Source organism: Protopterus annectens, chromosome 2.part1 (assembly GCF_019279795.1).
Source record: "Protopterus annectens isolate FY-2018-M chromosome 2.part1, PAN1.0, whole genome shotgun sequence".
Classification (NCBI taxonomy): Eukaryota; Metazoa; Chordata; order Ceratodontiformes; family Protopteridae; genus Protopterus; species Protopterus annectens.
Window position 1 is genome coordinate 1,572,650,673 of NC_056729.1, and position 72,089 is coordinate 1,572,722,761.

Below are 72,089 nucleotides of genomic sequence, written 5' to 3' on the forward strand. Positions count from 1 at the left end.
TGGGTACTAGTTTCTCATCCCAACAACATCACTGACAGTGGCTTCCTACCCAATTCACTCAGCAATCCCTTACCAGCATTTGCACTATGCTCTCCCTCTCCCCTACACCTACAACATAACTATATCTCTACCCATACCCTTACTAAATTCAACCCACACTCCTTCACCAACACCTTAAGTCAAATGAACTGGAACCCTCTAAAAACCCTTCCTCTGGATGATGCTGTTACCTACTTCAATTCTTCCTTCACTAATATACTCAATAACTTTGCTCCCCCAGAACCAAGAGTCAAATCTAAATCAGCCTCATGGCTTTCTAAAGATACTATAAAGCCCATGCACTCCCATGACAAACAATGGAAACGCCACCAAAAGCTTAAAACAGTAAACTCCTTCACAGAATATAAACAACTCCAAAATTTGTTAAAAAAAATATTGCCTCCGACCAAAAATCTTATTACAAGAAACACCAAAGTAATCATAAAACTAACCCCAAAAATTTTTGCAGCTGTATCTCTACCCTCCTAAACCCTGGAAAAAAGTCAACCCTTGCCCTGACCCTAATGCTCCTGACCACATCATAGCCACCAACTTTAACTCCTTCTTCATCAACTCAATAACTAAACTAACCACAGCCTTCCCTACAAACTCATCTCCTCCTTCTACTACCCCCACACTCCTCTTCTCCTTCCATCAATACTTCCCTCCCCCCTCCTTTCTCTCTCAAACCTATCCCCATCTATACTATAAAAAAAATGTCTTTATAAACTAAAACCCTGTTCTAATGCCCCTGACAACCTTCCTTCCCACTTTCTCAAACTGGCCGTAGAGGGCCTTGCTCTCCCCATCTGCATACTAATTAACCACTCCATCCAAGAATACTATGTACCCCTTCGCTGGAAAAAGGCCTTCATCATTCCATTACACAAAGGAGGTAACAGTACTGACATCTCCAACTTTCGCCCTATAGCCATACTCTTTTCTATCTCAAAAATACTTGAAAAATGTATGCACCTTCAACTCTTACCTTACCTTCTTGGAAATAATCTCCTCACACCAACACAACATGGTTTTACACCAGGCCACAGTACCACCACTGCCCTCCTTTCATTCCTTGAAATAAATCAACCAGGCACAAGACTCCGGAAACATAGTTTCTTCCCTTTTCTTTTTCCCACTCCTTACTACTGTCTAACCTCTCACTCCTTAATCTCTCCCCCACTACTATCAATTCATTCTCCAGCTACCTCTCAAGCACAGAACATACCATTAAATGGAATCACTCTTCCTCATCCTATCTAGACTCCCTTACAGGCATCCCTCAAGGTTCAATACTGGGTCCTTTATTATTTAACATCTTCGTAAACAACTTCCATCTTTGCATCCCCAATTCTAAACTCGTCCAATATGCTGATGATGCAACAATCATCTGCTCTGCTGAATCTCTCCCATCTCTCCTTCAAGCTACTCAAGCAGCCTTATCTAGCACAGAGACCTGGATGCATAATAATCATCTAGCTCTCAATCCATCCAAATCCAAAATTATGATATTCACCCCAATCAAGAGCACCACAATATTCAAAAACTCCTTCAAAATAACAAGCCATAATACAACAACAACTGAAGTAGTCTCCATTGTCAAGCTTCTCGGTGTCATTATTGATGAACATCTTAAGTCTGATATTCACCTCCAGTCTTAAATTAAGAAAACTCATCAGAAGCTGGGTATGTTCTACGACCACAATTACTTTCTAACCTCTTACTCTAAGCTGACTCTTTCTTCTACCTACCTTCTCCCCTCTCTCATGTATGGCACTCCCATCCTTACCAATCTCCAACCTCCCTCAAAACTAAACTGGCATCCTGCTATAGTAAAATCACTAAGTTTGCTACAGGCACCAAGTCCTCTTCTCATCACTGTGACTCTCTACACTCCTTAAATTGGCTACAGCTCTCCCACTATCTCACTTACATTCAACTCTCCACCTCACACAAACTCATTTTCAAGCCATCTCATTGTCCATATCTAGCTTCTACCTTTACCATGCATCTTCCTGACCAATCCCTATGATCTAATAATCAAAACCTACTGAAAGTATACAAACCATTATGCACTCCAGGCTAACTCTTTTTATCCTTCTCCCTAGCACAGAAATGGAACTCACTTCCTCCCCACATTCGTATCACCTCAAACCCTTCTACCTTCAAATCTGATCTTTCCACCAAATGGAAATACTTCTGCTCCCACCCATCCTAATCTCTGTACCAAACTCTCAACTTCATTTTGTACCCCATCTCTGTCCTCCTCCTAATACTAACACATCCCTTCCTTTCTCACCTCTCCCTCCACCCCATCCCCAGCTATCCCCATTTTTTTTAAGTACAATGCATAACAATTTACCTACACCTTAACTAACCATTTTCTTTTCTACCTTAAATTTGTATTGACTCTAATGGTTTTACATTTTTAACAGTCTGTTTAATCCAGAATCAATTGTATATAATATTGTTGTTATAACTGATTGATTGTTCTTTGTTATTACTTCACTGTATATACGTATACTTGGATTCTGTTGGAGCTTTTTTCCCCGGGCCTCCATTGAAAAAGGGCTCATTCTGGCCAAATGGACTATTCCGGTTAACAAACTGCAAATAAAATAAAAATAATAAATAAAATAGTTTTGTTTCAGTCTTTGATTTTAGCCAATAGTGATCTTCTCAGCAACTGCAAAGTGCCCAGAATTGACTTCTTCTGCAATTTATATGGAGTTATATGTATTGGTAGGAGATCTAAATATGACTGTAAATTATTTTATGTGAGACACATTGCTCCTACTATTAGAACTGTCTGGGTATCTTTCTTCCACTTTGCCCTTATTTCTGCCTGCAAATTCTGGTATCCTAAGACTTTATGTCTTTCTGTACATAAGACACTGTAATCACTGGGTGTAGCAATTTCAGTGATCAATACTACTTTTGTCTTCTTTTCATGGACTACTATATCTGGTTCTCTTGCATCTACTTTTTGAACTGTTGGTAATGGGTGATCCCATCTGATATAAACTTCATCATTCTCTGTAGTGTTTTGTGGCTCATCTTTCCAATGATTCTTATCTACGTCAATATTGTAATCGTTATGCAATCCAGAATGCAATGGTCCTGCCACATGCTACATTATTATGCCTTTCAGTATAAAGGCCCTCTACCATTAGTGTATCAACAAAATGTGTGACTGTTTCCAGTTCTGTTTTACAGAACCTGCATTTGTCTGTGGACTTTGTAATTATGCATGTATTCCTCTATCCTGAGCTGTGAAGATTAACCTTTCATCTTTTGGTTTTAAATTCACCTATCCTTAACCATTCCTGCGTCAGATCTTCATCAACATGAAATCGTTCCAGGAGTTTTCTGTACTTGCTGTTTATGCCTTTTCCACATTTCTTGCCTTCTCATCTGATCCTTCTCCTTTATCTCATTTTGTTTTGTGATGGCCAAAAATAAGACAAATATCATTGGACAGAAGGAGCCTTTGTAGTTTTGCCTGCAGGAGAGTTGTTTGAGGAAGTGCAGAGCTAAGTGATGGCTGAATAACAGAAGACTGGACTTATTGGCAATGTAGCCCAGATGGTGTGGCGTGAGACTGTAGAAGGAGAGTGAAAAAGAACACAGGGCTTAAAGGAATATTTAAAATTATATAATGACAAAAATGTCCTCCATTGAAGGGCACTGCAGACAACTCAGGAGGTAATGCACTGTATGCCAGACCGACATGTTTAGTAGCCACACTAAACAAGAGGTCAGTAAAGCTACCACTTTCACATACAGGGCTGCTCTTTATTTCTTATTGCTAAGAACAAAAGTATACATTATTTTTATTTTTATGCTGAAAGTGAATATCAGTCCTGACTGGATTCTTTACCAGTTGGATATCTATCTGAATAAGTCACATGTTCTGTTTTGTTGCCCAGTAAAACAGGCAAGGAATGTACCAGCAAATGCCCTTATGGAAACCTAAAAACAGGCAAATAAAAATAAAAAGCAGATGTGAATGGAATATTACACAGTGGTGTAGATAACAGGGTGTTTAGGAGTGCCTAGTCTACCCCTGGACTGGGTATTCAGTTTACAATGGTTTGAGAATGGGTCTACTTTAGAAGAGCAAAATGCCACATACCCAACTTTCATAAGGTTGAGATGACTTAACTGATATCCACATTTCAGTGACCTCTCAGAACACTGACTGGAAACTCCAGGTAAGTAACCACTTTTGCCACACTACAAAATAAATTAAAACCAAAGCAAATTAAACCCACCCATGTGGAAACCCCCCAACTAAATATACCAACTCCAAGATCGCACTACAGCTAGGGTAAGGGGCAAAGTTCAACATGGTGGCCAAGTGGTTACTTAACTGGAGTGGTCAGTCAGTGTTCCAAGAGGTCAATGAAATACGGTTGTGAAATAAGTTGTGTCGGCATTATGAAAGTTGGGTATGTGGCATTTTGCTCTTCTAAAGTAGACCCTTGAGGATATGTGTATAGATGAACATGTGACACCCTTACAGATATACTATGCAGAGACATTCCTGAATAAAGTTTCAGTGGTATCTACCATCTTGGTACAACCATTCCTGATGTTTCCAGACAAAGTTGCATTGTACTTTCTATAATAGAAACTATTCTTTATTTAAGCACTTGAGAATGATCTGTTTCGTGATTTGCTGACATAGTTGTCCTTTCATGAATGACTATATTCTCTCTTTGGTAAATAATACCAATACTAAGGTACTTTCTGCATCTTACTTTCTGCCCACTAGGTGGCAGTATAACACAGCTTTGTCTCCCCCTCATCTTTAATTTTCTTAGCCCAATACTCTTATCTTTTCTTCTATTTTTCTCGCCTATTACCTTACTGATTCTCCCACTAGCCCCTACTTTTCCCCTCCTATCTCCTCACCCAGACTGTATTTCCTACCTTGACAAGCTTCTTAGTGCTCCGGCTCTCCTTCTGGACTGATTGGCTACGCTTTCTCCAGTAGTTGTTTCTGCCCCGCTTCGCTCCCCTCCCTACCCCCTTATCCCACCCACCCCACGTATCCCTACTTTTATACTTAACTAGCCACACCCCCTACTGCTCTAGCCTATCCCACCTACCAATCTTCATCAACATAACCTCACCATACCATTGCCCTCCCACCCTCACTACTCTCTTGTAGATTAACCCTGTCAAACTCCTATAGCCTTCTACCTCACAGCAATTTACTTTCCCTATATTAACTACCTCTACTCTCAGATCCTTGCTCCTCACCTCAACATGCCATCTAAAATCATCAAACCCCATTACATGAACAGTATAACTAGAAACATCCTAGGTAAACTGTCACTCCTACTTATTTTTTCACTAGCTGTCTCACTACCTTACATCCTTACATCTTTTGAAGACAAATCCATAAACCACATTCACCACCCTCATAAGCAAACAGCCTCTAATCATTCTACAGTAACACTATCTCACTCAAATATTACATCCATCCCTTCCTATCTCCCTGCCAAATATCATCGACTCTCACATATTAAACTATATACCCTCTCGTCAAAAAGAATAAAATACCTTACAAATTTCTCTTTCTTACCACAATTCCAATTTAACCCATCTACCCTAATAGATGGCGACATACATCCAAACCCTGGGCCCAGAGCTACCTCTCTTGATGCCAGACCTACTATTTGTAGCCCCTCCCTCCCATCCCTTACCTCTCAATCTAATGCATTAGTTATAGGACACCTGAACATACAAAGTGTTAACAACAAAGTCACACATCTCCATTCTCTTCTTGATCTTCACTCCTTCGATATTCTCTGTCTTACAGAAACCTGGCTAAAACCCTGCACTAAAGATAATGAAATCATTCCCCCAGGCTATAACATTGTGAGACAAGATCGAAATACCCACAGAGGCGGGGGTGTAGCCCTGCTATTTAAGACAAAACTTCACATATCCTTAGTTCCCTATGAACCTCAAGTGGATACCAAGGCTGAACTTCTTTTGGCAAAATTGCAAATTAACCCAAATAAATCAGTCTTTATACTCTGTATCTACCTACCCCCCAGAAACAACACTACTATAATCGAAAACATCCTTAGTTGGACATCTTCAAATTACCCCCAAGAAACTATCATATTAGGAGACCTAAACCTAGATTGGTCCTCAATAAACTCTGATAACCCCACCACCCATATTAATCTACATGGCTATTCTCAAATAATTAACACCACTACCAGGATCAACAAACCTAGCAACAAAGAAAGCATACTAGATTGGATTCTAATTAACAAACAACAACAATCCTACCTTGCAGGTACCTTACCTGATAACATTAGTGACCACTACCTAACCTATATCATAAGACTAAAGACTACTATCACTAACAACCCAGCCCTTAAAACCTCACGATATAATAAACACTTTAACCTTATCCTCTTCTTATCTGAACTAAATGCCTGCAACTGGAACCCCCTAAAAACTCTCACACTCGCTGATGCGGTTGAATATTTCAATTCTAGATTCTTATCAATCCTTGACAATCATGCACTAGAACGTACCATCAGAGTTAAAACTAAACCAGCCCCCTGGCTGACTAAAGAAACAAGACAAAAAATGTTACTCAGAAATAAATCCTGGTCTAAATGGAGATCTAGTAAATCTCCTTCAGATCAACTGATCTTTAGGCAATTCAGAAATTCTACCAAAAAAGCAATAATCTGTGACAAAAATAACTATTATAGTAATCTCCAACAAATTAATACTAATAAACCACAACAATTTTGGGCAACCTTAAATAAAATTATTCACCCTGGTAAGACTACTACTCCCGCCCCCTCTGAGTCAGAAAAACACACAACCCTAGAAACTGCCAACACCTTTAACTCCTTCTTTACTGAAACCATTAACTCTCTAGCCTCTCACCTCTCCATAGATAAATCATCCATCCCTGACCCCACTTCTACTAATCTCCCTACCTTTAAACTACAACCTATCTCCACCTCCTTTATCCAAAAATGTCTCCAAAAACTCAAACCTTGTACCCCCTCTGCCGACAAACTTCCTGCGAATACCTTCAAAAGCAGCATCCATAATAGCCTACCCTGTATCCATCCTTATAAACAGAACTATCAGCGAAGAGTCCATTCCTGATATCTGGAAAATCTCATACATCATCCCCCTACATAAAGGTGGCAACTCCAATGAGTACTCCAATTATAGACCCATAGCCCTCTTATAACCAATAGCAAAGATTATGGAAAAATGTATACACCATCAACTAATGAATCACCTCACTAAACATAATATTCTGTCCAATTGCCAACATGGTTTTAGGCCTTTTCACAGTACTACCACTGCCCTCCTTTCCTTCACTGATCTTATCTTTAAAAATCGCAACAATAACAACCTATCTTCAGCCCTCTTTATAGACCTTTCCAAAGCTTTTGACATGGTCAACCATCCCCTATTCCTACAAATCCTGGAATCTATCTCTCTTGAACCCAAGGCTATCCACTGGTTTGCCTCTTACCTCAGCAATAGAAAGCAGGCCGTCCTCTGGGGTAACAATCTCTCATCTCTGCTACCTATCACTCTTGGTGTTCCACAGGGCTCTATTCTAGGCCCTCTCCTTTTCACTCTATTCATAAATGACCTTCAATTAGCCTTACCCCAAGCAACTTGCATTCAATATGCAGATGACTCCACACTTATCTGCTCAAAAAACTTCCTCTGAGTTACTTAACCCTTACTCAAAACGTCTTCAACACAGTCGAGACATGGTTCTTAAAACGCTGTTTACTTTTGAATGCTAAAAAAACCAAACTCCTCCTATTTAAGCCTACTTCTAGGTCCCCCCCACTAGAATTCTCCATCTCTTCTAACAATGGTACTGTTATATCCCCTGATTCTACCACTAAGCTGCTAGGTGTGACTATAGACAACTGCCTTACTTTTGATACTCATATTAACAATACCATTAAAATAGTCAATCGAAAACTGGGCTCCCTCTACAGAATTAAAACATTCTTAACTCCCAATGCTAAAGCTACACTTGCCCACTCTCATCTTATTTCTACTCTCCTCTATGCTTCACCCATTTACACTAACCTCAAGAAGAACAATCTCTAAATTAGCTAACACTCTCAATAACATAGCTAGATTTGTCACCGGAAACAAATATAGAACCCATCACTGTCTGAATCTACAACAACTTCACTGGCTAGAATTTCACAACATGCTATTACTCTCTCAACTTACCTTTGTCCATAGAATATTCTACCAACCTAACAATACACCTATCCTCTCTAATCTCTTTACCCCTTATACAAACCTAAATTCCCTTCGGTCCTCTAACAAACCTCTAGTTACTATATGTAAATCTAATAACTCAGCTGGTGACTCCCTTTTCTCCAACACCATTGGTAAGTCTTGGAATCAGCTTCCCACTGAACTCACTTCCATCACATCTCCTATTCTCTTTAAACAAAAACTAAAAACACACTTAATAAAACACTGGCTGTGCCCCTGTCTTAATCCTGACTAACCATGGCTCATTAGTCTCTCACCTTTCTATCCTCCCTACTCTAAACCTGCTCTCTACTATTGCAGTCTCATACTTATACACTTTCCTCTCTCTTTTCTTATCTATCTTGTTCTTTTTTTTTTCTCTTACCTCCTACCATATTTTAGTCCAAACTGATAATTTTAAGTATTACTAAACCAGGACTTAATTTTTATGTTGAGCACAATACTTACTTATCCTATGAAACTTTGTTCCCTTCATTTTGTTTTGTATTGACTGTCTGTATAATTTGTGGAGCTTTTCTCCCCGGGCCTCTGCTGAAAATGGAGTTGTCTCCAGTTAGACTAGCCCGGTTAACAAATGTTAAATAAAATAAAAATAAATAAAATACACCAGGATCCAGTGAGCAACCACTGAGTGCAAAATTATTTTCCTTTCTTTGGTTTTCTTGGAATAGAAAACTAGAAGCAGAATAGACATTTTAAGGGTAAATTCACAGACCACCTTATAGGTTCATAGGTAAGTACCAGGAAATCAGTCTGCAGCCCATTACAGTTCTAGCCAAAACACCCTATTCAGATGTTCCTTCTAGCCTCAAGGACGATAAGTCAAGATAGACTGGGGAGAATTTGAACATGTACTTATTTATTTTATTTAGCATTTGTTTACTGGGAAAGTCCGACTTGGAACAAAGCCAATTTACAGCAGAGGCCCAGGGAGAAATGCTCCAGAAGCATGTCTGTGTAACATGGGAGGAAAGTGGAGCACCTGGAGGTAACCCACATGAACACAGGGAGGACATGCAGACTCTGCACAGAAGGAACCCCAGCCAAGAACTGAAGTGGAGAACCTCTTGCTGTGAGGCAACAATGCAATCGCTGCATCATTGCACTGTCCAATACCTTGAGGAAGACTGTGTAAAGCTCCCTACTTTAATTTATAATAAGTCATTCCAGTATTAAACAAAGACACCAAATACTGTAATATTTCAGATGCAGCTGCACTTCGTCCACTAATGGACAAGCTTTGAACCAGATGGAATATGTAGTCCACAGAGAGTGAAAGAAAGGATTTGCATTTGCTTGGTCTTTAACTTCTTTCATAATAGATAAGACCTCATTAGAAACAACTGGCCACTGGATATTAAATGGATGTCATCCATGCTGTTAGGTAGATAGAACTAAGTGTAGGGCGGAAGGCATTCCCACCTTGTTCTTGGAGACTTTTGTTGTACAAGGCTGGTATTGATGGCTATATCACTGTGGCTGAGTCAGCAGAATGAACTACAGTTGGCTCAGCCAGAATGAAGTAAATAGAATGACGTCATTTTTGTCCTTTTACCTTTAAAAAAACTTTTGATATTAGAGAAGGTAAAGTAAGGGCATACAGATGATCCTGTTTACATGGAATATAAAAGCTTTTTGTTACCATTGCTATCCAATGAGATAATCTAGAAAAAACACTTGAAGCCAATTCTTCAGATGCAAATTAATATGTCTGTTTCCTAAACAACAGTAATATTTATACATTGCCTTGTATTGTGAGTTAACTTTTAAAAGACTCTTTATATTGGTAATTTGTGTTTGACATACTATTTGCTGTGATTGTATTTCTGGTGCTCCTCTGATATGAACTTGAACAACGTCCACGTGAATCAGAGTTGTACCCCCAGTTAACAAATGGCAAATAAAATAAAACGTTACCATCTTTAAGAACACATCTTCATCCAGTGCTCCCTTATAATTGGCTGACATATTTCTACGTGGATGTGTGCCATTTTGTTTTGCTAACTTAGGAAATAAGTAGGTAAGTCAGTATGGAGTTTAAAGAAAAAAGAAGATGTGGAAGGAAGTAATACAGAAAGGGAGAGAGAGAGAGAGAGAGAGAGAGAGAGAGAGAGAATTGTGGACACCTGTGGACTAAAAGAGACCTAGAAAGAATGAAATGGAATCCTAAAATAGTCCATAATGGCTTTTGGTAGGAATATTAAAACTCTATAACTCTTTCTTTTTTCTGTAAAGAATGGTTATATTGAAAAAAAAGATAAATGGATAAAGTGAGAAGTAAGCCATATTCTACTTAATACAATAAGACAGGGGGTCTTCAGGAGGTCTTCATGCGTCTTGTCTAAACGTAAGAATTATGGATGGAGTTAGGGCTACATTAAGTAGGTGTATTTTTTGGGTCGGGGAGCAACATGGCAGCAGCTGGTTGCAAGACTATGACTCCATATTTTAATTGTATTATTATTTTTAACAGTTTTGTTCTCCTTTCTTTTTCTGTTTTTAAAGTTCATTTTTGTTTGCTGTTTAGTGGGATTGCACTTAACTTTTGTAAAGGAAGAAAAGAGAATCTCTAGGTCTCATTTGTTTCAGTTGACCTTATCTTCTTTCATCATCAGCATCCTGTCACTCACATGCACGGCCATACAGACAACATACGGTTGATCCTAGTTAATGTAATTACAGTCAGGACTTTTTTACAATGAAATTTCAAGTTGATTTACTTTATGTTTTTACTAATAATACTTCAGAAATAGACTGTTCTAAAGATTGACTATTCCTTTAATGTTAATATCAATAATTTGTAACAAACTTGTGAAGATATGTTGGAGGATTGTCTTTTTATCATTTTTCTTCTGGCCACCTTTCCACTTATCACAGTGAGCTAATTTATGTAAGATGGTCATCTCTTGACTAAAGTGTGGTAATTTCACTTATGCTGTGGAAGACAGTTTGGCTTTTCAGGAAGAGCTACTATGAACTTTCAATTTCTGGATGACAGCATTGTGTTGCTCAAATTCTATTAAATGTAATTCATGTAGTGGACCATAAGTTATATAAGGGTGACACAGAGATGTAGCATTTTTCATTGCTGCACCACCGGGTTTGGGAACTGATGAAGGATTGACAATAAAACGTGAAGAAATGTGAACAAAACTCATTAAGTAATATTTTAGAAGACTACAATTAATACTGTAAACAGCCCTGACATCTAGGAACAAAGTCCAGGTTATAAACCAATTTGCTCTTCACGTTCTAGCATACAGTTTTGGGGTGACTGGCCCCAAAAGGTATTCAATGCACAGGAAAACAAGAAAAATGCTTCATGCTTATCAAATGATATATAACAAACTTTGCACACCAAGATTATATATTCTTCATTCTGAAGGAGGTATGGGCCTCCTCAAAACTGCATACATATTTGCTGACCTCATTAGATCTTAACATAGTGAAAGTTGTAAAACATGGAGAGAGCAAGTCTAAGATAACTTTCCTGTTTTGTTTAGCAGAAGCATATCCATGTTAAGTGGAAATGGAAATCAAAGTGGACAAAAATCAAGCAGCGACTGAATGTGCCTTAAAACAAAAGAAAGACTACAAGGAGAATGATCAGATGAAAAGGCAAGAAATGTGGAAAATACATAAATATAATTCCAAGTACAGAAAACTCCTGGAACACCCTTATGTTGATCAGGATCCAATGCAGAAATTGTTAAGTAGAGGGGAATTTAAACCAAAAGATGAACGGTTAATATTGGCAGCCAGGATATTGGACTACATACACATTGGTTTACAAAGTTCATTGAATAAGTGAGACAAATAGACAAATGCAGGTTCTGGAAACAATCACGCATCTTGTTGCTGACAGAGGGCCTACATACTTTAAGGCATAATCCAAATGCAATTCCAAAGCTATGCATCTAGATCATTTCTCCCTAGGCCTCGGCTGGAAATGGGCTTTATCCCAGTCAGACTTTCCTGATAAACAAATGTTAAATAAATAAATAATGTGGCAGGATGGTTGCACTGGGGATTGTGCAAGCATTAGAATACTGAAGTAGCTGAGAAGCATTGTAAACATGAGCCACAAAGCATTATAGAGAATGATGAAGTTTATATCGCATGGCTTTACCTATTAGCAACAGTTAAAAAACTAGAAGAAAGAAGATATAGTAGTCTAAGGAAAGAAGACAAAAGTAGCATTTCTAAACAAGAAACATCCTTATTAAACCTCACTTACGACATAAGCCATCATGCATTTATATAAATGAAAACTAAACACACCGACAAAATCCTAGTTGCAAGCATTTTACAATGCAAACCATACTGACACACTCCTAGTCGCAAACGTTATACATCACTTATATTCTACCCAATCATTTTCAGTCAAACATTACATAGCTCATTTAAGTCCTGCTTTCTTTCAGACCTCATTCATCCCCTCTATGTATTGTTCCCACAATTCCCATTTTTTCTTATGTAATTTGCTCCTACCCTTTTCTAAAGATCTCAATTCCAGTTGTTTTATCTCTGTTACTATATTTACTACTTCTAATATATTTGGTTTAGATTTTGATTTCCATTTTCTAGTAATTGTTTTTTTTGTCAGCCACCATAATTAGACACAGCAAGGCCTTTCCATGTCTGGGCAATTCCGATTCTGTGTCATAGATCAGAAAAATCATCTCCCACGTCACACCAATCTTCCCACCCAGCATCTCCAACAGTGCATCCTGCAGAGAATCCTTAAAGTCTGCCAACCCACCACACTCCCACAAAATATGTTTTTCTCCCCGGGCCTCCGCTGAAAATGGACATGTATCCAGTCGGACTCTCCCGGTTAACAAATGTAAAATAAATAAATAAATAAAATATGTTCCCAAATACCTCTTTCTTCCCTGTCATACCTCCAACATTTGCTGTCTACCTGAGGAAAATATTCTCTGGAGTCTACTTGGGGTATAAAATTATCTATGTAAACACTTCCAAGCAAAAATCCCAAATCTTCTAGATTTTGTTGCATATATCCTCCCATTGTTTATTTGTGAATTGCTTATCCAGTCTCTCTTCCCAATCCTTTATAACCTCCTCTGATTGATTCTTATAGTTATCATGCAATATTTTATATGCTGTACTAATTATTCCTTTTTTAATTGCAGCTTCTGTTCTAGATTCTACTACAAACTCTACCAGTTCTGGTATTTGGTTTAGGGCCTCCCTATTTATTTTTCTTTGCCTATATTCTGATATCAATCCCTAATAGGGAAAGCAATCTCTAACCTATAGTGCAAATAACTTCTTGATCTCTCCCCAGTCTATTACCTTTACCTCTGTAGTTATTTGTTCCCAATGCATTGGTTCCTTTGCCAGTTTTATCCAATAAATTCCACCCCCTCTTGCCTATTGTCTATATCCCTAATTGTAGTCATCCCTATTGGTAAAATTTCCTTTCTCCATTCCCGTGTTGGTTTAGCTCTTAGAATACTTTCTGCTGCTTTATGGATACAATATTCGATATGATTATTGTTATTCTCCTTAAAGGCCGGCATCTAAAATCCTTGCTTCTTGAGCTTCCCCCCTATTTCAACATCATCCCTTTCCACTTTAAATTATAGTTTTCTGTGTGTGCTGTGTATAAGAGCCTTAACTGTGTAGCTTCAAAATACCACATTCAAGTTGGGTAATCCCAATCCACCCTGCTCTACTGGAAAAAACAGCTTATCCCATTTGTCTCTTGCCATCTTCCCCTGCCTGACAAAGTCTTTCATCTCTTTATTACTTGCTATCCACAACTTCTCCTCTGGTTGATAAAAATATGCCTGACCTGTGCATAAGACTAAAGGAATTAAAAGCATTTTGACTGCTATATCTTACTATCCATATAACAAAGCTTCCATTTTCTCAGTTTTTGTATTATCTTTTCCTTAGTCTCTTCCCACATATCCTTAGCTGCCACACCAGAATAATTTTTCATCCATACTCCTACATATTTTTGTACATGGGGTCGGGGTATCACTTCTGCAGTGATAATCATCTCAAGCCTAGGTTTACACTGCCAGTTGGCTAGCCCTACCGCAGTAGTTAATTTGTACCACTCACTCGCACACTCACCTACAGCCAGTTTAGAGTGCCTAATGCACCTACTGCATGTCTTTGGAATGTGGGAGGAAACTCGAGCACCCGGAATAGACCCACATGACAACAGGGAGGACATGCAGACTCTTCACAGAAGGCACCCCAGCCAAGAATTGAACCAGAAAACCTCTTGCTGTGAGGCAACAATGCTAACCACTCCACCACCATGGGTTGTGAATGGATGGACACTCCTAAATATTTAATATTATCATGTCCCCATAAACACAAATATTGCTGAAGCAATCTGTGTGTAGGTAGTTAATTTACCGCTATTGCCTTTATTTTAGCTTCATTAATTTTGTGTCCCGAAAAGATTTAAAACTCTTTCAAAACGTTCCACAACATTGTAATGTCTCTTTCTGGTTTTATCAGGTATAAAATAATATCATCTTCAAACAGAGCCAGCTTTTCTTGACTACCAAGACAAAAGTAGCATTGATCATTGAAATTGTTACACCCAATGATGACAGACAGTACAGAGACAGAGACACACACACACACACAGTCATAAAATACCACAGTTTGCAGGTAGAAATGTGGGCAATGTGAAAAAAGGATACCTACACATTTTCAATAGTAGTAGGAGCAATAGGTCTCATAAAAAAATTACAATTGTATTTACATGTGATACTGATACATTTAGCTCCACTGAATTGCAGAAGGAGTCAGTTGTAGGCACATTGTGGGTGCTGCAAAGAGCACTTTAGCTAGCATCAAAGATTGAAACAATATTAATTTCACAAAATTTAATCAAACACTGACTTAGGAATGGGGTCCATTCCCATCATGGTATTAGAAGCTCAAAAGACTTGGAGAAGTTAAACCATACATACTAGGATAGTTGCTCTTCTGGGACATTTTAAGTCTAGCCAAGTGAGAATCAAATCTTGCACTGTGTGTCTGTGAGGTAAATGCTTTAACTACTATGCCAGCCCACAATGATAAATGCTAGGTTATAAATCGGCAGACAACTATAATCCAAGCTAATAATCAGAGGTGATAATTGAACCCTGCATATTGTATCTGTGATGTAAGTCCTTAACCATTATGCCAACCCACCTGTCCTTATACCAACCCCCCAACCCTATGCTAGCCCCCATAACATAGCCTACATTCATAGGGATATAACATTTGATTTTATTTCCTCTCACAACAGATGACAGATCGTTGACTGATTTTTAGAGTGTGGTATAACTGAAGGGTTAGCAGTCCAGGTACTGCCATTAATTGCAGATCTGTTTGTTGTGTGTTTGTGACTTCTATCCCCACAGCAGTCCTTTTACTTCTGTAATTGCTAGATTTGCTTGTGTTAGACATTTAAGGTTTGGGGCTTTGATAATGATTAAGGTGTTTACCTCAGAGACACATGGTAGAAACTTTGATTCTCACCTTTGAGAGGAAATTGGCTTAAGCCTACAAAAGTAGCCAACTGAATGCTAACCTATAAACTTGTTAAATAAGAATAGTTTGTTACATAAGTTAAGATTTGGAATTTGAAATATGTACATTGATACCTTGGTCCTTGTTCCAGCCATCCAAAACAACCGTGCTTTTATTGTACAGGCCTTGATCTGACTGCAAAATATATTTTTGGAGGGATAATGCAGTCATGGTTTCAAAATATGCAAAAACGCTCATTTGGATTCTCCCATGACGTACTGTCTAAATTACTTTAAACAATCCTTAAAGGAACTTTTGATAGAGACAATTAAAGTAGCAAAACTGAAGTAAAGTAGCTTTTAGGCTTAGGTGCCTCAAAGTATCATGAATCTGAACCATGCAAGCAAGAGCCAAACTTTCCCCTATTATTGCAGTCAGGATCTAAAAATACATCCTTTAACAGTTTATTTTGATGTTGACAAATGTGTTTACCCCTTTTATAATATAACTTGATTTTATAATTTTAGAATAAATTTTCATTCTTATTTAAGGACTGTTGGGATTTCTTTGGGTAGCATTAAAGTTGCTATGTGGGGCCGCCTGTTCTCCCATTTACATTAATCTGATCATGTGGAACTGGGAACAAAATTCTGTATTATAATCATCTTTTTCCTCGTGTTTTAAAGCATATTTTAGATATGTGGATGACATGTTTATTATATGGCATGAGACCCTTCCAAAATTAGAAGAATGTATTAAATACATTCAGAATATGACATCTTTATTTTAATGTTGACAAATGTGTTTAAGATTTTTATAATATAATTGCATTTTATAACTTCAGAATAAATTTTTATACTTACTTAAGGACTAATGGGGCAATTTGGATTGCATTAAAGACAGCATATACAGTTCTGAGTGTTTCTTAGTCACTATTAGCATGGGTGATCTATTATCTTATATCCCTCATGAATATTTGTTCATTTAAAGATCAGCTGATCAAATGTTATTTTCTCACCAATTCATACATCAATATTCTTATCACCTTCATGGAACTAATTCTGTTTAATAATGTTATCTCTTCTGAGTGCAAAGTTTTTAAACAGGTTAGGAGAATTGCTAAGGGGGTGTGGTAATTGTTTTCCCATTTACGTTAATTTGATCATGTGGAACTGGGAACAACATTTGTATTAAATTTATATCTTTCTTCATGGTTTAAGGTATGTTTTAAATATGTGGATAAAATGTTTATTTTATGGCATGGCACTCTTCTAGAACTAGTAGAATGTATTGAATATGTTCATTATATGACATCTTTTTTCTAATTCTACAGTAGGTATTTACATTGTCCTAGTAAACAAAATACATGAGCATGTTTTTTACCAGAATTTACTGGAAGCCCATATTTTCTAATGGTTATTTATACTTCCAAAGCTGCCCCCCATATACAGATGCTGCAGCTCGCTAGGACTGTGTCAAATAACAGCATTTTTTTAGCTGAATTAAACTTCCTGGTGTACATGTTTCAGGAAAAGGCAATTTAGATCATTTGATGTATGAGCTTAAAGCTGAAATTTTACTTGGTAGAAATACTAAATTTACCCTTGTTTTGAGTAAATGGTTGGACCAGGCTACTGTTTGTTGAACACACAGAAGTGATTTTAAAAGTAACATGGTGAAGAAGAGAGTACAGGCAGGATGGAGTGGGTGGAGAAGAGTGACAGGAGTGATTTGTGATAGACGAGTACCAGTAAGAGTGAAAGGAGAGGTCTACAAGAGGGGAGTGAGACCAGCAATGTTATATGGTTTGGAGACAGTGGCATTGATAAAAAGGCAGGAGTCAGAGCTGGACGTGGCAGAGTTAAAGATGTTAAGATTTGCACTGGGTGTGATGAGGGTGGACAGGATTAGGAATAAGTATATTAGAGGGTCAGTCCAGGTTGGACGGTTTGGAAACAAAGCCAGAGAGGCGATATTGCACTGGTTTGGACATGTGCTGAGGAGGGATGCTCAGTATATTGGGAAAAGGATGCTAAGGATGAAGCTGCCAGGTAAGAGGAAAAGAGGAAGGCCTAAGATAGGGTTTACAGATATGGTGAGAGAGGACATGCAGGTGGTTGGTGTGACAGAGAAAGATGCAGAGGAGAGGGAGAAATGGAAACAGTTGATCCGCTGTGGTGACACCTAATGGGATCAGCTGAAAGAAAAAGAAGAAGAAGATCGAAAATTTGGCAATGGTGTCAACAGGGTTGAATAATTCAATGAGCAGAAAGTTTTTTACTGTTTCACACAGGCTAAGATCATTTTAGGTGATGGCCCTTGTTTCACCTATAAAATACATGTAAACATAAAAAAGAGAAACTCAAGGTTGATACTTCTCAGGTATTGGATATCCTGAGATACAAGATGGACACTTATAAGTATGGCATCTGTACACAATGTAAAAATATTGATGAAGGGGACCACTTACCCTTAATAATGTAAATAGTTTTCACATTTAAACATTACTTTAACTGTAAATGTAAATAAATGATTGTGTATCTAGCATTTTATGACTCATACTATGTAAAAAGTTTGAAAGGTTTGTAATGAGAATATGTGAGCATAACTATGATGTATCTAAGCACAATAAGACTAATGCTATTTGCAAGTGCACACTCGCATTTTTATTTTTAGTGCTTGAACAAGTCCTCATAGGCCCTTAGGAGAACAATATGTAATACTATGAACTGCTTTGACAGATTACATTAAATATTTGGTAACCACCTGGTTTAAATTAAACATTTCACTTATTAGTTTGTTAAAACTACATGTGGTCACATTAAAGAATATCTTTATAGTATGCACATAGCATTATTTATTTATGTATTACTCCATTTATTAATGTATTTATTTATTTAATGTCATTTTTATGTTATTTTGTTTTACATATTTATATTTTATATTCCCTCAGTTTCCATATATTTTAAAATATTCTTTCTGCCCAGTAGTGTCTTACATATTATGTTTTAAACAGCACTTGTCACTTTAAAATATTTGCTTTCTGTTTCGTGAACCTGTCCATATGACTAACTTAAAACGGTGTTTATTCAGTCCATTGGTAAAGTTTTTTTTTAGTCCTGTTTAAAGGAAAACTCCACCTTTTCTTACAGTTTAACTCAACTCTTAGGTTGCTTTTCTCCCTACAATATGATTCCAGTACTGTGTAGATATCTGAAACCTGCTTGTATTATATAAAAACTTTCATTTCCTCACTTTAGTATCAAAGTAAGAAAAAGACCACCCACTTGTTTTTTAGGCGTAACTTCTCACATAAGTTGCAGAGGAATTTGTCTACACCTCTATGACATACCACAGCCACAGAGAAATTTGCAGTTGGGTGCTCAGGCTGCTTTAAACAAGACAGAGAGGTGTGAAACTGTTTTCCATTGTCTATTGCAGAGAGAAATAGAACTTACACTGATTCACATCTGATTCCAATGTAGCTATGCCTTTCATAGCAAAACAGAGCAATTAGATCAGTCAGTGGTTCAAAGGCAGTTGTCACCTCTTTTGACAAATTTACATAAGCAGAATCACAGTACTGAAATGCTAAGTTTTAAACTTTACATTTGTTGTTTATACTACTTTGAATTTTAAAATTACTTAAATGCAGTATTAAAAATGTCTGTGACATTTAAAGAAAAGTCAGAAAATATGTTTTCTTCTACAGCAGAGTCGATTATCCAAACTAATTGGGACCTAGGGTAGTTTGGATAATCAACATATAACTGAACCAGATAAAAAAAATATCTAAAATGTTTTTGATGAACATTAAACAAGAAAAAATAAAACAAATGTACTGCAAGTACAAAACAGTACAGCATATTATTGTAGTTAAATATTTATTTGCCTAATTATAGTCAAATTCACCACTGTAGCAGGAATAGGCAAGCTAAAACTGAGGTAATGCGACTCAATGCTAGAAGTCTAAATCTCAAAATGCACTCGAGGCACTCCTTAAAATGGAGAACATCGATATCTGTGCAGTGACTGAGACCTGGTTCAAGGCTCCGGAAGGCAGTCCTGCACTACCAGGCTATAACTCATACCACATTTTTCGACCATGTAACCTGGACCAAACACCAAAGGTGGAGGTGTGTCCATATCCATTAAGGATATCCACACCTCCAGGCTGGTTGCTCAGCATAATGCATCCGAGGTTATCCAAGTGCAACTAACTCTGGGCAAAACTGCAATCCAAATTGTAGCTTGCTACATATCCCCCACCATGCCCCAGGATTGCCACTCCTCTTATCTTGATGTACTGGAAAATATTAGGGTTCAACCAAACACCCTAATAATGGGCAACTTCAACTACCCCACCATTCACTGGGAAAACTGTTCGTGTACCAACTCCTTAGCTCAATGCTTTCTGGAATTCATAACTCCAGTGCCCTGGATCAACTTATCCACACTCCCACAAGGGGCAACAATATCCTAGACCTAGTCATTACCAACATGAGTGACCGGTGTTCCACACCTGATGTCAACTCCTCATTGGTCTGATCCGACCATAAGCTAATCATCCTTGATATCCACATCCCGCACCCACCCCCCATTAAGGAAACCACGGTAAAAAATTTCTCCAAAGCCAACTTCATGCTTCTTAAGACAGAAGTGGTGAACTTCATGACACCCATGCAGTTTGACAATACAGTTATGACTGCTGAATCCTACACAAATGCACTCTATAAGCACTTATACGAGTGCATGGATCGTGCTATCCCAAACAGAACCAAGATGCTATCCTCCAAATAAAGGAAGCCAATCTGGTGGTCCCCTGCCATAAACAAACTGTACAACAGAAGGAAGAAACTGTTGCAAAAGAGAGTAAAATCCCATGAGTGGAGGAGCTCCCTGGTCAGCCTCAGTAAGAATCTGAGATCCCTTATAAGATCCTCCAAAGCTAGCTATGAAAACAAAATTGCCACTAATTCTAAGGACAACCACAAAGCATTCTATAGCTATGTCAAGAATCTCGATGGCAACACCCATATCTGCTTTGAGTTACAGCACAATGGCATGAAAATTACAGAACCAACTGATATTGCCAACATCCTGGCAGATAGGTTCAGTGCTAACTTTACCCACCCCTCACCCCCTAAAGGGTCCATATCTATACAGGAAGAATGCAGAGTCCCTGTAATCACAACTACGCAGGTAAAAGCTGCACTCTCTAAAGCCAAAAACACAGCATTCATGGGACCGGACAATATCCCAGGCTGTGTTTTACATGAACTTCAGAATAAACTGGCTCCCCACTTAAGCACCGTGTTCAATAATAGCCTCGCATCAGGCTTTGTGCCCACTGAATGGTGCACAGCACAGTTATCCCATTCCACAAAAGGGGAGCCACCACTGATCCTGGGAACTATCGACCCATTAGCCTGATGAGCCTGGTCTGCAAGGCCATAAAACGTATCATCATGGAACTCATTAACAAAGACATTGGTAAACTCTGGATCCCACCCAGTTTGGGTTTGTGAAAGGCAGATCATGCCTCCTGAATCTGATCGACTTCACTGAGGCAGTCACCAAAGCCGTAGATGAGGGTAAGGTGGTTCACACAGCCTATCTTGACCTTGCCAAGGCTTTCGACACCATCCCCCATTCTGGAATTATAGCTAAACTCACTAAACTATGTATAAATCCCTACATCACAAGATGGGTTGCCAACTGGCTCACTGACAAAACCCACACTGTAAAAGTTGCAGACTCTAAATCAGACCTCAAACCAGTGACACGTGAAGTACCACAGGGTTCCATCCTGGTACCTCTCCTGTTTAGTATCTACTTCTCTGAAGTACAGGCTAACACAGAAGGCCTCTGGCTAATGAAGTTCACAGATAACTGAAAACTAGGAGCCATAGTAGATGCCAAATGATGTGGACATCCTACAGAAGGGCCTCGCTGAGACAGATGCCTGGTGTCAGAGCCATGGCTTCAAGCTCAATGCCAAAAAGTGCAGTGTCATCCCCTTTGGTAAAAACTCTGTACCCATGAACTACCACATAGGCTGCAATCTACTTAACACTGAATGTGTGATAATAGACCTTGGGACCCAGGTGGACAGTAGTCTCTTCTTTGATAGTCACATCGTCGCAGTAGTCAGGAAGTCCTTCTACGTGACATACCTCATCATAAAAGGGTTCTAATGCAGGAAAAAAGAGGTAATACTCCGAAGTGATCTCTGCCTAACATATAAAGCTATGTCAAACCCAGAGCTGTTGGACATGCTACACCTAAAGAAATCCCAATCCATCCGAGCTATACACTCTAGGGACCTAAACCTTGCCACCACAATAAACAGGACATGCTGGAGGGATAGATTCCTGTCCCAGAGACTTCCCATTCTCTGGAACAGGCTACCCATCTATGTCAAGCAGAGTTCTTCATTAGCACTCTTCAAGAAAAATCTTGATGAGTGGATGGGAAATAGGAAATACACCCCAGGGATCACTTCTGTGTCTCTGCTCGACAGCGGCACAGGAAAATAACTTTCTTGGGTGGCGTAAGCCAGGGAACCTTGTTGGCTAGGCTTATGTAGGCCCTTGGGCCGATAGCCTAGTACCTACCTATGAACCTACCTATAGCATTAGAGATACCAAACAGGACTTAATTTAGCAGAAGCGTATCGGCATCAAGCAGGAATGGAAATCAAACCAGAAGTAGATAAAAATCAGGCAGCAACTGAATGTGCCAAAAACCAAAAGAAAAAATATGAGGTGAAAGACCAGATGAGAAGGCAAGAAATGTGGAAAAAGCATAAATATAGTTGCAAGTATAGAAAACTTCTATAAGAACATCATGTTGATCAGGAACGAACACAGGAATGGTTAAGGAGATGCAAATTCAAACCAAGAGATGAAAGGTTAAAATTGAGGGCTATGTACACGCTAATTTACAAAGTCCATTGAACATGTGGGAGAAACAGAAAAATGTAGGTTTTGTAAAACCGAATTGGAAACAGTCGCACACCTTGTTGCTGGGTGTGACATACTAATGGCAGAAGGATTGTATACTGAAAGGCTTAATAATGTGGCAAGACTGTTGCAATGGGGATTGTGCAAACATCATGGTACTGAAGTGGCTGAAAAACACTGGAAACATGAGCCACAAAGTATTATAGAAAATAATAAAGTTTATATCACATGGGATCACCCATTATCAACAGTTCAAAAGATAAATGCTAGAAAACAAGCTATAGTGGTCCATGAAAAAAAGACAAAAGTAGTATTGCTCATTGAAATGACCTTGTCCAGTGACTACAGTGTCCTGTGTAAAGAGAGACACAAAGTCATAAAATATCAGAATCTGCAGGTAGAAACAAGAGCAATGTGGAAGAGAGATACCCAGACAGTTCCAATAGTAGTTGGAGCAATGAGTCTTATAAAAAAGAATTTATAATCATAGATTTATTTAGATATGTTACCAATCCGTGTAACCCCATACGAACTGTAGAAGGAGTCATTACTGGGCACATTGCGAATGCTGCAAAGAGAACTTTTGGCTGACATCAAAGATTGAAACAATACTAATTTCATGAACCGTAATCATACTTTGACTTGGGAATGGGGTCCATTCTCATCATAGTATTAAAAACCAGAAAGATTTGTAGAAATTAAAAAAGACACAACTACATATGATCCACTATAAAAAATAATCATGAATTGTTTTTGTAACCATATTTGGTAGTCTTTTCCTGGCAGCTAAATCAAGCATTCTCTTCAACAGCAGAATTTGAGGGGTCTATATTAAAAACTCGAACGTTTACTTTCCCAAACACCTAAACGCCGACACATCTTCATCGAACAGCGAAAACATCAATCGTCCAGAAGTGCGAAATCCATAACATCTATTCATCATGGTTGGTCCTTCTGCGGTATAGCTCCATAAGGTAAGTGTGCAACAGTTACAGTCCCTAGGGTTAGGGTGTGGGTTAAGGTAAGTGCATAGATGGTAATGTATGTTAGATTTAGTGTAGCATTAGAAGTAGGGTTTTATTAAGTGTATGTGTGTGAATTAAATATTTACATACCGGATCGGTCGAGGCCCAGGTTAACAATGACTGCCACCAGTACTGTTAGCCAACAGGGTGCTGGCAGAAATTGGGCTACTGTTGGCCGAAGGAGGAGAAGAGGGGGAAGGTATGGCTGAAGGCTGGAAGAGAGGAGAAAGGGTGGGAGTGTAGTAGTGAGGGTCGGAACTTAGAATGTTGGCAGTATGACTGGTATAGGGAGAGAGCTAGCCGATATGATGGACAGAAAGAAGGTTGGTATATTGTGTGTGCAAGAGACCAGATGGAAGGGGAGTAAGGCTAGGTGTATCGGAGGTGGGTTCAAATTGTTTTATCATGGTGTGGATGGGAGGAGAAATGGTGTAGGAGTTATCCTGAAGGAACAGTATGCTAAGAGTGTTTTGGAGGGGAAAAGAGTGTTGGATAGAGTGATGTTTATGAAGCTGGAAATTGATGGTGTAATGATGAATGTTGTTAGTGCATATGCTCCACAAGTTGGGTGTGTGATGGATGAGAAAGAACAATTTTGGAGTGAGATGGATGAAGTGGTGATGACTGTACCCAAGGGTGAATGAGTGGTGATTGGAGCAGATTTCAATGGGCATGTTGGTGAAGGGAACAGAGAGGATGAGGAAGTAATGGGTAGGTATGGTGTTAAGCCAAAGAATGCAGAAGGTCAGATGGTAGTGGATTTTGTGAAAAGGATGGACATGGCTGTGGTGAATACATATTTTAACAAGAGGGAGGAGCATAGGGTTACATACAAGAATGGAGGAAGATGCACACAGGTGGATTATATCTTATGTAGGAGGGCCAGTTTGAAGGAGATTCGAGACTGTAAAGTGGTGACCAGGGAAAGTGTAGTTAGGCAGCATAGGATGGTGGTTTGTAGGATAACGTTGGTGAGCAAGAAGAGGAGGAGGAGTGTAAGGGCAGCACCAAAGATCAAATGGTAGAAATTGAAAAAGGGTAATTGTGAGGTGGAGTTCAGGGATGAGTTAAGACAGGCACTCGGTGGCAGTGAAGCGTTACCAAATAGCTGGGTAACTACAGCAGAGCTAGTAAGGGAGACGGCTAGAAAGGTGCTTGGTATGACATCTGAACAGAGGAAGGACGACAAGGAGACATGGTGGTGGAATGAGGAAGTACAGGAGAGTATACAGAGAAAGAGGTTGGCAAAGAAGTGGGATTGTCAGAGAGATGAAGAAAGTAGACAGGAGTATAAGGAGATGAGGTGCATGGCAAAGAGAGAGGTGGCGAAGGCTAAGGATAAGGCATATGAAGAGTATTATGAAAGGTTGGACACTAAGGAGGGAGAAAAGGACCTGTACCGATTGGCTAGACAGAGGGACTGAGCTAGGAAAGATGTGCAGCAGGTAAAGGTGATAAAGGATAATGAGGGAAACATACTCACAAGCGAGGAGAGTGTGTTGAGCAGATGGAAAGAGTACTTTGAGGGGTTGATGAATGAAGAGAATGAGAGGGAGAGAAGGATGGATGATGTAGGGATACTGAATCATGAAGTATAATGGATTAGCAAGGAGGAAGTAAGGATAGCTATGAAGAGGATGAAGAATGGAAAGGCTGTTGGTCTAGATGACATACCTGTGGAAGCATGGAGGTGTTTAGGTGAAATGGCAGTGGAGTTTCTAACCAGATTGTTTAATGAAATATTGGAAAGTGAGAGGGTGCCAGAGGAATGGAGAAAAAGTGTTTTGGTTCCGATTTTTAAGAATGAGGGTGATGTGCAGAGCTGTAGTAACTACAGATGGATTAAATTGATCAGTCATAGCATGAAGTTATGGGAAAGAGTAGTGGAAGCTAGGTTAAGAAGGGATGTGATGATTAGTGATCAGTAGTATGGTTTCATGCCAGGAAAGAGCACTACAGATGCGATGTTTGCTCTGAGAGTGTTGATGGAGAAGTACTGAGAAGGTCAGAAGGAGGTGCATTGTGTTTTTGTAGACTTAGAGAAAACATATGACAGGGTGACTAGAGAGGAGTTGTGGTATTGTATGAGGAAGTCAGCAGTGTCAGAGAAGTATGTAAAAGTGGTACAGGATATGTACGAGGGTAGTGTGACAGTGGTGAGGTCTGCAGTGGGAGTGACGAATGCGTTTAAGGTGGAGGTGGTATTACATCAAGGATCAGCTCTGAGCCCTTTCTTATTTGCAATGGTGATGGACAGGTTGACAGACGAGATCAGACAGGAGTCCTCGTGGACTATGATGTTTGCAGATGACATTGTGATCTGTAGTGAGAGTAGAGAACAGGTGGAGGAGACCCTGGAGAGATGGAGATATGCTCTAGAGAGAAGAGGAATGAAGGTCAGCAGGACTAAGACAGAATATATGTGCATGTGAATGAGAGGGGGGATAGAGGAATGGTGAGGATGCAAGGAGTAGAGGTGGCAAAGGTGGATGAGTTTAAATACTTGGGATCAATAGTTATAGTAATGGTGAGTGTGGAAGAGAGGCAAAGAAGAGAGTACAGGCAGGATGGATTGGGTGGAGAACAGTGTCAGGACTGATTTGTGACAGACGAGTGCCAGTGAGAGTGAAAGGGAAGGTCTACAAGAGGGTAGTGAGACCAGCTATGTTATATGGGTTGGAGACAGTGGCACTGACAAAAAGGCAGGAGTTAGAGCTGGATGTGGCAGAGTTAAAGATGTTAAGATTTGCACTGGGTGTGACAAGGGTGGACAGGATTAGGAATAAGTATATTAGAGGGTCAGCCCAGGTTGGAAGATTTGGAGACAAAGTCAGAGAGGCAAGACTACATTGGTTTTGACATGTGCTGAGGAGGGATACTGAGTATATTGGGAAAAAGATGCTAAGGATGAAGCTACCAGGTAACAGGAAAAGAGGAAGGCCTAAGATAAGGTTTATGGATGTGGTGAGAGAGGACATGCAGGTGGTTGGTGTGACAGAGCAAGATGCAGAAGACAGGAAGAAATGGAAACAGATGATCCACTGTGGCGACCCCTAATGGGAACAGCCGAAAGAAGATGATGATGATGATGTGTGGATTATTTAGTTTGTTTGGGTATAGCTTTTTAAGGTAAGTGTGCGATAGTTACGGACCTTAGGGTTAGGGTGCGGGTTAAGTTAAGAGCATACTTGGTGGTATATGAAAGATTTAGTGTAGGGTTAGAAGTAGGGTTTAGTTTAGGGTTAGAAGTAGGGTTTTGGTTAGTGTATGCATGTGGTTTATTTAGTTTGTGTAGGGAGTATGTAGCGGGAGGTGGGATGGGGCAACTATGACATCTCGAGTTTTTGAATTTCGCAGTTTAGGGCATTCGGTGTATTTGCGATTCGTGGAATATGTTTCGACTTTTAGGTGTTCGGGTAAGTAAACGTTCGAGATTTTGATATAAACCTGAATTTGAGTAGGAGTTTTCTTCTTGTTGCTCATACCAGGACATTGCAGTTTCTAGTGCTGTAAAAGCCTCTTCGTGGCTTGGTCCACTTTTTCTGTTTTCTTCACCATCCCCATTGCCAACATCTTCATCATCTGTCATTGCCTTTTCTTCTTCTTCTTGCACAAATGACAACATTTCATCATCATTCAAAATTTGAAAGCCAGGATCATTGTTGTTTTCTATTCACATTTGTGCATCATCTCTGTCACAATCAGAAAATCCTGGGATTGCCTGGAACATGTCCACAATTTCATTTAGGTCCACATTACTTCTCATTTTCTCCTCTTTTATCCAACAATCTACTCCAAGTCTTTTTAACATTATCTTGTTAGAACGTGTTCTAAGCATCAGCCTCCATATAATAACAAGCTTTAAGATTGTCTTTTTGAAAAGGCAACCATGCTTTCTTCATCTTGCACCAATAATAAATGGCATAACACTTACTTCTTGTACATCTTTTTAAGCTTTTCTATAGGCCTTGATCCATTGGTTGAATCAACACTGTTACATTTGGAGGCAAAAAAATTACTTTAAAATTTTCATCAACTGCATTCAATTTCTCCATTCCTGGATGTGGAGGTGCATAAGGCAACAGAAGAAGAACTTTTCCAGTTTTCTTTTCTTTCTCTCTGAACATTTGGGATGAACTGCATACGAGTCAAGAAATATTTCACAATTCGTCCAAACACTGTTCTGTGCTCTGTAGCAGTGGGAGATATGTCACATACCTGAAACTGCAGGGCTTTTCGGCTTTGCTGATCATTACTAGGGGTAAGAGATGGCTTTCAGTGGCATTTGTGGTTACCATAATGGTTATTTGCTATTTGCTAAATTTAAAACTAGAGGCCACTGTTTTTTGCCTAGATGCAAGTGATTTACAGGAAAATGATTTCAAGTAGAAACTGGTTTCACTGGCATTATACATATCAATGAGTGAATAGCCTTCTTTTTTCCAAAAGAGACAGGAATGTTTCTTTAAATTTTTCAACAGCAGGTGCATCACCAGATAAAAATTCCCCTTGAATCTCTAATTCTCGTATGCCATGATGAGATTTAAAGTTCTTTAACCAGCCAGTGCTAGTCTTAAAAAATGAATGGACCATTGAGCTTATTGTTAAACTCAAGTGCCTTTTCACACAATAGTGGATGACAGATAGGGTCCCCTTTGTTTCTTCTTTGCACAAACCATAAATACATAGCCTCTTTTAATTTTTTGTCTTTTGGGTTTTTCATGTTTTTTCTTCTTTCTGACCCATGTTAACTGTTCAGATTTGATGCCAACTCCAAAATGATATCTTTTGTACTTTTGATATCAGAGAGTGTTGCCTTCCCAACATTGAACATCTTCACAAGAGATGATCCAGTTTCAGCCTTTTCTAGTCTATTGATAATTTGTATTTTTGTTTCAGTAGGTAAAACATTGTGATTCCTTTTCTTATATATGACATATTCACACACAAAATTATACCTGTAACAAAAATAACAGAACTGAATACAGTATTGTATGCCCATGTAGGCAGTCCACACACCTCTGCACCACTGATCAATCACGTCCTGTAGATGACTCATCATAAAAGCATGCATCCATCATGCACTCACTACGTACTTACCTTTAAAAAACTGTATTGTACAGTATAATGATTAAAGTGTTTACCTTACAGATGCAAGGTGTAGCATTTGATTCTCACATGGAGTAACTGGCTGGGCTTAAAATGACCCAAAACAGCAGTTAGCCTAGTACTAATCTATGAATCTACTGCATTTGGATTTACAATTTAGAACTTAAATTTTATAGCACAAGCACTAATAGACATTTGCTAAACAAAGCAATACAGTCTCACAATGAAAACAGACTTAGCATTAACATTTCTCTGCTGTTGAAACTCACTTTCATTGAAACAGAACTGAAAGTCATATTCAAAGAAAATGCACCTGGGCAATAGCAGATAAAGTTTACCTATGGGCTGTTTTTCAAATCATAGACCCCTTGCACATTTTCAGGACCAAGCATGTATGAATACACCTTTCTGATTATATAAAATTATATTCCCTGTATAATACAGCACCACTTGTTTGAGTGTGTTTTAAATTTGTAGTTTCAAACATTTTCCCAGCAAGCAATGAAACAAAACGCATGAACCAAGAATGACAAAACTGCTCAACAAAAACAAAATGTATGAACCAAGAATGACAAAACTGCCCATTTTAGAAAATTTAGTCAATAAAAGTCTACTCAACCGTCTGTCATTACAATCCACCAATATCAGTCAATGTACAATCTCTACAGAGGTAAATGTCATTGGAATAATTCCACATTAAAGAGATCTGTAACTAATGAAGAGGTTGCTGCTAGCAAACAACTTTATATTTCAGTGTTTCATCTACAAATTCAGTGGCTGCTGCCCTTGAACAATAAATTGCCCATGTTACATTAAAAAGTGGTACTGTAGGCCGGTAATATTGCAGTAGGGAATAGATGGTAACAGATTCTTCTCCAAAGGATGACATACACAGGACTGCAGCATCCACCCCCTTTAAAGTACAACACAGTACAGTATCAGCAATCCATCTACATACTGTAGGAGTAGAACCCACAGCCTTCAACATCAAAAGCAAGTACACTGTATACTACCTGTTGCTCTGCTAACAATGCTTTTAAATAATTTAGCACAATAGTGATTATCATTTGATAAACAACAGTTGCACATTGTAAACAGACGGCATAAGCATCATTAAACTTCTCTTCCCCTAAAGCTCTCAACTCCTTGCAAAATCCACTTGACACTCAACCATATCTCTCAACTTTGTAGCCCAAGAAATCTGGAAAATGCCAAAATTTACAGGGGGTGGGAGGAGACAAAGGCCCAAAGCCAGGGACATATTTTAAATATTGCTTGTATAATCTTAGAAAGTTGCTAACATAAAAAAGTGTTGTGTTACCATGCATTTCCTGAAAGACAGGAAGACTGAAACTTAAATGGCTGTCATTATTTAGTGAACCAAAGCCTCTGAATGGTCACAAGCCTTTTTCTCCCAATGCACTGTTAAAACAGGGTCTCTGCTTATCCCTAAAACAGCCTTATAAAAAGCAGTTTCTCAGGACTCGGTCTTGTCAACATAACTTTTCTACATTTAAAAACATTTTTGTCCAGTGTTTCATTTTCAGGTACAGCAAGTCTGATATAACATTTTAATTCTAGATTAAAGTTTAGGGAATGAGAGTGATAAACCTTACTAAGGGGTCATACTGTATAACATTCAGCCTTAATGAACATTTTAGTGTTAAGCACTTTTTAAGACTGTTGTTGCTGTTTGTCTTTTGGCTTTTCCCGGTTAGGAGTCGCTACAGTGGAACTCCGGTCCGCTAATGATTGGCAGTAGATTTTCACGAATGCCAAGGTGCCAGCTTGGCGTCCAACCTTAAACTAAGGCATGCCCATTTACGCATGCCTTTTGAACGCCCATCCAACCACGGGAAGGACATGCAGACTCCACACAGAAGGCATTCCCCGCACTCCAGCCAAGAATCGAATGGGAAAACCTCTTGCTGTGAGGCAACAATGCTACCGCTGCACCACCGCGGATCAGAGGTAAGCACTTTTTAAGACTGAAATGGTTAAAACATTAATTGCAGATACAAATCAAATATAAATTACTGTATGTAAAAATCTAGATTCAGTAGACTAAAGCTGCTGCCTTTAGAAGAAGCATCTGTGGTCAGAAATATTAGGTCTTAGAGTAATGTGTGCATGAGTCACATATTTGAAATTTTAATGTGAGCTCATGCATTTTCGGTACAGTATTTGCAGTCATTTGGTGCTTTGGCATGCTGACATTTTAGAATAAATCTTTCTAAAGGCATTGTCAATAAAGCAGAGTTTTCAGGGCTAAGAATTCTATTAACAATGTCTCTTATATACAGGGAGACTTTTTATAATCCCTTCACTTGACGGGGGTTTGGTTGAACAGTTTCACACTAATTTCTGATGGCTGCATATCCCCTCTGAATATTCCAGGGTTATACAATATTAGCTGTGCTCCAGTTCACAGCAGAAACCAACAAATATAGTACCAGCATGTTTTGTTACTCCCACTGCAAAATATAGTTATTTTCCTACCTCTCCATCTGTATGGATATTGTCCAGAATTTGAGACTATGTGCAAGAGTAGAGGAGAGAATACGAACACACACACACACACACACACACACACACACACACACACACACACACACACACACACACACACACACACACACACACACACACACTCACACATTAAATTTCCTTTTGTGAAGCAGAAGCAGCAGCAACGAATTTCACATTCCCTTCCACGAAGGATAAGCAGCAATATACGTTAAAATCCATGTGGTAGGAAAGATGCATATACAGACACAACTTTTAAGAAGGCTGCATTTGGATAACTGATGTTTTGGATAACTGACGTTTGGATAATCAATGCTTCACTATAATTCTTGTAAAGTATCAGCACATTTACAAAAGTGTAGGGGAGAGGGCTGCCAATTCATCTTAGACTATAAAAAGATACTTTGAACAAAGGCCTGCAGGCCTGCAATTTAACAGCTGTTTTGGTTGCAGCTGTATAATTCCTTAGTATACTATAAAACAAGCCCTGAGACACACACTAATGAGAGCCATTCAAGAAATAAAAGAAGCAGCCCTGTTACAGACAGTATATAAAATGACAGTGACTGACACTAATCCCATTATATGTCAGTGGAATAGGAATACACCACTACTTCCTTATGTCTAGTATGACTCATATAAAGCAGACTTGAAATGGATTATGGGAAAGAGAAAGGTTTGAAAAAAATTAAGATCATGTTGATATGTCAGGCCCATTGACAGCCATTTTGCAGAAAACATGTTAAAATTCTATAAGAAGCATTCAGAGTGATTTTGAGATGTTAAAATAACAGACAAAACAGAAACAGAGAAAGAGTGAAAAAATACCTTTTTTTAGTTCTAAGGTGTTTTCCTTTAAGTCTGTATCATATTGGATGAGAACACAGCTTTGTTATCCACAATAAAATTTCATAATTTGAGTCTACTTACTGGTACTTTATGTCATCCATGCTTTTTGTTTTGGTTCAGTGGTTGGCTTGGCATGGATTTGCTTCCCTTTGTATATACTAACTTTAAGGCATCCTAAAATTTCAATTGTAGTAATACGGTGCAAAAGCTATGAAGCAGCAATTTCAGGGAGATATTTAGGGAATGAAGTTTCACATTCAAATGAATATCTCTGGATTGCTGCAGAAGTTAGTTAATTTAATGGTGAAGGTGGCCAACATTCAGGGGGACTGCCTGTCTTAACCAATAATGTTACCACTGTCAATGGTTTGGAAACATTAATTGAATTGGTTACGGAAAGAGATCTGAACATACTTAACATGTATAAAGATGTATTACTGGGAGATGATTTGTGGAAAATCTTATTAGATAATTTCATGTGAAAACAAATACTGAATACAAAATATAGAAATGAAGATGTGCAATACAGAATGTAGTGAACCTAAAGAATCAATTGAATATCTTTTTTGGGAAAATCAGTATCTCTAATGTAAGTATACATATACTATTATATAGTGATTATGGGCAGAACTGGAATACAGAAATTGAAAAATATGATATTATTGTAATAGTAAGTATTTGGTATGCATGGAGAGAAGGATATTATCAAGTTTTAAATAACAAGAAGTATGATGTGAGTGAAACAATGAACAAATATAGTTATAGCAAAGAAAATGGTAATTCAATGAAAAATGTGAACAAATAATGATAATTACTGTGTTCAGTACAAACTATGTAAATATTGTATGGTTCATAGATTAGCATTATGCTAAGTACCCTTGTGGGCTATTTTAAGCCATGCCAATTACCCTATGTGAAAACAAAACCCTACGCCTTGTGTCTGTAAGGCAAAGACCTTAACCATTATGCCAAACTCCTATGGGTTATGTTGATGCTTTCTTAAGGATCCCAAGAAAGCTGACTTGGGTAATTCTGTGATAGTCTGAATTCCCAAAATATTGGTAGAATTAGTACAGGCTATGTACAAGGATCCAGTGACAAAAGTACAGAGTCACAAGGGGTTCTCAGTGGATGTGGGTGTGAGTGTCCATCAGTGTTCACCTCTTAGACCGCTTATGTACTGGTTATAGATTACATTAGCAAACAGGTCAGAGGGCATAAATCAAGAAATCTGCTGTATGCAGATAATGTGGCCCTACAATTAAGCTCTAAAAGCTCCTACTTCAGCAAATGATATAGGCTCATAGGTTCATAGGTGTGTACTAGGCTAACGGCCCTGGAGCCTATATAGGCCTAGCACAAGAAGATTCCCTGGCATCATGACGCCCAAAGTTAGTTCACAGTGCCCCAGTCAAGCAAGGCCGCTGAAGTGATCCCGGGGGTGAACTTCCTATTGCCCATCCACTCATCAAGATTTCTCTTAAAGAGGGCCAGTGAAGTGCTCTGCTTGACGTGAATGGGAAGTTTGTTCCAGAGTATGGGAAATCTCTGGGTTAGGAAACTGTCCCTACAGCATGTTCTGTTTATTGTGGTAATGAGGTTTAGGTCCCCGGATCATGTGGCACATAGGTATTGGGATTTCTTTAGGTGTAGCATATCTAGCAGCTCTGGGTCAGACATGGCTTTGTAGGTCAAGCAGAGATCGCCTCTAAGTAGGCGATAAGAGACAGAGTATAGCTGGAGTTTTTTGAGTCTGTTCATATAGGGCATGTGTCTAAAGCCTAAGATGCTCTTAGTGAGGTATTTTTGTGTCCTTTCCAGTTGTTGTAGGTGTCTAGTGAGGTACATACCAAATGTGGCATTGTATACTATAATAGGTCTAATGAGGGATGAGTAGAGAGGGATTATGACCTCTTTCTTCCTGGATGAGAAACCTTTTGTAATGAGATGTGCCACATAGAAGTTTATCAAAGGAGAGGTTGCTGTCAACCTGTGTCCTCAGGTCTCTTATCACACCTTCGGTGTTTAGTGGACTACCGCCTATGTGGTAGTTCATGGGCACCAAATTTTTCCCAAAGGGAATAACTATGCACTTTTTGGCATTGAGCTTAAGGCCATGGTACTGGCACCAGGCATTGGTGTCAGTGATGCCTTTTTGTAGAATGTCTACATCAGTTGGAGAATCAATAATGCCTCCCAGTTTGCAATCATCTGCAAACTTGGTCAGCCAGAGTTCCTTTGTGTTGACTTGAACTTCAGAGAAGTAGATGCCAAACAGGAGAGGACCTAGGACTGATCCCTGTGGGACACCACTTGTAACCAGTCGGTAGTCAGATTTGGAGTCAGCTACTTTCACAGTGTGGGTTCTATCAGTGAGCCAGTTGACAACCCATCTTACGACATAGGGGTTTATGCCTAGTTTAGTGAGTCTATCTATGATTCCTGAGTGAGGAATGGTGTTGAAGGCCTTGGCAAGATCTAGGTAGGCTGTGTGAACTACCTTGCCCTCATCCACAGCTCTAGTGACAGACTCGAAGAAGTCTATCAGGTTGAGCAGGCATGATCTACCTTTCAGAAACCCAAACTGCATTGAGTCCAGAGTTTGGAGATTCCCTATGTCCTTATTTATAAGCCCTATGATGACGTTCCATAGCCTTACATATCAGACTCGTCAGACTAATGGGGCAGTAGTTCCCAGGGTCTGTAGTTGCTCCCCCCTTTGTGGCATGGGATAACCATAGCAGTGCACCATTTGGTAGGAACAAAGCCGGAAATGAGGCTGTGATTGAACAGGGTACTCAGGTGTGGTGCCAGTTCACTTTATAATTCATGTAGAACACAGCCAGGGATATTATCAGGTCCCATGGAAGCTGTATTGTTGGCTTTGGACAGTGTGGTTTTTACTTGTGCAGCTGTGATAATAGAGACTTGGCATTCCTCAAGTATTGTGATAGACCCTTTACTGGGTGAAAGGGAGTAAAATTCACACTGAACCTGTCGGCCAGTATGTTGGCAATATTAGTTGGTTCTGCATATGTATTGCTATTGTGTTGTAACTCAGAGCAGATGTGATTATTGCCATGTAGATTCTTGACATAACTATAGAATGCCTTGTGGTTGTCTTTAGAATCTGCAGCAAATTTTGTTTTTGTAGCTAGCTTTAGAGGATTTGATGATGGATCTCAGTTTTTTGCTGAGGCTAACAAGGGAGTTTTTCCAATCTTGAGAATTCACCCTTTTCTGCAACAGTTTTTTCCTTCTGTTGTAGAGTTTGTTTATGTTGGGGGGCCACCAGATTGCCTTCCTTTTTTTGGAGGAGAGCATTTTGGTTCTGTTTGGTATGGCCCGTTCCATGCACTTGTGTATGTGCTCATACAGTGCATTGGTGTATGATTCAACAGTCATGCACCTATTTTCCATCTGCATGGGTGTCATGAAGTTGGCCACCTCTGTTTTAAGAAGCCCAAAATTGACTTTGGAGAAGTTTTTTACAGTGGTTTCCTTTGGCGGGGGGGGGGGGGTGAGGGTGGGATGTGGATTTCCATGATGATTAGCTTGTGGTCAGATCTGACCAGGGAGGAGTTGATTACTGGTGTAGAGCAATGGTCACCCATGTTAGTAATGACCAGATCAAGGATGTTTCTACCCCTGGTGGGGGTAAGAATGAGCTGGTCCAAGGCACTGGAATTAATGAATTCCAGAAAACATTGAGCAAGTGTGTTGGCACATGAGTAATTTTCCCAGTTAATGGAGGGGTAATTAAAAATCTCCCAGTATAAGGGTATTGGGTTGTAACCTAATATTTTCCAATGTGTTTAGGAATGTGTTGTGGGAGTCTTGGGACATGGCGAGGGATCTATAGCAGCCTACAACCTGGATTGCAGTTTTACCCAGTGTTAGTTGTACCTGAAGTATCTCTGATGCATTATGTTGGGCTACTATTCCGGAGGTGTGCATAACCTTTATGAATATGGAGACACTACCGCCTTTAGTGCTTTGGTTCATGTTTAGGGGCTGAAAGATGTGGTATGAATTATAGCCTGGTAGTGCTGGGGTGCTCTCCAGAGCCTTGAACCAGGTCTCGGTCACTACACAGAAGTTTATGTTCTCCATTTTAAGGAATGCTTCGAGTGAGTGCATTTTGAGATTTAGACTTCTAGCGTTGAGTAGCATAACCCTCAGATTTTGTTTGCTTGTAGCTGTTATGGTGGTAATTTTGTCTTCAGGACATTGCCTAAAAATGGCACTATAGGGGTGGTAAGAGCCTTGGCCAGTATCCGGAATCGCTGGAGTGACAGGTGCAAGCCATCTCTGGTGAAGCATTGAGGTCTCTCAGTCATGTCATCCCAGGCTGACAGATATTGGATTCCCTTAGAATAACACCAGAAATGTAGCCAATTGTTGAAGTCAATCATTTTCTGCTTCTACTGTGGAATCATTCTGGGTGACGGTAGCATGCTACTCAGAGCTAGCTAGGGTCATACCTGCCTGGGCTACAAGATTTGAGGGCCCCTCTATGTCTCTTTTCATGTAGTCCAGGGAGGTACGTCTCAGGTCATTCACATCAACATGGATAATGACAGAGTCATATTTGTACCTGTTGTGGAGTGAGCTAAGTGCCTGCATTATGTGGCAGATCCTGGTACCCGACAGGCAGCTGACCATAACTTTCTCCTTATTCAATCTAGTGAGTAGGGCATCAGTGTGCCTTACTATTAAGTCACCTTTGGCTAGTGTATTGGGTAAGTTGTTTTGCCTTATGGGCTTTGGTTGAGTGGCACACTATGTGAGCTATGTGCCTCATGGTTTGTGCCTGGATGTGGTGGTTATTTGCGTTTCTTCCTTGGAGTTCTCTGTTGTTTGGGCAGATATTTATTGAGAGCCTCCTCGAAAGTAGGTGTGTGTTTTGTGTTACTATGTGACGGCTGTGGTAGTGTAAGTTCTGGAGGGCTATGTGTTGAGTATGGTGTGGTGCAGGTGTTAACCTTCTCCTCTTGACTGGCTAATCCAGTCTTGGCTGGAGAGTGCTTGGCTTCCAATTTGGCTATATATGTGCATCTCTCACAAGTCATAGTGTTGGGAGGTAAGAGGAGGGAGTTGTCTGTGTACATGAGACAGTTGCTACATTGCCTCACGTAGCCCAAGTTCACCAGGTTGACAAGAGCACAGGGAACTGACCTTTAGACATGCCTGGATATGAGCTCAATATATTAAGTACTGAAGCCTTTTACAGGAAAATTGGCACTCAAAGTGTCTGAGTCTGTACAGACCACTGCCAAACACTTGAGGGGAAACTAATACGTAAACCCTGAACATTTAAGGATGAAGTATTTAGGCAGATATTCTAAAGTTAGGAAGAAATCAAGCAGTACTTACTGAAAATAAAGAATTTGCTTGTCAAGAATGATGAAAAGAGGGGAGTCCCATGAATGGCTACTGCCTGGCTACTACTAATGCTGGTCTCAGCACAACTTCACTCTGTTGGGATACAATACTCCTTTGTTTCTTCTCGCACCAGAAGCAAAATGTTAGCACCAATGCCAAGAAGAGAAGCAAGCCATAGCCTGTTTGGTGATCCACGGTCTCGTTCCAGATGTTGCAGGGGTCTGCAGGCTTGTAGCCTTTTTCTGGTAGATGCCTCGAATAGCAACCAGACCTATCAGGTACGTTAAGCATAGACACTCACTCTCCAAGCAGAAAGAGTTAGGAATCAATGCACTTTGCTCCTACTCTCACCAGGATGAGAATATAAGCACAGATTCCAAGCTGTCCCCTATAAAGCAGTTAAGCTTTCTGGTGATCAGCAGTCTCCAGGAAATAATGTAACTGCACTCCTTCTCTCACCAGGAGAAAACAGAAGCACTAATCCCAAGATGACTACTGAGAGGCAGAATGTGGGCTCTGCAATAACTGGTGGTCTTGCAATAGATGCTTAAAGGTAAGATGAAAAAAATGGTTTATCCTAAACACTGCAGTGTGCACTAGAGAAGTTAGATGTGAAAGCAGGTAAGTTAAGTTTTACCAGTCTAAAAAGTTAAGTTTGGGATAAGAATGCAAAACTGAAGACACTTGGGGTGAAATCGAGTACAGCAAGGTCACAGAAACAAATGAGGAAAACCAGAAGAAGCTGAAAACCAAGATAGAATGGAAAACAGTAACAGTGGAACAGGTTAAAGCCTCAAGTATGTGTGAGGTGTGGTTGAACAAAACAAAAATCTGAATGAGAAATTAAAGCCTAGAATCAGAGGTGCAAGACCTACATGGCACAAAATGTCAGGGACAGAAGAATGCTAAACAAGCTGAAAAATAAGGGGTGAAAAATAATGGTGGAAATAGTGCTTCTGTGTACCACAGAAACCTGGGCAGGGAAGGCAGAGCACTTGAGAAATATTCAGGTGATGAAAAATGAAATGTCTGAAATGGGTAGAAGACTGCACTCTGTGGGACAGCTGAGTTGAAGCCAAAGTAGCCACAGCTGCCAAAAAGATCAAGGAGAAACAGATTGTGGTGGTTAAGCCATATATGCAGGAAAGGAAAAGCTAATCTGATAAAGTAGATTTAGGAGAGACAGGAAGGCAGGCATAGAAGAGGGTGTCCAGCCAAGAAATGGGTGGACTACAGAAGAGAAATCTTGTGACATTTGACTGTCAACCAAAGCAGGAGATTGGTACTAAATCAAGGTAACAGTTGACTTGGCATCCTGACCCTATGTAAAAATGGGAAAAAGAGGGATGCTGATGATGGTGATGTGCTGAGTAATTTAAAAAAAAAGTCATAAAGAAACCGTTTTTTTCAATAAATGCCATTGGAACTTTTATATTCACCTGGGCTACCACTAAGTCAAGTATACGTGACCTCACCTGAAGGATTACACCTGAGTAAAGTCCAAATCTCTTTAGAAGTGTTAACACCCCATCGGAGGCTAAGCAGGGTAACTAAGTGAGACACCACTAGGTAAAGAGACCCTGCAATAAGGGAGGACCCACTCCTCTAATACAGGAACAAGAACTTTAAAGACGGCTGCTACACTGCCTATCAGATGATCAATGCAGATTCTGTAGAACCAGGTAATATGTTGGTATATAGACACACCCACAAGCTTTATACCATGTTCAGGTGATCAAGCTCAATGTTTGGAAAGCACAGGTAAAAGGTGATACGTTAGTCTTATAAGATGGAGACTGGGGCAGGTACCACAGCAGGCAGATATGACGGTGGAAGAACATGATTGCTCTTGGAATGCTAGGTGTGGGAAGTCTGTAAATTAAATTATCTAAATATATCTATTTAGGGATTTTGTTTTACTGATATCTATCTGAAATTGTGTTTGTTTGTGTCTTTCGGCTTTTCCCAGTTAGGGGTCGCCACAGCGGAACTCTGGTCCGCTAATGATTTGCAGTAGATTTTTACGTACTGGCTTGCCAGGCTAACACACAACCTTCAACGAAGGAACGCCCATTCACGCATGTTGCTACTGTGTATTTATATATATTTTTTCAAATGGAATAACTATCACTCAAATGAACTTTTCATGTTAAACATTGTTTTGCTGGATATACTCTTAAAATGTCAAATGTTTGTGATGTCTGTGATGGTTATGGTTCTAATTCTTTTGGAGTAGCAGTATCTGCAGTCTAGAATACAATAAGCACATATTTAAGGTCCATTGCATGAAGTCATTTAGTAGAATTACATGCATTGGTAATCCTTGAATAAAACAGATTTTTATATCAAACAATGAACATCATCCTCAGGAAAAAAGTACCTAGAATTGTTACAATGTACCTGATCCGGTGAATATCTAACAAAATCAGGAAAAAATACCTAGAAATGTAACAGTTATCCTTATTTATTGAATGGGCAACATATCTGCTAATAAGGCCACCATTAGCAACTTCAACATACTCTGCACTCTTCTCAAGGCAAATCCAGCTCTGTCTGCTACTAGAAAAGCAAGTAATTTGAAACAAAGGGCATCGTAATGCTTTAGCTTCATCAGCCATAATGTCAGATTGTTCTCTTCAGACTTCATTCATCTTCAAAAACATGATCTGCCAGCAATGAAACATTATGCACCAGATATTCAAATTCCTAAACAAATACCCAAAGCAGCATTTGTCACAGATACAAAATAGCATTATAGGTCATGTTGGATGTTTTCTGAATAAAGCTGTGTGCACAGTCCTGCTATCTTTTGAATAATGTTGCAAGAAAAACTATCAGTGTTCAGTTTCCAAAAAAAGTTATTTGTTGCTTTCAACAGAAAAATCTGGTGTTACATTCCACTGAACCAGTTGTATTTCTTGGACCAATAACAGCTCAGACTCCTTTGGAAATATGATAAGAAGCTTTAAAAAATAAAAATCTGAGCTGTCCAAAAATGACGTTGAACTGTTGTATCATACATAGAAAGCATTTTCATTGAGTACAAATTTATTTGCTGATAAAAATAAACAAACTCATGATCAACTGAAAGATTTTCTGTTACATTTTGACCAATTTGTGTGCTATCAGCTTTCAGGCTACCTAGTACACAGAGTCCTTTTGACAGCATGTTTAAAACCAGAAGAACAACATTTGGTGCTCTCTTTTCTCAGTAGTTTTTCTTCTGTCTTGTTATTGGCATGCAGCATAGCCTTGCATCATTCCAGCCTTTTCAGCTTATGCTTGACCTTCTACTAACTGTTATGTCATTAAAGAGCAGTGATGTCATGAAAAGAGAGAGCAGTACAGATTCTACAGCACAGCAGCCATCGTTAGTACAGATTCTACAGCACAGTAGCCATCGTTAGTACAGATTCTACAGCACAGTAGCCATCGTTAGTACAGATTCTACAGCACAGTAACTATCGTTTCTCACTGTGTATCTAACCTCTACTAGAAGGAAAACTCATCCAAGCTTACAATAATAGCAGAACCTAATTTGATAATCAGTAAAATAAACTGCCAATCACTGTATTTTTGAGTTGTTGTCTTATTTATTTATTTATTTATTTATTTATGTATTTATTTATTCTACATTTGTTGGCTAGGGAAATCCAGGACCTAAAGCTTAAACCAAAAGTACAGAAATGATCAGATTAGAATGGCCATGAGATCAACATTTATGTTTCTTCATTTCAGTTAAAATATGTTTATTGTGCATGCTTGTGAGCATGGCCGGCCTTAGGCATAGGCGAACTAGGCAACCGCCTAGGGCGCCGTACAGGCCGGCCTCATAAGGGGCGCAAAATCGCAAAATAAACCAAAGTTAAAAAGTTAAACTTTCTTCACTTTTTAACATTGCGCCCAATGCCCGTTTGTACACAGTAACATTGTGCCCTCCCCCAACGACTGATGACACGAGCACACAGCATAGAACGCCGCCCTCCCTACGTTGTTCTTCCATTCCCTCCCCCCTGCGTGATGTATGGTGAGTCTTTTTTTTTTTAAAACCAGCTGCCTAAATCACGAAAGTTGCAGCTGGATTTCTTCTGCTTTGTCATTTATTAGTTAGAATAAGGCTGTACAACTTGCCATTTTTTTTGCTTTCCCAGCTGTATTTAGAAACATGATGTGCACGTGGTCTTGGTTCATTGGTAATGGCAACCAATTTCGTTTTATTGCTGCAAATGATAGGTGTATGTGTTTTTGTATATGTAACTGTTCGATCATGATCTACCTAGTCCTCTTTTTACACTCGCTAAGCTGTTTTATTTATTTTTTTATGTAAAACTCAATAAACAGTTTAACGAGTGTAACAGAAGGGCTAGTTAGATCATGATTGCACAGTTATGCACACAAAACATGTTGCGGTCGATAATTGTGTAATGTAAGGTAAAAAAGTGCCCTGAAATAACTGTAGCCTGCTTGACATATTTTGCTTGTTATGCTGCTTTCTCTTGCCTCCTTCTCCGTTTTACAACTAGCCTGTCAGTAAGTTGCTTTTCTGTTATGCACATTAAGGTAAACACAAGAGAGATTTTTGTGTGTAATGCTTCTGCTGCTTCCTCTCCATTAAGGAGAGATTTTTATGTGCAATGCTTCCTCTCCATTAAGGAGATTTTGTGTAATGCTTCTGCTTTCTCAATGTTAAGGAGGGATTTTATGTGCAATGCTTCTGCTGGTCACTCACCATTAAGGAGAGATTTATGTGTGTGTGTGTGTGTGTGTGTGTGTGTGTGTGTGTGTGTGTGTGTGTGTGTGTGTGTGTGTGTGTGTGTGTGTTTGTCTGTCTGTGTGTGTCTGTGTGTGTGTCTGTGTGTGTGTTTGTCTGTGTGTGTGTGTGTGTGTGTGTGTGTGTGTGTGTGTGTGTGTGTGTGTGTGTGTGTGTGTGTGTGTGTGTGTGTGTTTGTGTGTGTGTGTGTCTGTAAAATGTCCCGGTTATGTCTAACAGGCAGTTAGACCTAACCCAGGCTCAAACCCTATACCTTGCGTACAGGAGCCTGTATTCTCTACACACATCAGCACTTGTCATATTCAGGAAGTTCAGTCCATAGCTCTCAACTGTGTACATATTCACAGAACATTATACTTGGCTTATACTTTTTGTCTGTTCCTCTTAAATTTTGTGGTTTTCTGGCAAATCAGTGAGGATGGAATTCACTAAATCATGATAGCCCTTTAAGTTTTAGTCTTCCTCTCTTTTTTTGGAAATACATGGTTACACAACATAATTTTAGCAATGTTCTAAGATTATACAAGCAATATTTAAAACATGCCCCTGGTTTTGGGCCACACCCCCAATTTTTGGCTTGCTCCAGATATCTTCTGCTGTAAAATTGAGAGAGCTAGTTGTGCCAAGTGGATGGTGCATTGGTAGTGTTATTGCCACACAGCAAGAGGTTCTCTGGTTTGATTCTTGGCTGGGGTGCCTTCTGTGTGTAGTCTGCATGCCCTCCCTTTGTTTGTGTGGGTTTCTGTGGCTGCTCTGGTTTCCTTCCTCCCCTGTTATAATGACATGTGTCTGGAGCATTTCTCCCCGGGCCTTTGCTAAAAATTGGCTTTGTTGCAAGTTGAACTCTCCTGGTAAACAAATGTTAAATAAAGTTTGCTGAGAGCTTCAGGAGAAGAGTAGTTTAGTGATGCTTATTCCGCATCTGTTTGCATTGTTAGTAGCACAACAGGTAGTAGCCTTACTTTTGAGGCAGAAGGCTGTGGGTTCTACTCCCACATTATGCCGATGGATCACTGATACTGCACTGTGTTGTACTTTAAAGGGAGTGGATGCTGCAGTCCTGTGAATTTCCTCCTTTGGAGCAATTACCTAGTAACTATGAACCATTTATCATGTTGCCATCCATTCCCTACTGCAAACATCACTAGCTTATCATTCTTTAATGTAACGTGTAGATCAAACGATGAAATATAGAGTGGTTTCCTAGCAACGACCTCTTCATTAGTGATAGATCCCTTTAATGTGGAATTATTTAGATTACTTACTTCTGCAGAGAGTTTTCATGTTTACTGATACTGGTGAATTGTAATGCCAGAAGTTTGAGTGGCCTTTTATGGTTGAAATTTTCTGAAATGGGTAGTGTCATTGGTTCATACATTTTGTTTCATTGCTTACTAGAAGACTGTTCAAAACTGCAAATTTAAAACACAATCTAACAACTGGTGCTGTATTGTACAAGGAATATAATTTAAGATAATCATGAAGGTGAATCATAGAATGTATACACATATGCATGGCCCTAAACATGTTCGACACCAGCCCAGAGAAAAGTGTGAAAGGCTCAATCATCGGCAACGTTTAAGCTTTACTCTTGTTACCAAAGCAATCGATGAAGGTAAAACAGCTACATTACCTTTACCTGGCCAAGCCTTTTGGCAAAATCCCCTACAACAAATGATTAATGTAGGTTCAAACACTTGCATCACTAGCTGGATTGGCAACTTGAGCACAGGATGCAGGGGATCAAAACAGGGGAAGAAACCAGTCACCAATGGAGTCCACTAGGGTTCGGTACAGATCCTTTTTCTGTTTGGCATACACATCTCAAAAGTAAAAGGAAATACCAAGTGGCCTTAGCCAGTTCATTTGGAGATGACTGCGAGCTAGGAGCAGTTACTGAATCCTCAAATGATTTAACCATTATGCAGGAAGGTTTGTCCCAAGCAATTGATTCATTAATTCCTGGAAAATCTTCCAGGAATTAATGAATCAATTTCTATATCAAGTATATTAAAATTGAAACATATATTAGGTTTATATCTACTGTTTATTGTTTTCAAGCTTATAAATTATTGTATAAATGCAAGTTGATTGTGGCATTTTACATTTTTATTGTTTGTATTAGGTTAATATTGATTTTAGTGACTAAATTGATGAGGTTTCTTTAAGATTTAGTTATGTACTAATAGGGGTTTATTATAAAAGGCTGGGTTATACGTAGAAAATCTTCTGAGGAAATCCCTTATCTGTACAGGGAAGAAAGCACTTAACTTTGGATTAAACTTATACATTCAGCTGTTTGCCCATCCATTTTCTTTGAGTTATTGTCCCAAGCAATAACTGGTGTCAAAATCATGATAATGCCCTTGGAGAAGAGGGAGAACTGACTACACTGTTTAGCATATTGTAACTTGTGGGTACAGTGACCTAACTTTTGACCAACATGTGCCCAGAGTCATAAGAAAGCTTTTCTATATTGCACACCTTATAAACAAATTGATTGCGACTAGATCTAGAGATGTTGTTGTCTCACTTTACAAAGCTTCTGGTTTGATTTCCATTCCTGCTTAACACTGATGCTTCTGCTAGTAAACAGGGAAGTTTTCTTTGACTTATTATCCTCATGTTTTAAAACTTTCACTTTATTCTATCTTGTGAGGTCAGCACAGATGTATGCAATCCTATATATGGATCTTTACACATAATTAATTTTGATAAAGCCCATACCTCCTTCAGAATGGGGAATACATAATCTTGTTAAACACTGATTAGTGTCTCTGCCTCCTTACCCCCGTGCCTGTACTGTGACAGCGTTATTTACGTTTGGAACTATTTAAACCAATAAGTATTGCACAGTCAATATTTACGGCTCACTCTAGGCTTATTTTATTGTGAAATTTAAGTTTTCTGCATGTAATTCACAATACAATAATAAATACATTTTTATATGAAGACAAAAATACTGGACCAAATTATACTTTTGACTGTGTCAGTACATGGCAACTGTCTTTAAGAATTCTAGTCCATGTGGAGATTGGACTGTCTGCCCCAAAGATTACTGGTTCATATATTAATGCAGTTTATTATATGGAGTGCAGTCTGGAGACTTATTAATTGAATTTGAAGGAAGGTAATACTGATACGTGTTCTACACATCGACTAAATGTAAGAGTTGATGGTACAGTGACAAAAATAGTAGCAAGAAAGGGAAGTTGATGGCATTTTTAATCTGTAGGACCTGATAATTTAACTTTATATAGTGCATCAAATTAGTCTTTGATGGGTGAGGGTATTATTGCTTATGCAAAGCCATGCATCTGTTACATGAATAAAAGGTGAAAGTTGTATTTCTTTGGTTCTGTTTACAGGCTTGTATACAAATATTGGCCTCTCGCACATGCAATATGAAAGAGGCACTCACACTGAGAATTTACACACTATAGCAACTTTGTTACGTTTATTTCATTAACTTATTCTATATTGTGGTTTATGTGCACAGTCTGTACAAGGATTGTAATTGGAAGCAAATTATCCAGTGAATGCTAACGTATAGTTGAACAAAATGTTGCTGTCAGTCATAAAGTTTATGATTATGTGAGAAAGCACTTTGGTTTAACATCATGTCATTATTTAGAACAATGCATGTTAATCGAAATCATGTTTTATTTCTGCTGACATTGCCTTGAGTATGATTTAAGTCCTGTATTTCTGTAGTAGCTGCTTCGATACAAGCAGTTGTTAATTATATGACTTCTAAGCTGTGTGACCATTAATCCCTTCTCTAAGGTATAGTGCACATTGTCTGCTTGCTTTGTCTGATGCATCTCATGAGTTGATTTTTATTTCTGCTTCATGACTGCAGTATTGCTTTGCATTTACTGAGAATGGTGAGCACCTTAATGTACTTACTATATACTCAGCGATATTTTTTATCTTCAGTAACCTGTTTGCTCCTTTTATACTAAAATGTTGGTGCCAAAAGAACTTCTAGCCTGTGTTAGTCTAAAAAAACAAGCTGGTGTTACCTTTGTAATAGCAGGACATGGCACGAAAATTGGACCTAGATGGCATGCCCTTGCTTATAGGTTGAGCAACATGGAATAATTTCCTTACTATCTTGGACACATGTTGGTCAAAACCAGGTTACCATCTACATGCATACCCAAATCCCAACTTGTTCTCCCGTTAGGGGTATGCCACCAATGAGATCATGTCCTAGGGTGAGTGACTTCCCAAAGGGAACTATTATACATTTTATGGCACTGAGCTTTAAACCATGGCTTTAGCACCTGTCATTTGGCTGTGTGAATGCTACACTAGCAACAGATCAAGCAGGTTTGTTAAGGAGGATTCAGCCTTCAATTGCAGTTAACTACACTACAAGGTGTCTGTTACAGTATGACTGGTTTTTCCTGCATTTAAACATTGAAAGAACTGAAGTGGGTTTTGTGGGAATGACCCATCTGTGGACATGGCTCAAATAGGGGTGTTCCTTGAGTTTGATGTGGGTGGGGCTTAAGGGGCGCCAGAGCAGTACTTTGCCTAGGGTGCCGTTTCAGCTAAGGTCGGCCCTGCTTGTGAGTAGTACCTTTGGTTTGTAAAGTCAAGGAGGAAATATTAAAAAAATGTGAAATTGATGTGGTTAAAGAAGTGTTGTGACTACAGAGAAGTTTTACTCTGGCATTCAGAAAAGCTTAGAATGATGCAGATGTCTTAGCTCAGGAGGTTTTTGCATCATGCTAAGCGTTGCAAATTCACAGAATAATCTACTGCTGAAGTTTTCCCGCTGAGGGGGTCTCAGCGCGGAGAGTGGTTTTGTGGATGAAGTTGCATGCTAATACCATTTCAGGGGAGTAATTAATATTAATTATCCATGTGCTCTCTCATGGAAATGTCTGTGGCTCCCAATTTGTTTGACCAAGAAATTTTACTCTAGAAGGAAAAAAGTCACCACTGTGAAATCGTGGTGGTTACCTATTCTTTCTTATGGGAGTACTCCCAGCGTAAAAAAGTTCAGCGAAGATATTGGAGTAGAGGGTGTGATAGTGTGTGTGTGTGTGTGTGTGTGTGTGTGTGTGTGTGTGTGTGTGTGTGTGTGTGTGTGTGTGTGTGTGTGTGTGTGTGCGCGCGCGCGCAAGCAAGCTCATGCATGTATGTCTGTATGGGTACGAATAGGTATATGTGTGTGTGTGTGTGTGTGTGTGTGTGTGTGTGTGTGTGCATCTGTGCTGTGTGTTTCTGCTTGGGTGCTCCTACAAGGGGTTTGATTAAGGAACTCAGAGTATACATATTACCTCTGTGACAGAGACTTCCTCACAGTAAGGTAATTAGTAGCTCAGATGTTTATTTGAAATAAATAAAAAGCAGTAGAGGATGAGACCCTCCTTGTTTGGTGTATTATAGCAATCTGGCTTAAGCTGAAGTGCAACTGCAGGACAAATTTATGTTTAAATATACTGCAATATTTTTTCTTATATTGCAAGAAATAATTCACCGGCAGGATGCATGAACAGTGTTGCAGCACAACACTGTGGCAAACTTATAAAACAATCCTTTATTTACATGCATTCGACTGACTAAAGCATTCTTTCATTCATTCATTGAACCATTCATTCATTCTCCAAAGTCTGTTTTATCATATTCAGGGTTGTGAAACAGCTGAGGTCTGTGCGTACCTGTCCCAACGAATACAATCAAACTCACAACAAACACACACACACACACACACACACACACACACACACACACACACGCCATACAAACCTGTGGGCAATTCAGAGGCTCACCATTTCACTTAACAGCATATGTTTGGGATGTCTAAGAAAACTGAAGCATCCAGTGAAAATTCACTTGTATAAAGGAAAGGTCACACCTTGACTAACTCTATTTCTCTCTCTGTCTCTCTGTCTCTCTCTCTCTCTCTCTGGCTCTCTCAGATGTCTAGACTGTCACCAACCCCTAATCCTCCAGCTCTCCTACCTTATTCTGTAAATGTAAATAAATCCTATCTATATTTATAACCGTATACCGTTTTTCATCACTCCTATATAAATAAAATTTGTATGCTGCTGTATTTGTAAGTGCAACCTGTGTATTATTGTATAACACTACTACTACAGAAATCACATTGTATTAACCTCTGTCTTGATTGTATTACCCATTGAATAATTCTAAATTTTATTTTATTTATTTATCATTTGTTTACAGGGACAGTCCGACTTGGAACAAAGCCTATTTTTAGCCGAGGCCCGGAAAGAAACACTCCAGATGCATGTTTTAGTAATGTGGGAGGAAATTGGAGCACCTGAGGGTTTCAGAAACATGTTGCTATTTCTAAAAAGCGATTGTAAAAAGTTGCTAAACAGTTTGTGAAGAAAAGATGATGTATACCAGCAGTGTTGTCATGTGTGATGTATGTTCAAGTAGTAAAGGAATGTGTAAAATGTTTAAAGTATTATAGTGCCAGAAAGGAATCACAGCAGAAGCAGAATTCCTCCCGCCCTTCCTCGGCAGAGGTCTGCACACACCACACCACTGCTGTGTCATCACCACACCACATCCACAAGTTGTCAGGTCAGGACCATGGCTAGACATAAGCCAAGCCCCTTTTTTTTAGAAGGTAAGTATCTGATTTGTTACATACCCCTGTTTACTGTTACAACTCATCAGACTCTCAGAAGGCAGGCACTGCAGTGCAGTACTGACTTTAAAAGTGTGGTGTGGTGGTTCTGTTGGGGTGGAGTTTTGACACCTTTCCCCTCTCTCTCTGTAACTGTATATTTACTATATGTGTATGACAAAGGAATTGAAACAGAAAGTCCTAAAACAGATCCAAAAAAACCAATTTCCAAACATTTTAGTACACATTACCGTACAAACAACAATAATAATAAATGGTCCGCAAAATGATCCATTTTTAAATAATGCAACCTGGTCTGCTGCCACTGCCACTACTAGAAAACCCCCGAGCAAGCTCCCAAGTGTTATTCACTGCTCCTTACAGAGCTACAGGCACTTTCACTACTACTTTGAGATCTTCAGTGTGAATTTTTCAGTCCAATTTCTGTAGCCCCAACAGGGGTATGAAAGAAGGCAGATGAAAGGGATTGATTGCGGACCACTTTTCGGAGTTCGCGGAAGAATGACGCATCAACCAAGTACAAAACTTACAGCATTTCTGCTCTGCCTGCCTCATTCATCTGTGACAAACTGGCTTACATCTTTACAGACCCCTTTTTTTAGGTCAAGCAGCGTGTTTCTTTGAAATAGATAAATAAATTATCGCATAGCACTTTATACGCGCATAATAAGAGCACCTCTGAGGAAACCCACACAAAAGCAGCAACATGCAGACTCCACACAGAAGGCGCCCCAGCCAAGAATCAAACTGGAGAACCTCTTGCTGTGAGGCAAGAATGCAACCACTGCACCACTGCGCCGTCCAACCCATTGCTACTGTTAAGAAACTCAATTATTTTTTTCTCTGTAAATGTTTTGTAATTTTTGTAACTATAATGGATCTTTTCTCCACAGGCCTCTGCTGAAAATGGGCCTAAGTGCCCAGTCAGACCATCCCGATTAACAAAAGGTAATAAATAAATAAATAAACACTGGAGGAAACCAGAAAATCAAAATACTGTCTAAGACTTATAAAACTATTTTAAGTGCAGAGTCAGATCTACGCTTGTTATACTTTACTGTGAAATACTACAGGATGCCACCCTGAATCTACAGATTGCTATTACCACAACACCATCAGCACAATGAAGTTTAAGAGAATTAATGCTGTCTGATGCAACCCATTACACAATGGCAGGGTTACTTGCATTTTACAATACGAGGCATAGCTCTCAACTTCTTAGACCATGAAATCTGGACAAAGCAATAAATAAAAGTGGGACAAATGCCCAAAAATAGGGAAACTTTTTAAATATTGCTCTTACAAAATTAGAAAATTGATAGAATAACAGGTTTTGCATTAGCATGGATTTTCTGAGAGGTATGAAGTCTGAAACTCAAATGTCTGTCATTATTTTCTAATTTCAAACTTTAATGATTTGCCACTAGGTTATCAGAAAACCAGAATTTTATGAAAAACAGACCAAAATATGAGGCAAAAATCTGGACATTCTGTGAAAATCTGTACAGTTGAGAGGTAGGGCCACATTGTTCTGCAGCTACAGTTATAATTGCTCTAATGCTGTACTGTGTAAGGGGAAAAATCTTTATACTTCCTGATGCTTAATCTGCGACAGCAACTGACTTCCTTAAATTAGGATTATCAAAACACAAGTCTTCAAGTTCAGAATTCCACAGTTGGATTTGCCACACTATCCCTCATTCCTCAGTCTCTCAGCTGTGGCAAGTGTGATATAGAATAAAAGTGTATATGAGGGGTCTCCAGTGTATAAAGGTTTTTTAGTTGGAAAAGGTAGACAGGAAAATCCTGCCAAAAAGAAAACACAACTTTTTTCATTTTTATTTCATCAAGAGCCATTTTGGCTAATGGAATGTATGGAAACATAATTCAGTAAGAGTATGGGCGAGAGATGAGAATGTAATATTCCTCAGCACTTGGCCCTACAATTTTGTTCCATGGTGTCAAACAGTATGGTGCATTTAGATGAAGCACACAGGGTGAGCATGCTCTTCCTGATAGGTACTATGGCATTATCATACAGAAATAGTTTAAAGAGGTTTAGTTTCTTTAGTTAACCAGAGGCAATGCAGCTACTGAGCTGTGCTGGAATGAGATAAACTAAGAGAAGAAAAGCAATGCAGTTCCTTTAAGGGACAGCGAGAGAGAAGGAACTGATAACAAACTAAGATATGTCATATCATATAATAATAGAACTATAGATGTGAAAAAAAATCATTAGAAAAAATTGGAACATATTATTGAGTATGCCAGAGATGAGAGGATTCTTTACCCCACATCCAATTTTTGCTTATAAAAATGAAAGAAATTTAAAGAGTAGATTATGCTATAAAGACTTGGTAGCAAATCTGTGGTGGTGCAGCGGTACCATTGTTGCCTCACAGCAAGAGGTTCTCCTGGTCGATTCTCAGCTGGAGTGCCTTCTGTGTGGAGTCTGCATGTCCTCCCCGTGGTCGAGTGGCCTCCAAAAGACATGCGTGCATGAATGGGCGCGCCTTCACTGAAGGTTGGGCATCGGGCTGGCAACTCAGCACCATAAAAATCTTCTGCCAATCAGTAGCGGACGGGAGTTCCGCTGTGGCGACCCCTAACCGGAAAAAGACAAACAATTATGCTATAAAGACTTGGTAAGTGTAAAACATAAGAGCTCTGATAGAAAAGGTACTTACCCCTGTTTGGGTTGCAGTTGCTGTAAGGATATAATTACTAATGTAGATTTTATACACCCTATCAATAATAAAAGGTATATTTGTGATGTATATGCGAATTGTATGACCAATAATATAATTTAGCTACTTGTATGCAATGCTCAGTTTTTTATATAGGTAAAAGTAGTCGGAAATTTAAGGAATGGATCATAGAGCACAAGTCAGAAATAAGAAGGGGGTAGAATCAAATGAACTAGCAAAACATATATTAGAAGAAGGAAATGAAACATATAGTTTTAAGTTTAGAGTGATTAAAGTCATACATAAACTTGAGAGGGGGGGAGATATTAACAATAAATTAGAAAACTTGGAACTATCTTGGATTTTAGAATTAAGTGTGGATATGTATCCAGGTTTGAATGGGACAGTGAGTTTGAAACCTGTCTTGCAGAAAAAGCATATGATGTTGCACTAATTGGATAATTGTAAGATTAATTTTAATAGTGATTGGTTGGCTGTGTCATATGTTTTTTATATAAAAGTTGTACAAAAAAGTAGATGTTTTATGCACTGAGGAAGGGGAAACCTGAAAGTTTTGTGTGTGTTTTATATGTTTTTTATTAAAACAGAGAACATTCTGAAATTTGTTTTCCTTCTTGCTAAGGGCAAGAAAAAACAGGAGTGGTAACAAAGAATCACTCTGAAATAACCTCCATTTGAATTTTCCCTTTGTTGTGGATTAGTTGCAAAATGAGTTGCTACTGTTTCATAGTCGCTGCTACATAGTTGATCAGGTAGGATGTTTCTTATAGATATGTAAGCATTCCATTATCGAAGAATATGGGATGCTGTCAGAATTGTTTTGTAATCTATCCATGCCATATTTAGACTCGTTCCCTTTTTATAACTCTGTACTATGGCTTTGTTTAGCAACAAATGATTCTTTATTCCATATGGCTTATTTTACTACATTTGTGTTCTATTGTCTTAATTTCATTTCTCTAAGTGATTTGTTTGTATCAGTTCCAATATATAATTTGCACGTTGTTGGAAGGCAAGTTATATGTCTGTAGCTCTTAGGTTAGCTTTCAGGTTCACTCCTAAGGAGGAGCATAATTTTTCCTGTTGTTAACCAAGTTATTGCCTGATCAGGATGTGCATATAAGTAATTATTGCTTAAGGTTAAATCTTTGTGTAAAGATGTTAATACCATTAGCCATAAGTTAAGTATTGAGTCTGGGCCCAGGGTTTTCCAGTTAGGAGCTTTTCTTAATTTTGCATCAATTTCTGGTTGTTACTTATTCCCATTTTATATCATCAACATTAGAGCGCTTTACTGTTTTTTTTTTTTTTAATTCTTATAAACATTCAGCATCTTTGTTATATTCAACAGGATCTTCCTAAATACTTCTACAAAATGTACCTATTTCTTCTTTTTGGTATGTTTCTATTCCTTTTGATTTATTTCCCAATTCTCTATAAAATCTTTTTGAGTCATCATTGACTTATTTATTTTGTAGTCTCCCTTATATTTATCTATATACATTCTGTTTCCAATTGTGCTCATATTCCTAGTTTTTTATTATTATTATTATTATTATTATTATTATTATTATTATTATTATTATTAAATAGTCTATGATAAATTCTGGTTTATTCTGATATTTTATGTTGTTTTTTAGCATTGGCAAAAGGAGGAAGAGAGTGTTCAAATAAAACCCAAAAACTCCAAAAGGAACACTCCCGATGAGACAAACCACCAGAGCCAAATCCTTTAATATAATCACAGCCAAATCACATGAAAAGCGAACAAATACACATTTAACATGTCTGTCTTCCTAAGGATTCTTGATGATCCATTCCCTTTTATGTATTCTTCAACAGTGATAATTCTTGTCTTAGTTTCGTTATACCATTCACTATGTTGAGGTTTCCACGGTGGCATTCTGCTTTTTCCCTTTCTTTCCATTCTTAGTCTACATTTTTGTGAGAACACTTTTTCCTGTTATTAGTTTAACTGTCCAGTAATATATCCTATTTATTTAAGTTATATTGCATGAGCTTTTCTTAATTGGCCTAACTACTGTCTTAATGTGTTTTACCAGTCTTCCATCATTCTGGGACTTATTTACTTTCTATAATCTGTTTATTTCCTCTATCTTAATATGTCTATCCATCTCTATTATGTCAAGCAGCACTTCTGTTAGATTTTTTTAATATTTCTCCTTTGCATACATATTTATTGGACCATATCAGATCTCTCTTTCTTTCTCATAGCCATATTACTTTTTTACACCTTTCAAAAATCTCTTTTTTAATGTCTGCAAGTCTACAGGTTTCTAATAGCATAATGGGAATGGGCCCAATTCCTAAGTCAAAGTACAATTACAGTTCATGAAATTAGTATTGTTTCAACCTTTGAAGTGCTCTTCACAGCACCCACAATGTCCCCAGTAATGACTCCTTCTGCAGTCCATGCAGAGTTACATGTATGGGTAACATATCAAAGTACAGTTGCAAGTTCTTTTTTTATAAGACCCTTTGCTCCTGCTACTACTGGAACTGTCTGGGTATCCTTCATCCACATTGCCCTCATTTCTGCCTGCAAATCCTGGTATTTTATGACTTTGTGTCTCTCTGTATGTAAGACACTATAGCCATTGCATGTAGCAATTTCAATGATCAATGCTACTTTTGTCTTCTTTTCATGGATTACTATATCTGGTTTATTCACATCTATTTATTAAACTGTTGGCAATGGGTGATCCCATGTGATATGCCATGTGATATAAACTTCATCATTTTCTATAATGCTTTGTGGTTCAACTTTCCAGCATTTTTCAACTACTTCAGTATTATAATGTTTGCCCAATCCCCACTGCAACAGTATTGCCGCATTATTATGCCTTTCAGTGTACCGTCTTTCTGCCATTAATATAAATATAACCAGCAACAAGATGTGTGACTGTTTCCAGTTCTGTTTTACAAAACCTACATTTGTCTGGTTCTCCCACATGTTCAGTGGACTTTCTGAGTTGTTTCCTCTTCTATACTCTTCTAACACTGACAACTCTTGTCTAATTGACTTATAGTTTTCTCTATTCAATACTTTCACAATGGCATTTGATTTCTCCCATTCCTTTCCCTTACTGCCCTGTGTTTTTGTGGTAAAACGTTATCTATTATTAATTTACAGTAATCTATCCTATTTACTTCTGTTATATCACATGAATCTCTATGAACAATCCTAATTACTATGTTGATTTGTTTTATCAAACTTCCAACATTTGGGGTTTTATTGTCTTTCTGTACTCTGTTTTTTAATATGTCTGTCCATCTCTATTAAATCAAGCAACTCTTCTCTTAAATCATTTTCTTCTAAATTGAGAGCACATTCTTTGTTCTCCATTTCCTCTGGGCATTCTATACAAAGTTCCACAGCATCTTCCTGTGCCACATTCTCTTAAGTTTCATCCTGTGTCATCCGTTGGTCTTTCAAATGGGAATTCACTAGCCTTTCACTCCACAACATTAACTGTGTCAGGGTTGCCACCGTTTCCTGTTCCTTCCTTTGCTGCGTAACTCCAACTGGACTTTTGTACTGATTTCCTATGCAAGGCTCCAAAGTATCCTCATATGGCAACTGATCAGATGTTTCCCACTCCACTGGTTTCTCCTTAATTTGGGGATTGATTGTTTTATCCTGCTGTGATGTTATCAAAGTTAGATTTTTCTATACTAAATCCTTCACTTTGCAGGTAATCCATAGCTTCAGTTTCTATTTCTTTAACTTCTCAATTACTAATCCTCTTTTCTACTTTTCCTCTTTGTTGTCTTTTTTTATATATTGCAAAATTTTCCATATCCAGATGCCTTTGCCTGCATTTTTCTTCAAATATCTTTGGTGCTGCTCTTTTTGTATTGATTAGTTCTGCTTTCTTCCTTGCATTAATGTTGTACCATATTAAATCTGTTTGTCTTCCCCCGTCCATATTTCTTCTTCAGATGTCTCCTGCTCGTTGTTGTAGCATGTTGTGATATATCCTGTCAGACTTTCTGCACTAAATCCTTCACTTTCCAGGTATTCCATAACTTCAACTTCTATTTTTTAACTTCTGCTTTACTAAGCTTCTGCTCTATATTCCCTCTTTGTGATCTTATTTTTTGTTGTGAAATTTTCCATATCTGGATGCCTTTGCCTGTATTTCTCTTCAAATATCTTTGGGGCTGCTTTTTTGCATTGATTAATTTGGCTTTTTCCTTTGCATAAATATATACCATATCAGATCTCTCTTTCTTTCCCACATCCATATTTCTTTTTTATACCATTCAAAATCTCTAGATTTTGTTCTTTATATTTTCATATTTCCTCAGTAGCTTCTTTTTCCAAGCATCCCAAGGTTTCTTTGTCTATATAATGTTTTTCATAAATCTGTTGTAATGAAGACAATTTTTCTTGTGCAAGTATTTTTCTTTCCCCTAATTTCTCTCTTAATATTTTGGTGTATCTTCTGTCCCGAAATTCTGGGCTTCTTGCATAATAGAAACACTACATAATTTCTTTCTTATCCTCAATAGTCCACTCTATTGTCTTTATGGCTCTTATTTGACCTACCAATTTTTTCCAGTATAGGGATATCTGCTAGTAGATAAGTAGATCAGTGAACACAGCATCAGGTCCTTTGCCATATAGTTTTCAATACTCCTGCAATCAATTCTCAGTATCTTTTGCATCTAAGTCAATCCCATCTTTGACTTTCATCCTACCCATTTTTACCTGGAAGTGCCCCTTAATATGGTTCCCTATTACATTCTCAAAGATGCACTTACCTGAATACGTAAATGCCGACACATCTTCATCGAACCACGTAAACATCGATCATCCTGAAGCATGAAATTTGAAATGTCGAATCATCGTGGTTGGACCTTCCGTGGTATAGCTCCATAAGGTAAGTGTGCGATAGTTACAGACCTTAGGGTTAGGGTGCGAGTTAAGGTAAGTGCATAGATGGTAATGTATGTGAGATTTAGTGTAGGGTTAGATGTAGGGTTTTGTTAAGTGTATGTGTGTGGATTATTTATTTTGTTTGGGTATAGCTTGTTAAGGTAAGTGTGCGATAGTTACGGACCTTAGGGTAAGGGTGTGGGTTAAGGTAAGTGCATAAATGGTGGTATATGCAAGATTTAGTGTAGAGTTAGAAGTAGGGTTTAGTTTAGGGTTAGAAGTAGGGTTTTGGTTAGTGTATGTATGTGTTTATTTAGTTTGTTTGGGTAGGAAGTATGTAGCGGGCGGTGGGGTGGGACAACTATGATGGTTCGAGCTTTTGAATTTTGCAGTTTAGGGCGTTCAGTGTATTCGCGGTTCATGGAATATGTGTCGGTGTTTATGTATTCGGTTACTAGGGCTTTCGAGCTTTCAGTATAGACCCCCTTAATATCACCAAGCTTATTAAAATGATCTCTTATCCTTCTCTTGCTATTGTGTTCTTCCAGTTCTTTGCATTGCTGATTTAAAAATGCTTCTGTATCCTTCATTGCTATTCTCTGAAACTCTGCCTTCAGTATGACATATTTTTCCTACCATTATTGATTTTTGCTCTCATGCCTGTCATGTAGCAGAATGAACAGGAAGAAGTACAGACAATGGCAATTTTTATTTTTGTGAGCTCAGAGATCTCTGCAGATGGTAATTGAAGTCATGGAATTAAACGACATTTGGTTTTGTAAGATAAGTTATGGCAAATCTGGATAGGATTTTAAAGAGCACAGGCATTAGATTGTCAACACATCAGAATAGTCGAAGTTATGTTTTATCCAGTAGAAACATGTAGCCGTGAAAGTTGGACTATAAGTAAGGCAAAGGGCACAAAAATATTTTTGCAGATATTAAAGAACCCATCTCTTGCTTTTAGGGCTGTGGTAAAAGGCCGTGTTGCTGCAATGTGGTATTTTTCAATTCACAGACGCGTTAGCCATGATGAGGAAAAAACTCATTAGCAGCTAATTTGCATGTCTCTGAATCACTATTAACTATCACAAGTGCAGATCAGTACTTCCTGCATTAGTTAATAGTGGCAGCGATACATATCACATACTGCATGCCTCTTCCTGTGTTGTCAGAACATCCCCAATTTCTCCTTTTTTCCTACCCTCATAAATCATAGAGGATTACAGTCAGTTATTAACACCACACATTTATGTTTCCACTTTGCATCCTTCAGATAGTACATAGTACTGCAAAAGCTGATAGATAAGTGTTTAGGGGCTAACATAACAGCTGCCCCTGATTTTGCTTGCCTTGTTCTACAAGGTTGAGAGGTAAGCCTACTTCTCCCTGTCTCTCCACCTTGTACATCACTCACTGTTTCAGGCATTGAATAATACCCAGGATCCTGAATATATGTATAACACACCCTTGCTGCAGTGGGTTAGTTCAGAGGTTTACTGTGACAAGGGTTCATGGACTTGACTCCCTTTTAGTGCCTTTAAGTCATGCTACATAATATTATCTCTGTTGTGTAGTGGCTGCCTGCATCACATTTTCGATATTTTTTATTAATTCATTCCTATTTAAAGTCATGATATCTATAGTACGCTTGGAGTCTAGTGTTTCCTTACCAGATCCCCGTTATGTGTAACTGCCTCTAAGCCACAAAAGAAAGGAGTTCTCCCTAGAATCTAGTGTTCACCACAATCCACGTATTTAGAGTTCTCCCTGGTGTCTAGTGTTCTGCCCAACCCATGTTACTTGTAAGTGTCCTTAAGGGATGAAATGTAAAGAGTTATCTCTGGTGGTTGGTGTTTCCCACTGACCTGTGTATTGCCAGTTATACCTGGTGGTTAGTGGTCCACTCAAGCATTGCTGCAGGCTTTATTCATTAGTCTAGGGGTGTGTGAACATATGACAGCTACCCCAACAACCCTCCTACACACAACACACACACAAACACACACACACACACACACACACACACACACACACACACACACACACACACACACACACACACACACACACACACATATATCCTAATACTACCTGGCCACTAAACTCCCCAGCGCTTACCTTTACCATGATGGATGAACATCGCCTTGTGGCCAAGTTAATTAACATGAGTGGCCAGGGGCAGCCATGCTAATTTATGCAACAGATCAATTCTCTGAATTGTACACCTGCATAAATGCCCTACCACCAGCTGTTCAGAAAGGGAAAGTCTATGGCCAATTAGCATATACCTCTCCCCTTCTCTGCCTCATTAGCATGCAGCACAGCCATGGAGATAGGCCACCACGGTGGTACATGTCTTTGTGCAAAAGCACAAGCAGTGGGACCACCCACAAACTGGAAAAAGTTACAGTGAGGTGTACACCTCATGTACACCTTGAGGCAATATTTATGAATTTGTCCCTGACACTTTTGAACTATGGCATTGGAGAAGACTTTTGAGAATTTCATGGACTGCAAAAAGAGGGAACCAGTTAATCCTTATGGAAATAAATCCAGATTGTTCACTGGAAGGCCTGGTACTAGAACTAAAGCTGAAGTACTTTGGTCACACAATGCTAAGACGAGTTCACTAGTGAAGACACTGATGCTGGGGAAGATAAAAGGCAAAAGAAGAAGGGGCAGTGGAGGCTAATGTGGAGGGTTAGCATTACTAAAGCAAGGATTATGAATTGGCAAGAAGCAGCTCTTTGCAGAGAAACCTGGTGTGCTAAAGTCCGTAAGGTCACAAAGAGCCAGATTTAACTAAATGGCTAAGCAGCAAAACATCAGGAAGTGAAAAAGAAGAAAAATCACCAGAGAAACAGGTTAGGTAGAAGCAATTAATGGATTAAATAACGTATTAACAGATGTAATGTGTGAGAAACTGGATGAAAAACTATATAATGTATCTGCAGAAATTACATGAAATCCACATTTATGCAACACCTAACTCAAAGTGCTTCTGATTATATATATTTATTAATAATTATAGCAGCAAAAAGTATGTTAAGGAAGTAATGAAATAATATGCATGCATCATATGCATCACATTTATTTTTGGTATATATATGCAGTAGTATGCCCTGTGCTGTATTTGACAGTTAAACCAGCAAACAATGGAAGCAGATTAAAGCTCTCCAAGCTTGCTTTAGAAACAGAATTTGTTAATCTTGGCTGGTTCAGTAATTTAATATGCTACAGTACTCCACATCTGTAGAGTAATACCTATGGATTTTATTTCCAAAATCATAAACATGTGAAATCCCTGTAGGCATGATTCAGTGAACTGTACACATACATGCAATGACGTTATAAATCATACTTTGGCAGCTATTTTTTCCGGCTCCAAATGGCTTTGAAAATACAGTCAGTACAATGCAGATAGATGTATGCAAGGTATTCAAACAGTATTTATCATTTACCTCTTGATTGTCAAAAACTGCTACTCAGATAGCGTTCCAAAACATTTGCAAAATGTATAACAGGGCATCATTAAGTGTGGAGTCCTGTAAGTTCTGTATCTTTTGACTTTGATAATCAGCTCAAAAGAAAAACACAAATTAGACTTGCAGAATAGTATGCTATTAGTTACTGATGATATTTTACAATAATAAAGAGATGAATTCTTACTACTGTATAACTACAGATATATTTAGCATGTTTTCTTTTCTGTAAAATTTTGCATTGATACAAAAATTAGTTATTTAGATTCAGGTACACAAATCAGTTCTTTACATTATCTCATCTGGAAAAATTAAACCAGCATAGGATTCCCGTACCCACCACACCCTCTACATAACCTTTAGTTTTCAGTTAACACTTTAGATACATATCTGGAATTGTGACAATTCATTTCTTGCTAGCTGTGGGTTGCAAACAGGCATATAAGTCAAATATTAGGCAAGTAAAGATGATGGCTGAAGAAGACATAGGATACTCTTCTTTCTTTTTCAAGTGTGGCTATATGAAGGTGTATTGAAGTGAGGCATGAAGGGACAGCTAAGGTATACTGAGAAAACAGAATGACAAATAGAATACATGCGTACAGCTGTTAAATGAGATACACTGAATCTTAGCAATAGTAAGAATCATCAACAGAGTATTTACCTACACTGCAATGATACTGAGAAGAAGTTAGGAGAATTAGCAAGAATTAGCTGTGGTGGTGCAGCGGTAGTGTTGTCGCCTCACAGCAAGAGATCCTCCTGTTCGATTCCCGGCTGGACTGCCTTCTGTGTGGAGTCTGTATGTCCTCCCTGTGGTCGAGTGGTGTTCGAAAGACATGCGTGATTGGGTGTTGGGCTGGCACCTCAGCACCGTAAAAATCTACTGCCAATCATTAGAGGACCGGAGTTCTGCTGTGGCGACCCCTAACTGTGAAAAGAAGAAGAATGTATTTTATCTGTTTTTGTTTAGGGAGGGAGGGCTTAAGGATACAGTAGATATATAAATGAGCTAAAAATCTAAAAGCACTATATTCATAACATCTTCCACTATCTCTCTGAAGTATTATTTCCTCAAGTCTGTCTTGAATATAATCAGTATGAACTCACCATACCAAACCATCTCGGTGGTGCAGATCTACTGCAGCAGATAAATGTTGGGAATTCCCCTTCTGATATTCTCACCTCAGTAAAGACTTGAATTTTCCCAAGTTCTCATGTTTGTAGGTCCATACCCTCTGACTACTACACAGCATGATGTCACATGCTGGGCTAAGAGAGAGCACACAGCCATTGCTCTAGTGAATTCAATCTCCATCAGCTGAGCAAGCACAGCCTATTAAGACAGAAATATGAAACAAATGAGAATATATAAACTATATATATTTTTGACTATTAGGAAATTCATCTGCTGATATTAGACAAAGAGGCTATTCAGACAGAGGTGGATGACAGTACAGCTCTAGAAGGCAAATTTGACATTTTAGGGAATTTGCTGTTCTCAATGTGTGATTATTAAGATTTATAATGCACAATGTTTGGGAAAGGGATTGGGCATGGAAGATGTGAGGGACTGAAGCCCCTCCTCCGTGTGCACACATGCACACAAACATCTAACTCACACACACAGACACACACACACACACACACACACACACACACACACACACACACACACAAACAAACAATTGCAAGCATGTTGGGGGTTTGATATGTGCTGTTTACACAGAAATGCAACTAGAAAGAAATTCTAGGTATTTTCTTATAACCATTTGTTTCAAACAAATGGTTATAAGAAAATAGCTAGAATTAATTTTTAGATTTTTTATCTGCATATGTATTTTTTATGTTATATTATGTATTCTTTGTGCTATACATTGATATACTAGATTTTTAAGGCTATACCTTTAAGAAGAAATTTCTAGTTTAATGAGCTTTGTCATGTGATTTTATACTGATAGTATTGAAATGAGGCCGAAAAATCTCTTTCTTTACACACTGAAGAAGGAAGCAAGTCTGAAAGCTTTGTGGCTCTGTGATTTGGATTTATTAAAGTCTGTTTGGATTTTATTTCTATGTGTCAACGTTTTCCAGAGGGATGAAGAGAATACGGCCTAATAATAAGCTCACTATGCACACTAAGGTGAGGGTTTGCACATCCTGTGGTTTAAGTACATTACTGTATGCCAGTGAAACATGGTCTTTGCACTCAAAACAGGAGCAGTGACTCAATGTATTCAGTATGCACTGCCTTAGGTGCATACTTGGTATCTCATGGCAGGAAAGGATCCCCAACAGCACAGTGCTTGAAAGGACAAGAACCACCTCCATGTTCACCCTCCTGAAACAGAGGAGTATGCACTGACTAGGTTATATCTCACACATGAAGAATGGCTGAATACAGAAATGCCTCCTTTTTGGAGAGCTGGAGTTTGGAAAGAGACCAAAGGGCAAAACAAATTGAGCTACAAGGACCTATGCAAGCATGGCTTCAGTGCTCTTTCTATCAGTGCCAACACCTGTTATTCTCTCACCTCAGACAAGCATGCCTGCAAATGGGAAGTGAAGGAAGCTCTCACTATAAATGAAACCACCTTGGCAAGAGAACAGAGGATAACAGAGCCCTCACCAAGAGCCGTGCTCATGATACCAGGCTGACATCTGCCTACTGCTGCTCAGAATGTGGAAAGGACTGCTACTCCTGCATTAGATTTCACAGCCACAGAAGACGCTGCTTGAATCAGTCCAATGGGCTACAGACCCATGATCCTGTTCATTTATTAGCCCATACTCTCTTCACCCACCTGGAAAATGTTGTGGCGGCTTTTCCAATGCACTTGTTGATCTCACTATCATGCAACAAGTTGTCAGAGACTGTACAGCCTAAATACATGAACTTATAGACAACCTCCAACTTATGCTCAGTCACCCAGATTGATGGCTCATTGCCCACATTTTGGCCCATCACTGGTGGTTAACAAACTACTACTACTAATAATAAAATGTTAGCCTGCTTATCTATGTGAGGACTGTTTAAGAATCGCTTAGAGGTGATCTGCATCAGATGAAGAAATTCATTCTTTCATTGGCTGGAATAAGTGTTATATTATAATTCTTAATGAACAAAAATATTGTTTTGCCCCATTGAAAGTATGACGCTGAAGAGCTAGGGGTATGAGGACTTAAGTAGTGCTGCACAAAACATGTATTTAGAGTTGTTGTCTGAAAGTTGTGAAGACGATAAAGTATGAGCTGGTAAAGAGGGGCTTCCACGACAACATGGTCTGATTCATTAACTATGAGCTGGTAAAGAGGGGTTTCTTCGACAACATGGTCTGATTCATTAACTATGAGCTGGTAAAGTGGAGCTTCCTCGACAACATGGTCTGATTCATTAACTACGAGCCGGTAAAGGGGAGCTTCCTCGACAACATGGTCTGATTCATTAAGTATGAGCTGGTAAAGAGGGGCTTTCTTAACAACATGGTCTGATTCATTAAATATGAGCTGGTAAAGAGGGGTTTCCTTGACAACATGGTCTGATTCACGAAGTCTTCATTTGTCTGCTATGTAACTTTTAGCAAGCCACCTAACCAGGCAGTGCTCCTGGGTCACCCTTGAAAAGGAGCACTTGTGTCCCATGGGTCTCATCTTGTAAAGAAATAACTAAAAAATGGGCAATTTTCTTTGCTTTTGATGACAATATTGTTTGCAGATATTGTTTAGTAGGTTCTCTATTGTCTGTTTCACTTTAGCTTATTTTGAAATACATAACATATTATATAAACGCAAAACAAAGACAACCTACCAATTACCCAGAGTAGCTTTATATCACACAATGTTTCCTAACCCACTTCATAATCAAATATCTAAATCTGTGCATTTACCTGTTTCCAGTGTATATACTTATTGAAGCTGTCTGTAACTAGTCTTAGCTGCATTCATGTAATTCTGTCTCCTTTCTCTTGCACATCCCCCTAACATTCAGCCTTTTGGACTCAACACATTCATCTGAGGGATAAACAATATCATATCCTCAAGCAGACTTAATACATATCAAATATGGCATCATATAGGAGCTTGATTATAAAAAATAAACCTGTGCCTGCCATGGTAACTAATAAACAAAATTATCATATATAAAATGAAACTACAGTCTACTGACAAACCCAGCATATTTTGCTGATATTCAGTTCTATCTAACAAAAGATAATAAAGAAATGCAGGTGCACCCGTTTTCAATAACTTTGACTAGAAGAGAAATAAGTAAGTAACCATGAAGAGGATTAGAGATGAAATTTAAGGAAAAAAACGAGCGCTAGTGTATGGAATGTGTTAAGTAGAGAGAGCTGTCAGTGACATAAACTCTCAAGAGAAGAGTGAAGATGGAGAGTCATCACCCTCAGTGTCAGTATCATCACCAGCACGTTCAGTATCAGCTACAGCATGTCAAATAAGCAGCAACACAATTAGCAGCAGCATAGTCACCACCATCAGGATTAATAGCAGCATTACCACTGACAGTGCCGGAACAGAGCAGCAGCGTTTGCAGCAGTAGCCATTTTGTTTACCACTCAGTTCTCCTGTCATCTATTCATCTGTCTCATTACCCACTGTCACTGACTGCAGTACTTCCATTATTCAGAGATCAGTGAGACGCTTTCTTTATATTGCCTAACTGTTCCTCCTGTTGTGTAATGTGCATACCTTTATAAGACAGGGGCTTCTATGCCTTCCCCCCCTCTATTCCTTCCAACAAATAACTGTACACTCCCATTCCAGTAAATGCATGCAGCTTGGCACAGCAAAGTGGACATAGCAAGCCTATGAGTTGCATGATGTATGCTCAGCCATCCTGCAGCAGGTGTCAGCACCATAACAGACCATACCTCATCCTTCAGCCAGCATTGGCCAGTCATTCTGACCCTCCATGACTGGCTCCTCCAAAGTCCAGAGTCACCAGTTGTTCCTGGATCATTCTCTAGCCATAGTCAGTGTATTATCCCTCTGCGTCACAGAGCTCACATTCTACAGTGGTGGGCATTTTACAAAATCATCAGCAGGATCACAACAGTAGGCATTTCATAAAAATCAAAAGACCTACTTCAGTTTATCTCGCTGGATTCTCTCAAAATCTGACCTGCTGAGCCAACTACCTTGAATACTTTATTTATTTTCTGATGAAAATGTAGATCTCTGGTTCAGGTATTTGTGGAGATAAAGAGGAATCAAACCCAAGACTTTGCTCAACAAAGGCTATTACTCTATTTAGCCTGCCAACAGGAACCACATTAAGGACATTTTATTAATAGTTTAGGACATCACTGGGAATATGAGTAGCTTACCACAATTCTCCATCAACCACTGCCTCCAAGCCTTTATATTTTGGAGGGAATGACAATGAATATAAATGTTTTTTTCAGTGAAACATCAGGTTACTTGACTATTTTAGTAGTTGAGTTATTTTACTGCGTGACCTACTCCTGTTTTATAATAAAGAGCAGTGTAGTGACTCACTTCCTAACTTGCAAATGTAACCTTTCTGTTTAAAACTGACATAGTATTCCATTTAACATTAAACTCCTCACAACCATGTGCAAACTGAACATGTGTAAGAGATCCATGTTGTATTGTCTACCTTACTTTCCACAATGCTCCCCATTCTCATTCATGTTCTACTTGACAAATGGGGAACACAGAGCAGTAGCATCTCAAAAAGTATTTTCTGAAGAAGGATACCTACTAGATATTTAATAAATATATAAATAACATGCATTACTCAATGGAAAGTATTCTTAAACAACAAAAAAAAAACAATGCAAACTAATTAAACTTCAGAAGTGTTAGCAAATAATAACCCACCATTCCCCTCTACAGCAAAACAAACACCACAAAAAAAAAAAAAACAACCATGACTAACACCTACCTTTTATTAATACACAGATTTATACTGCCTGCCGATCTGCTCAATTTTCAACCTGATGACTGCATCAGGCATTCCACTCATATCTCTATTTTATACCATTCACTCCAAGTACCAGGAACATTATTGTAACGTTGAATCGTACAGATACAAACTCTCTCACTAATTGTAAATAGTGTGCAAATAATTTTGCCTTCTACATGTCTTAATGCTTGATTTGCTTTGCTTGAATCTTGTGCATGAAAATGATCCACCTGGACTCTAGTCATCAAATACGTAAATGCATAAATAAATAAAATGGCCAGATGACAGCACTGCCATTATTTTGTCAATGCTATGATCTGAACAAGACTGGGCAGTAACTGCTATTGGAATTCTGTCCAATACTGCAACTTTCACAGCAGGAATAACCTTGTCCCCAGGGTCACAAACAACATGACCAGAGCAGTGAATCTGGATGTCAGAAACATCAGGAGAGAAGTTGCCTGTAGGATCACACTAAAATGCAGGTGCCTCAGCCTGTGTGTACAGTATCAAAAAGGCTTTGGCATTAGCCAGACAGGCTCAAATACCATCATTTAATGATATTTAGCACTAAAAATGATCTTACAAATTTAAAAGTTTTCAGTCACAAGGCTTCCTAACTTCCAACCAAGTCATGGGAGGCCATCCAGCAGGTCATCATACCAAAGTCGTTGAACATTCTACACGTTGACAGTTCAAGATATCAGCTAGTGAATATCAAATGTAACGCATCAAATTTTAAAAGTAAAATGCTAGCAGACAACAAGGCGGCGGCAAAAAGTGTGTTTTATCGTAGTTTAAAAAAGCCATTTGCAGCAAGCCCCAACAAGCTGCTTGTCAGTGTACTATTTCCAGAGGTAGACTTTGGAAGTCAGTGTCCAAAGTTTTGATCCCTCAAACCTCCAATGAAAAGTTTTTTGGTTTTTTTTTCCCCTTGGGGAACCATATACTCATTCAATAATAAGATCACAGTAATTGGTGCTTGTCTTTTTCTGTACAGAAAATTACATTTGGTGTGGGACTTTCACTTTTGCCTTACAGATTTTGTTTTAATCCAGCAATGTATATTAATGTGTTATAGTGCTGTTCCTTCAGTAGTCTGTTACCAGTTATAGTGCTGTTCCTTTAACATTAATGTGTTATAGTGCTGTTCCTTAAGTAGTCTGTTACCAGTTATAGTGCTGTTCCTTTAACATTAATGTGTTATAGTGCTGTTCCTTCAATAGTCTGTTACCAGTTATAGTGCTGTTCCTTTAACATTAATGTGTTATAGTGCTGTTCCTTCAGTAGTCTGTTACCAGTTTTATTGCTGCTCCTTTAAAATTAATGTGTTATAGTGCTGTTCCTTCAGTAGTCTGTTACCAGTTTTATTGCTGCTCCTTTAAAATTAATGTGTTATAGTGCTGTTCCTTCAGTAGTCTGTTACCAGTTATAGTGCTGTTCCTTTAACATTAATGTGTTATAGTGCTGTTCCTTCAGTAGTCTGTTACCAGTTATAGTGCAGTTCCTTTAAAATTAATGTGTTATAGTGCTGTTCCTTCAGTAGTCTGTTACCAGTTATAGTGCTGTTCCTTTAAACTTAATATGTTATAGTGCTGTTCCTTCAGTAGTCTGTTACCAGTTATAGGCTGTTCTATTAAAATTAATGTGTTATAGTGCTGTTCCTTCAGTAGCCTGTTACCAGTTATAGTGCTGTTCCTTTAACATTAATGTGTTATAGTGCTGTTCCTTCAGTAGTCTGTTACCAGTTATAGTGCTGTTCCTTTAAAATTAATGTGTTATAGTGCTGTTCCTTCAGTAGTCTGTTACCAGTTATAGTGCTGTTCCTTTAACATTAATGTGTTATAGTGCTGTTCCTTCAGTAGTCTGCTACCAGTTTTATTGCTGCTCCTTTAAAATTAATGTGTTATAGTGCTGTTCCTTCAGTAGTCTGTTACCAGTTTTATTGATGCTCCTTTAACATTAATGTGTTATAGTGCTGTTCCTTCAGTAGTCTGTTACCAGTTATAGGTTGTTCCTTTAAAATTAATGTGTCATAGTGCTGTTCCTTCTGTAGTCTGTTACCAGTTATAGTGCTGTTCCTTTAACATTAATGTGTCACAGTGCTGTTCCTTCTGTAGTCTGTTACCAGTTATAGTGCTGTTCCTTTAACATTAATGTGTTATAGTGCTGTTCCTTTAACATTAATGTGTTATAGTGCTGTTCCTTCAGTAGTCTGTTACCAGTTATAGTGCTGTTCCTTTAACATTAATGTGTTATAGTGCTGTTCCTTCAGTAGTCTGCTACCAGTTTTATTGCTGCTCCTTTAAAATTAATGTGTTATAGTGCTGTTCCTTCAGTAGTCTGTTACCAGTTTTATTGATGCTCCTTTAACATTAATGTGTTATAGTGCTGTTCCTTCAGTAGTCTGTTACCAGTTATAGGTTGTTCCTTTAAAATTAATGTGTTATAGTGCTGTTCCTTCTGTAGTCTGTTACCAGTTATAGTGCTGTTCCTTTAACATTAATGTGTTATAGTGCTGTTCCTTCAGTAGTCTGCTACCAGTTTTATTGCTGCTCCTTTAAAATTAATGTGTTATAGTGCTGTTCCTTCAGTAGTCTGTTACCAGTTATAGGTTGTTCCTTTAAAATTAATGTGTTATAGTGCTGTTCCTTCTGTAGTCTGTTACCAGTTATAGTGCTGTTCCTTTAACAGTAATGTGTTATAGTGCTGTTCCTTTAAAATTAATGTGTTATAGTGCTGTTCCTTCAGTAGTCTGTTACCAGTTATAGTGCTGTTCCTTTAACATTAATGTGTTATAGTGCTGTTCCTTCAGTAGTCTGTTACCAGTTATAGTGCTGTTCCTTTAACATTAATGTGTTATAGTGCTGTACCTTCAGTAGTCCCGGGCTGCGTTTTACATGAGCTCCAAGAAGAACTGAACCCTCACTTAAAATAACTATTCAGTCTCAGCCTTACAACAGGATATGTACCCAAAGAATGGCGTACAGCAACAGTGGCCTCACTCCATAAAGGTGGTGCCACAACAGACCCTGGAAACTATCGCCCTATAAACCTAACTAGCCTGGTCTGCAAAGCTATGGAGTGTATCATCATGGAACTCATAAACAAAGACATTGGGAACCTCCAAACACTGGATCCTACCCAATTTGGCTTTGTTAAGGGCAGATTGTGCCTCTTGAACCTGGTCGATTTCTTTGAAACAGTCACCAAGGCCATAGACGAAGGGAAGGTAGTCCACACAGCCTACCTTGACCTTGCAAAAGCCTTCAACACAATACCCCACTCGGGCATCATAAATAAGCTCACCAACTTAAATATCAACCCCTATGTCACAAGATGGGTTGCAAACTGGCTTAGGGATAGAACCTACATGGTCAGAATTGCAGGTGCCATGTCAGACTCTAAACCAGTTACAAGTGGTGTCCCACAAGGCTCAGTCCTGGGACCTCTCTTGTTTGGTATATATTTCTCAACGGTACAGGCTAACACAGGAGGACTATGGCTGACAAAGTTTGCAGATGACTGCAAACTGGGGGCCATAATCGACTCGCCGGCTGACACAAGCATCCTCCAAAAAGGTCTCACAGAGATGGATAACTGGTGCCAGAGCCATGGCCTAAAGCTAAATGCCAAAAAGTGCATAGTCACCCCCTTTGGGAAAAACAAAGTGCCCACAAATTACCACGTAGATGGTAATCCATTAAGTATGGAAGAAGTAATTAGGGATTTGGGGACCCAAGTAGATTGCAATCTCTCCTTTGACAATCACATTGCCAAAGTGGTTAGAAAGACATTCTATATAGCCCACCTTATCACGAAGGGGTTCACATCTAGATCAAGAGAGATCATCACTCATCAGGCCCATAATTGAATACAATGCCCCATTTGGGATGTACCTTACCCGACACCTGCTACAACTAGAAAGACCCCAAAAGTACCTCACCAAGAGGATCAAGAGACTCAAACAGATGCCCTATGCAGTTAGGCTAAAGAAACTCCAGCTCTACTCAGTTGCTTACCGCCTACTCAGAGGCGACCTATGCCTGACGTATAAAGCCATGTCCAACCCTGAATTAATGGACATGCTCCACCTCAAGAAATCCAAATCCATCAGAGCTACACGCTCCAGTGACTTAAACCTCAGCACAGAAATAAATAGAACATGCTGGAGGGACAGATTCATATCCCAGAGGCTCCCCTCACTCTGGAACAAAATCCCAATCCATGTTAGACAGAGCCCCTCAATGACCCTCTTCAAGAAGAATCTTGACGTTTGGATGGGAGATCGTAAATTTACCCCTGGGATCTCTTCTGTGTCACTGCTAGACAGAGGCATGGTAAACTAACCTTAAATGGGCTATCTTCTGTGACCTACTATACAGAGGCACAGTCAACTAATCTAAAAAGGGTGGCGAAAGCCAAACACACTCTGGCTAGGCTTGTAAATGCCCTAGGGCAGATAGCCTAGTATCAACCTATGAACCTAATCCTTTTATATTTTAAAAGCTTAATAATTTGTATTTTTTTTGTATTTTGGTTAAGACCAACTCTGTTTATTAACTCACCTTCTAACCTTCTTAACTGATTTAGACCTAAACTCTAATCAAAGAGCTGAATTCTCTGTCTCTCTTGCTAATAGTTATATTTATTACCTCAGCTGCCAAATTACATGTTTTTGCATATTTAGATATATATTGTCACTGTTTAATTTTCAGTATTTTGAATGTAACTACAAATTCTCTGTGTCTGTTATATGTACAATGGTATTGTGTCCCACTGTTGTTTTTTTTTAATTGATATGATGTACCTACTATGGTACTTATGACTTGGAGCTTTTCTCCCCGGGCCTCCACTGAAAAAGGACATATTCCAGCTGGACATCCCTGGTAAGCAAATGTAAAATAAAATAAAATAAATAGAATAATACATGCAGCACATTTGTAAATATCTGTGTGTGTGTGTGTGTGTGTGTGTGTGTGTGTGTGTGTGTGTGTGTGTGTGTGTGTGTGTGTGTGTGTGTGTATATATATATATATATATATATATATATATATATACATATATATATGTATATATATATATATATATATATATATATATATAGATAAATAGCTAGGTATTTTTTTATTTTATTTATTTTATTTTACATTTGTTAACCGGGAAAATGCAGCTGGACTGGGTCTATTTTCAGTGGAGGCCCAGGGAGAAAAGCTCCACAAATATAAGAACAATAACAAACTACAAGAAGTACATGAAAACAGTCACATTTTCAAACTAGAATACAGCAGTTGAGATGATTAATAATAACTTGCTATGAGAGGACAAGTCAAAGAGTTTACATAATAGGCTAAATCATAGACAGCTGAAATGGTTATGAGACTAAAATACTTGACATAGTAGATAAGGTGTAAATGAATCAAGGCCTGTGTTGCGAGTTGGTTCAGTTGTGTTTAGAGAAGTCCATTGACAGGAGAAAGTGAGTTAAGTTATACATGGGAAGATCCAAGTTTCCAGGAGATGTGATTTAATGGTTTTTTGAATTGTATAACATTTGTGGTAGATGTAATGGGGCAGGGGAGGAGTTTGTTCCAGGCCATAGTTATATGAGAGTAGAGAAATTTTCCTGTAGTGTTATTAGCCCTTGTGGTACAGAGAAGAGATTTAGTGGTAGAGCAGAGGGGGCCAGTGGGAAAGTAGTGGGTGAGCAGTTGTTGTAAGGCAGGTGCATTTTCAGGGTTGGTCAGGATATTAAATGCAGTAGTTAGCTGTTGGTAGGTGAGTAATTGGAGTAATTCAAGCCATTTAAGATGTCTTAGTACTTGGCAGTGATGGATTCTAAATGTAGAGTTATATGCAAATTTAGCAATTTTGTTGTAGCATGATTCAATTTTATCAAGATTATTTTTTCT